This window comes from Pseudorca crassidens, chromosome 8 (genome assembly GCF_039906515.1).
Source record: "Pseudorca crassidens isolate mPseCra1 chromosome 8, mPseCra1.hap1, whole genome shotgun sequence".
Lineage (NCBI taxonomy): Eukaryota > Metazoa > Chordata > Mammalia > Artiodactyla > Delphinidae > Pseudorca > Pseudorca crassidens.
Genome location: NC_090303.1, coordinates 88,945,522 through 89,006,469, shown reverse-complemented (window position 1 = coordinate 89,006,469; position 60,948 = coordinate 88,945,522). Strand labels below are relative to the sequence as shown.

The window sequence follows — 60,948 nt, the reverse complement described above, 5'->3', positions numbered from 1 at the left end:
ACTATTCCAACATCATTGGTGGGAGCTGCAGTATTTGAATCCAAGTGGCAGGGGCATTGGAGTCCTTGCTGGAGCCATCCCACACTGTGCTTTGTGTATTATTCTCAGCTGAGTGGCCTTCCAAGCTTAACTCTCTGGCCTTCCCAAAGAGTCTGTGAGGCATCTGATCTCTTTTAATAAATTCCTTTTTTGTTTAGACTAGCTGGAGTGGTTTCTACTGTTTCTAACTAACTAAGGATCCTGACACTGATAGTTTTCTAAGGCTGGGGCTCTATGGCTTTAAATACCCTATGCTGAAGAAGGCACAATATTTTATTTTTTTGCAAATAAAATGTTTAGTTTACCTACTCCTAGGTATGCATTCATATAATACAATTAGGCGTTCATACACCAGCTCTGGACTCCCCAAAAATCGAAGATGGTTTGAGAAAAGAAGGAAAGCAAACTCCATTTTCTCCCATTTAGAAAAGCAAACACTTCAATTTTGTTTGAAAAATCTAAGCTCACTAGCTCCACTCAGTGTCCCGATGAACTTATGTGGCACCATATTTGTTTGTAAAAGGATGAAAATAGCTTCGTTGGACAACCTTATTCTTTGGCCAGCTTTATAGTTTTACGTCTTATGGTTAGGCATTTAATCCATTTTTGAGTGAATTTTTATAAATGGTGTAAGTGTCCGACTTCATTATTTTGCATGTGGATATCCAGTTTTCCCAGTGCCATTTGAGAAGAAACTGTTTTTCCCCACTGTGTAGTCTTGGCACCACTATCAAAAATCATTTGGCCATGTGTAAAGGCTTATTTCTTGACTCTCTATTCTGTTCCATTGGTCTCAACATCTGTCTCTTTGCCAGTCCCAATGGTCTTGATTACTGTTGCTTTGTAGTATGTTTTGAAATCAGAAAGTGCGAGGCCTCCAAATTTGCTCTTCTTTTTCAAGATTGTTTTAGCTATTGAGGGTCCTATGAGATTCAGCTTTAAGATTTTTTTCCCCTACTTCTGCAAAGAGTGCCATTGGGATTTTGATAGAGATTGCACTGAACCTATAGATCTCTTTTGGTAGTATGAACATTTTCACAACATTAAGTCTTCCCATCCATGAGCACTGATAACTTTCCATTTATTTGTATCTTCTTTAATTTCTTTTAGCAATATTTTGTAGTATTCAGTACACAAGTCTTTCTTCTCTTTAGTTACATTTATTCCCAAGTATTTTACTGTTTTTGATGTTATAGTAAACAGAGATTGTTTTAATTTCTTTTTCAGATTGGTCATTATTAGTGTATAGAAACACAAGTGATTTTTATGTGTTGATTTTGTATCGTGCAACTTTGTTGAAATAATTTCTTAATTTTAACCATTTTTTTGTGGAATCTTTAGGGTTTTCCACATATAAGATCATGTCATCTGTGAACAGAGATAATTTTACTTCTTCCTTTCCAATTTGGGTGGCTTTTATTTCTTTTTTGATATCAGAGTAATGCTGCCCTCATAGAATGAATTTGGAGTGTTCCCTCATTTGAAATTCTTTGGAAGAGTTTAAGAAGAATTGGTATTAATTCTTCTTTAAATGTCTGGTAGAGTTCTCCAGTGAAGGCATCTGGTCCTGGACTGTTCTTTGTTGGGAGGCTTTTGATTATTGATTTAATCTCCTTACTAGTTATATATCTCTTCAGATTTTTAAATTTCTTATGATTCTGTGTTGGTAAGTTGTATGTTTCTAGGAATATATCTTTTTCTTCCAGGTTATTCAATTTGTTGGCAAATAATTGTTCATAGTACTCTGTTATAATCCTTTTTATTTCTGAGACATTCTGAGTTGCAATGTCCCCCATTTCATTTCCAATTTTAGTTATTTGAGTCTCATTTTTTTCTTAGTTATTCCACCTAATTTGAAAGGATACATGCACCCTAATATTCATTGCAGCACTATTTACAATAGCCAGGACATGGAAGCAACCTAAATGTCCATCAACAGATGAGTGGATAAAGAAGATGTGGTACATATATATAATGGAATATTACTCAGCCATAAAAAATGAACAAAATAATGTCATTTACATCAACATGGATGGACCTAGAGATTGTCATACTGAGTGAAGTCAGAGAAAGACAAATATCATATGATAGCGCTTATAAGTGGAATCTAAAAATGGTACAAATGAACTTATTTACAAAACAGAAATAGAGTCACAGATGTAGAAAACAAACTTATGATTACTGTGGGGCAAGCGGGGGAGGGATAAATTGGGAGGCTGGGATTGACATATACATTCTACCATATATATATAAAGTAGATAACTAATAAGGACTTACTGTATAGCACAGGGAACTCTTCTCAATACTCTTCAGTGACCTATATGGGAAAAGAATCGTAAAAAGAGTGGATATATGTGTATGTATAACTGATTCACTTTGCTGTATGGCAGAAACTAACACAACATTTTAAATCAACTATACTCCAATAAAAATTTTTCAAAAAGCTCTTGATTTTAATTTTTTCTATTGTTTTCTATTCTCAATTTATCTCTGCTCTGATCTTTTTTATTCCCTTCTTTCTACTAACTTTTGGTTTAGTTTGTTCTTTTCTAGTTCCTTGAGGTGTAAAATTAGGTTGTTGATTTGAGACTTCTTCTTTTTAATGTAAGCATTTGCCACTAAAACTTTCCTCTTATTACTGCTTTCACTGTATTCCATACATTTTGGTATGTTGTGTTCTCATTTTATCTCCAGATAGCTTCTAAATTCCCTTGTGATTTCTTCTTTGACTTGCTGGTTGTTTGAATCAATTATTTATTTCCACGTTTTAGTGGATTTTTCCTGTTTTCTTCCTGCTATTGATTTCTAGTTCCATTCCATATGGTCAAAGAAGATATTTTACATGATTTCAACTTCTTAAATTTGTTAAGACTTGTTTTGTGGGTTAACGTGTGGTCTATCATGGAGAATGTTTCATGTGCACTTGAGAACGTATTCTGCTGTTTGGGATGGAGTGTTCTGTATGTGTCTGTTAAGTCTAATTGGTCTAACTGTATTGTTCAAGCCCTCTGTTTCCTTATTGATCTTCTGTCTGGCTGTTCTATCCATAGCTGAAAGGAGGGATTAAAGTCTCCTATTATTATTATGTTGCTGTCCCTTTCTCCCTTCAGTTATGTCAATGATTCATACATTTGGGAGCCTTAATCTCTCTTTAAATAATATAGGATTTATGATTCTTATAGGGATATTTCTCAATAGTGGAATGTAAATGTTGCCTTGGGGAGAAAGTGTGTTCATGTAGCTGAAGCTCTTCAGTGGCAGCGAGGGCTTGGGCCACTGGACCACTCTTCTGTATAGAAGACCTTCTATATCTTCCATACATCCCACCATGGCCCTGTCTGGCTTCTGTCTACTTCTCCAATCCTATATCATGATGCTTCATTGCTCATAACTATTCTCCAGCTATCCTGATATTATCTGTTATCTGTTTCTTAAACACCTTTTTCTGCCTCAGCACCCACACATGCATGCATGTGCACACACACATGCATGTGTACATACACACACATACACACCTCATTCAAGATTTTTGTTATGAAGATATATTTGTAAAGGTACATAAAATGTTAGCTTGATTGATATTTTAAAATATTTGGACAAATAGTATCGGGCCTCATAAACACTCAGGAAGGGCCTGGAGAGAAGTTATATGAACAGAATTAGTTATTATAGGAGAACATTGAAAGCATCTCATTGTTTCCCTTTGGGACATTTAAATTCTATCCAAATAATGGAATGGTATTTATCCATATAGTAAGACTGTTTGAAGCCCATGAAGCATGGAGAAATGCTTATGATGAAGAAAAGCATACAAAATCAAATATAAATTAAGACTATATCTATATGAAAATGCATATAAGAAAAAAATGAAATAGTTTTCAGGATTGTAGGATTAAGGAGTTTTCTGTAGTTATTTTCAAAATATTTATATTGCTACATTTAACTCTATAATTTGAATAAAAGGCAAGAACACAACTCATTAAATAACCTGTTTCCACACCATTATAGCAGCTGCCTATGGAGAAATGCTCTGAGATGAAGGACTACTCAGCCTCACTTGCCTTCCTATCCACTAGCAGCAGGGTTTCCATCTTTGCTTCCATGGATTCACAGTGGGAAGACAGCCACAAAGCACAGTACAGATTAAGACCAAATATCTCTAGACAAGAAATATTTTAAAATAAATCTACAATAAATGGACAGTTTAATGCTCAAGTGAGATAAATTTGGGGGATTCTTTTTTGAAATTTTTTTAAAGTATTTATTTATTTATTTAGTTGTGCTGGGTCTTAGTTGCGGCACGTGGGATCTTCATTGTGGCGTGCAGGCTCCAGAGCGCGCTGGCAGGCTTCTTTCTAGTTGTAGTGCATGGGCTCCAGAGCGCACAGGCTCAGTAGTTGCGGCACGCAGGCTTAGTTGCCCTGCGGCATGTGGGATATTAGTTCCTCTACCAGGGATCAAACCCACATCCCCTGCATTGGAAGGCAGATTCTTCACCACTGGACCACCAGGGAAGTCCCTGGGGGATTCTGAAGAGTAAGTTTGCATGACCTTGTCTGGTACCCAGCTTCATGAGGCAGAGAACTTGAATTCATTCAATTCTTCTGCCAGTGAAAAGACAAAGGAACAGGTGAGATCCAGCACAGGTAAATCACAGGCATCCATGGGAGGCTAACAGCTCTGAGGGATAAGCAGATGTTAGGCAGGAAATAAAAAGAAGGCAAAGTGGGGCAGGCAATGGAGGGGAGATGAATGCCAAAGCAGAGCCTTAAAAAATGATCATGTCTCTGAAAGTCTGCGTGAAGTTCTGTGTGGTAGATCTCGTGAAAAGTCACCCTGACAAATCTTGGAGAGGATTGAAGAAGAGCAAAAGCGGAGGCAGGAAGATCGTCTAGAAGACTGTTGAAATGTTTAAAGAGAGAAAAGATGAGGATGTGACTCAAGGCCTGAGCAATGGGGACAGAGAGGAGATGAATTTGAAAGGTATGAGGAGAACCAGCAGGACTCAATAAGTAATCAGAAGAAGGAAGGTCAAGGATGACGGCCAAATCCTGCCAAACATCTGAGTGCATCCGTAGGAACAACGTTGCCAGACAAGTCTCCAGAAACCAACAAGGACTTGGTATTAGTTTGTATTTTAGATTGAAAACTGTCTGCATCTTTCCCAGGTTACAATCCCATGGGGATCCACGATGTTTATATTTACATTTTATGTTTACCTAGGCTGAGCTCTGTAGTTACATAATCAGAGAAGGAAATCCCACAATCAATTCCAGGACCCTTTAGACATTACCTTTTGTAAATAGCAAGAGCTAGGTTTGCAGTCAAACTCAGAGGCATTTATGAATAAATACTGACCCCCAGTGTCTAAGTGCAGAAATAAAGATTAAAAATAAAGATAAAACACCAAGACTCTTAGGAGAGTACCTGGAATTCCAGCTACAAATAATGTTCCCTGCAATCCAATTCAGAATCCTGGGGCGCTTCAGAAACAGAAATACTGACTAGTATTTTACTATACCGATGGCTAGTGGCTGCCAGGAGAACTCTAGTGAATGTTCTATAGAATAAGTGTCAGAATGGATTTGGTCTCAATCATGGGTGTGTAACTATGTGATGGTCTTGGCCCTTTCTGCTCCAACGTCCAGGTTTAACTACTCCAAAGCGTCTTCTCACTAAAAGAGTAGATTTTTATGCAATTAATTTGACTGATACAAACTCCAGCTCTGTCTTAATCCCCACCTAGGTCAGCATTACATCAAATGAAGATTCCTCTCAAGTGGATGCAGGACAGTGTGGTTGGTGGATGTGCCCTTTTCAGTATCTGTGTGGCTAGAGTGAATTCATGAGAAATTCTTGAGTAAACTCTGCAGCAAAATAGCTCCTTCTGGACTTCCCACTACTGAAGCCCGCACGCCTAGAGACCGTGCTCTGCAACAAGAAAAGCCACCGCAATGAGAAGCCTGCATACCGCAAAGAAGTGTAGCCCCTGCTCGCCGCAGCTAGAGAAAGCCTGCGCACAGCAACGAAGACCCAACACAGCCAAAATAAATAAATAAATTTATAAAAAGAAGAAAAAAATAGCTCCTTCAGCTGCAGTTGCTGTCAAATGGCATCTGTTTTTTGCAACTGGAAATGAGGCACTGGCTGTTTGGAGACAAGCTTACGTCACATTCTGGTCTATGCTGACGTTTTTAAGAACTTGGCTTTGCAGAGAATTAAATGAAGCCGTCTTGAAAAGGTAGAGTTTCCTTCATGAAAACAGGATCATTTTCGTGAATGCTGTTTTTAAAGTAAGAATAGACTTCAGGCTTAAGTGGTCAACCACAACATAAATAAAAGGCCAATCTTTAGTGCCAACAGAACCTATTTGACTTCTGCTTTGGGCAATGAGAAGCATTCATTACAGGCTATTGACCCTCAGCAGTCTTAGTAGGAGGAAGCATGGAGCAGCAGTAGAAATCATGGCTGCTTTGAGGTCACATGGATTCAAGCTGGGCGATGACACTGAGCTGAGTGACACAAGGGACACGGGAGGTGGCCACTGCAAGGAGCTAAAATCGAAGGAAATGGAGGCCCAGAGATTAAGTAGAGTTTAGGAGCCAAACGGTGGCATTAAGAAGGGATGCCATCCTAAGGTACTAAAAGATTAAAGTAGAAGGTTTTGTATCAGGAGAAATTCTATTTGTTCAGCTACAAGGTGATGGCAATCATAATCCTATTTTTGACTTGTATTAGCAGAGAAGCTAATTGTCTGATACATAACTGTAGCACTAAACCTAGTAGAAAAAAATGAGTGTACAACTTGTTTCTTGACAATACAAAGAAGTTTTTCCTTTACTAACAAAAACTGAGATTTCAAGAATAAAAAGTATAGAAACCAGGCACCTTTATCCAGTCACTGCATATAGCGAAACATGTTTTAGTGACTGTACTTAATACAAGGTTGTTTTAGTTGCTTCCTTGCCAATTTTTTTTTCTCCTGTCACTTTATTTATTTGGGGGGGGGGTTTATTTTGGAAAATGTCAAACCTACAGAAAAGCTGGAAGAATAGTACATTATTAACTCTTTCCTCATCAATTATAACATTTACTATATTTGCTTTCTGCGTCTCTTTAAATATATAGGAGCAATTGTGTTGGCTCAAACATTTTAATGTGAGCTGCAGACATAATGACACCTCACCCTTAAATTTTTCAGGCCCCCAAAATATCCTTTATAACTTTTAATTAAAATATCGAATTAAGGTTCAAATGTTAAAACCCTAATCCCCGGTGTGATGGTATTTGGAGGTGGGGCCTTTGGGAGGTAAGCAGATTTAGATGAGGTCGTGAGGGTGGATCCTTCATGATGAGAACAGTGTCCTTCTAAGAGGAAGAGGCCAGAGCCCCCTCCCTCTCTACCATGTGAGGACACAGCGAGAAGGCGTCTTTCTGAGCACCAGAAAGAGGGTTCTTATCAGACATTAAATCTGCCAGTGCCTGGATCTTGGACTTCCCAGCCTCCAAAACTGTGAGAAATGTTTGTTATTTAAGCCACCCAGTCTGTGGTGTTTTGTCACAACAGCCTGAACAGACTGAGACAAATGTTCTATAATCCATTCTTGTTATTCTTTTCTTTCATCTAAAACGGCCCCAGATTTGGCAATTGAAGCCAATTTTTGTGTCCCACCAGTCTTTGGGCATTTTTTTCTTTTCTGACTCAAGATGTTCTAAACTCACCTTGTACTTTATCTGCCTCCAACCTGGAATCAACGATTTTCCCAAACATGCCTGGGTCTGTGGAACAGTATTTAGAAAACAAGATCAAGGGAACTACATGTGCTATTACTAGGTTATGGCTTCTAGGCCCTTTCAGAGCACAGAGCCAGAGCTGGGGTTGGGGGGTGGGGGAAAGGTGGGGTGACGTTGCGAAGAAAGAGAGAGGAAAATGCACACACATTCCTACAGGTATCTCCAGCTCAAAACTAGTAGCACGGGGGTCTTCTTTATCTTCCTCCACTTTCTATCTCCCTTCTCCCATTGTGAGTAACCTAATTTACAATGACATCAACAAATTTGCTCAATTTTTTAAATCTATGAGATTCAGAATTACATCCTAAAAACAGTCTCAGGAACATTTTCATCTTTAAACACTTGAATTTAACATCAGCAGTACCATGTCATCCCAAATTATCCCGCAGAAGTCGCACAGAACAGACTAACAGCTCTTTAAATAGCAACAAGAGATAATGCACCTATATATAGGACTCGAATTGGACAACTTAGCAATGGTTGTTTCTTGAGAGGACCAAAGAGGACAAATTTAGAACAGATTACGGTGGCTTCTGCTTTAATTGGTTGAGACTATTTGAGGTTTTCCTTTTCAAAATTTATCCTGTTTGACGTTTGGCATTTGTTTCAAAGCAATCCAGTGGACAGTGTGAGAAGATACACATAATGGTTAATGAGGTGATAGTGGCTGATGGGTGAGTGTTCTTTGTGTTATTTATACTCTCAGCTTTCGGGGATAAATTTTTTTATAATAAAAAGATTTAAAAATATATATTCCTGTCAAATCAGAGTAAGCATAAGCTTAAATGGCTAGCCCCAACTCAAATAAATGGCAAATAAGATGTGGCTCTATTATGTGAAAATAGGAAGTATTGATGACAATCTAGCTTATCTTTAAAAACTTGTCTAAGGAACTTTCATTTTTTTTGGACTTAAGTTCCATGTTTTAAAGGTTAGTCTACATAGCTAGATTATCCTCCAATAAATAAAACTTCACCAATTGTGGAAAAAGATTGACTTAAATTCTGCCTATCATTTTGCCAAATAGCTTTGTCACTAGAGGGAGATTGTATGATTAAAATATTCTTATAGAACGGATGCTTCATATTCCCCTTGGGATCAAAGTCCCCTCACAGACCGATGTGGAAACCATCAGGCTACAGCATAACACGGCATCTGTCACAGCCAGATCTTCTGAGAGGCCAGGCATGATTTAATACAACGAACAGTGTTACGTAAGTGAGCCCCAAACTTGCAAAATCCAACCATGCAGAAGACAAAAACAGGAGAAACGATCAGGGCCTGCAATGTTGAGGCAATCTGAACGTATGAAAGACTTTCCAGGTAAGAGGAAAGCTGAACTTTGAAAAGAGGCTTGCCACTTTATGTAAAAGCATAAAAATAAATTAAAAATGACGCTGGGAAGGATGAATCTTCTGTCTAGTAAAGCTGGTTCCCCTACCTCATTCTGTCATAAACACAAAGGAGCTAGAAAAATAAAAAACTATAACTACATAGTAGGAATGGGGGGAAATGTACATGACCTCTGGCTTCTCTTTCCTGAGACTGTCATCATGAACAGGAGGACTTCTGCTTCTGGCCACCAAGTTGCCCAACTGCTGTCCGATGGGGCAGTTGGGTTAACCAGCTCACACACTGACCAAAAAAAAGCATTTTCACAAAAACTATAGAGCCTGGGCAGGCTTCCCAGGCCAGAAGACAAATAACCACTGCCATTAATGTGCACATGGAGGGACTGCATTTTAATAAAAGTGGTCATGACCCAAGATGAGAAATAGTCTGCAAATCTGGAGCAAAAGAATCTGGTTGAGCTTGGAAATAGCCAGATCATGTTAAGAAATTTGCCTCATACATCTTATCAAGGAAACATACACGACATTATGTACTCTAACCGAGGATGCTTTGTTAATTCAGTGCTCAAATTAGTACTGGATGATGCAAGAACTTCCATTTTCTGAGGCAGAATTTCTGTTCTTTCAGAAAAACAAAGTCTGAGTGTACTGGGATGCACTACTCATCTGAGATATTTAAAAATTAAAACTCTAGGAGTAGCATCTTGTTATGGCTCTTATCTTACCACACTGGACCTGCATGAAACAATCATTACAGCCTGGGCAAAAGAGACATGTCTAACTGGCTTCAGGGCAAGCCCAACCTGGCAGCAGGATGGGCTGCCCTCTCCAAGGACCAAATTTCTGGATAAGCTGTCTATCATTTTTTAAATTTAAAAAAATCCCCATTTTTTTGGTCCCAGCTTGACGTGGTACAGAAGGATGCCAAGATGAGGATGCAGGTTAGGCAGATTTCAAGATACCTACATCAAAAATTCTGGATCCGGGCTTCCCTGGTGGCGCAGTGTTTGAGAGTCTGCCTGCCGATGCTGCCGATGCGGGGGACGTGGGTTCGTGCCCCAGTCCGGGAAGATCCCACATGCCGCGGAGCGGCTGGGCCCATGAGCCATGGCCACTGAGCCTGCGCGTCCAGAGCCCGTGCTCCGCAACGGGAGAGGCCACAACAGTGAGAGGCCCGCGTACCGCAAAAAAAAAAAAAAAAATTCTGGATCCCTTGTAAGCCATGCAAAGAAAACAGATTCACTAGGTGGTCTCAAGGTTGAAGTGCTGGAGTCGTTAAAAATAATTTTACAGCAATTTTTCATAAATATCTCTTCATTTATTTCAGCCAAGATCTCAAAAACCAAATTGTACCAGAAAGTGTCAGCAAAAATTATCCCTCTCTTAGGAAGTCTGTAAGATTCCAAAGTGACTGGGTGTGAGCACAGCTCTGTGTGCAGGAGCACATCATGCTGCCAGGTGTCCACTGGAGGTGGATATCTAGATGCAGGACAAGGGAAGAATCCAACTCTAGGCTCTTAAGCTGTGTTAAGACATGGTCACTTCTTGGGCTGGAAAATTCAGATGCCAATTCCAGAGATGAAGCTGTTCAAAAATGGTCTGAGTTGAAGCTTAGCCATAGGTTTGGAATTCTAGGAAGATCTGGTAGTTGTATTCTTGGCCCTGATCTCTGAATTATAAACAGTGTTATGTGGTTAGGCAACAGAACTGTGAAAAGAAGGACTACGGCAGAAAAGCCAGTAGTTGGTCAGGAACGTCAAGCATCCACGTTCCATGTCCTTATGCATCACAGATGCAGCCAGCTGTGAGCAAACTAGGTTAATTTCTTCTTTTCAGCTGATGCTCTAAGTCTTGATTTAAGGATCAGTAGAGACCAAGCAAGCAGTAGCAAGGGTTTTAGAATTAGTTTCCTTCTAATGACAGTATTACTATAAAATGGATACAAATAAACCAATCCACCAATGGAAAACCATGAAAAACTGGTGATATCTGTAACAGCTTTTATAGTTGTAAATTGTTTACATGACTTTATCACTGAAATATATGTCACTTGCTCTGAAATAAGGCAGTAGCTTAAAGAAATGATCACTTACCTATCTCCAGCATCTAAAAACATCCTATATCATTAAGATTGATAAGCAGTCAATTCTGTCTGTGGCCTACCCTGAATACTACAGACTACGTACCATAATGTTTTGCCCTCCGCAGATAAAGAAAAAATGTACATGACAAGTGCGAATATACCATTTCCCCTGTTCAAGTGAATAAAATTACACCCACTATATTCTACCTTCCCCCGACCTGACCTTCAATTTTTAGAGAATTAGGCATGTCTACGTGTTGAAATAAGTACAACTCTTTGTGTTATAGGAAGATAAGAGCAGAGAATAATTCAGCAGCCTATACTTAATATTTATGAATCACATGGAAATTCTTGGGATGGTACCATTTTCAGTCACAGAACTTATTTTTAAATTAATTTTAAAGACCCCAAAATTAAAGTTTAAAAAACAAAAATAAAACAAAAAGAGAACACGAACAGCTATAGCTGTCTATATGCTGCTAATTCTAGCAGCCAGAGAGGAATTCCACCAAATGTCATGAGGCAAAGGGCCTTGGTGTTTGTTGTTGGCTGTCTTGGAGGAATCCATCCATGACTCTTCCATTTAATGGGCCTCTGGTCTTAACCTATCAAAGCATCCCTCTCCCTAGAGGAAAAGACTAGTAATAAATACTTAAGTATAGTGTGTTATCTAATGCCCTTTATTATCATCCTAGAAAGTCTCAGTAAATATAACTGTGAACTACTTATTGGAGTAAGTAGTGCCTGTCAGTGGTCACTCTATACTGATTTATTGAATGAGGAATACCTTGAACTTGACCTCCACTTGTTGCTCCCCCATCTTGGAAACTTATGACATTGATTAAGCCCCACTGGTGACTAACTTAGTGACTAATTCAAACGGGGCCGGCAGGGGCTAACGCATAAGGCTTATGACATTAGCACTCAGGCATCCTAAAGCCTTTATCTGGGCCAACATAAGTTACCTAGTTACTTATACAAACTCTACCCCACAGCCTAGATCTGGAAAAATCAGGAAAAATCAGCGGGGGAGAAAAAAAAAAAAAGTGAGCTCAGCACCCATAACACACCGCATACCACTCCTTCTGCAGCTATCCCTAGCCAGCACGTGGGAAAGATTTTATTTGTCAGCACGTTTCACTTTTCCTTGATCCTCTACTTTCTTAATGGCTGCTTGGATAGCCTCTTGGTTGCCCAGGAACTGGTGAGGTCCAACGGCATGCAGGTTCTCATCCAGTTCCAGGAGAATGGGGACTCCAGTAGGAAGAGTAATGTTGATAATGTCTTCATCTGAGATACCTGGAGATTAAGACAGGGAGGAGCAAGGCGTTAAAGACAACCCAGGAGGAAGCTGTGTTTACTTAATTAACTACACATTCACTTAGTCCCATATTAACTGCATGTTTGGAACCACACCAGGTACTGTGAGGGATTCCAGCTATAGTTGCTGGAAGCCAAGGGCGTCCCAGAAGTTTTATTTATTTACTTACTTATTTATTTGGTTGTGCCAGGTCTTAGTTGCGGCAGGCGGGCTCCTTAGTTGTGGCATGCGAACTCTTAGTTCCAGCATGTGGGATCTAGTCCCCTGAACAGGGATCAAACCCTGGGCCCCCTGCATTGGGAGCGCAGAGTCTTATACACTGCACCACCAAGGAAGTCCCTCAGAAGTTTTTTTTTTTAAAAAAAAAAGCTAAGACAGAAATTCAAATTACATTAAATCTTGGGACAGTAAATACCTTTTGGGGCAAACTGTTCCTGGTTGTTTCCTATCTAAATCTTAAAGAAATGAAAATTATTCTCTCCATGCTCACATGTGTGTTACTGGTTTTCCGCAGAAATCAATCTTGAAAAATCTGAAAGTGAACTAGGGGGTTTTCCGGTTTTTTTCCTTTTATATGTTGTCCCCAGGCTGGCTAAAATTAACCTCAAAATCTAGTTCAATTGATTAGAAAGTGGCTGGTTTTCCAACACTGAGTGAGCATGGGATGCCCTGGGCTAGACCCAGTCAAGGAGGAACTCTCCCCTAGGTGCTCAGGAAATACAATCAAGAGGAATCAAAAGAAGGTTGATCGACATGCCTTGTAAACAGGTCTCGTTCTCCTGCTGTCCCTTAACAGCCCAACTGCTAGGAGAGAAAGGTATGTGTAATGGACAAATCACCTTCAATTCTTTTTTTATTTTTTAAAAATTTTACTTATTTATTTATTTACTTACTTACTTACTTATTTTCGGCATGCTGCGCGTCCTGCGGGATCTTAGTTCCCTGACCAGGGATGGAACCCACGCCCGAGGCAGTGAAAGCGTGGAGTCCTAACCACTGGACCACCAGGCAATTCCCTCAGTTCTTTTTTAAATAGCCTGAATCAGGGAATTCCCTGGTGGTCCAGGGGTTAGGACTCCGCGCTCTCACTGCCAAGGGCCCAGGTTCGATCCCTGGTCGGGGAGCTAAGATCCCACATGCCGTACAGTGCGCTCCCACAAAATTTTTTTTAATAAATAGATAACCTGAATCATAGGTTGTTCAATTTTGACCAGAAGAGCTGGAGTTGTAGCAAGGATGGTAGCAGCAGTGGTCGTGATAAGGTTTCTATTATTATGAGTGTTTTTAAAAAACAATAAACAGCTAACATGTACTGAGTACATTCCGCATGCCAGGTACTCTTCTAAGCACTTTATGTGTATTAACTTATTTAATCACCGTTGCAATCCTAGGAAGATATGCACCATTATTTTTCCATGTAACAATTTCTGACACACAGAGGTTAAGCAAACAACTCAAGGTCACACAGGCAGTAAATAGCAAAGCCTAGACTGAATCGCAGGTGTATGTAACTAGTGCACAATGTCTTTCAAGTTCCTCTGAGTTCAAAATGGGCAAAGAGAAGAGAGGAGACCTAAAAAGATGGAGTTAAGCCAATTAAAAGGTGACTGAAAGTATTCAAATTATCTACTTTAAAAACACAATTTTATTATATAGACTTCTAAATTCTAACCATATACTTCTGTTCTTTATTAATAGAAAGGACCCAGGGCAGAGCAAGTTCTGAGGGGAGTGCAAGGGTCCATCTTGGAAGGTGAGAATGGCAGAATAAGTTAGTAGCAGTTAGTTATCAATGCACTGTGTCATTTTAACTTTGGTCATAACTATGAGCACCAGTCACAGAATCATAGCGCTGGACCTCAGCCGCTGGGGTGGTTCTTTATTAGAATCTCATTTCTAGGTTCAGAAGAGCTGCCTTATGCACTCTTATGCACAAGCTGTATACTCAAACAGCTATGAAACAATGGAAAGGATCATAACTTGGAAGTCAGGGTCTATTCTAAGTACACATCCCATCTCCTCCTTTGCTAGTCCCCTTCCAAATACTAACAAGTATAATATATAACTTTAGGTAAGTAACCTCTCTGGGCCTCCACTGCCTCTGTCTAATTAAAAAAAGAAACACACACTCTTCTCTACCACTATTACAAACCCTGTGGGGCAGGAGGAATGGACTTACAAGAGAACATACATGAGAAAGTATAGCCCAACAAGTGCTTCTTCTTTCTGTACTACGAATTCTCTTCTAGGTAGAAGATTTAAAGGGTAGGCTACTAAAACACTCCTTTGCCCTGCCAAGCCCCCATCCCCACACTGCAACCCTACACAAGATTACCATCCCAAACTAAAGCTGGCAAGAACAGATAAATTCAGACCAGACAGCCAGCTGTTTAGCTGGGAGATGACTGCCTGGGATTCTAAAAGCCCTCGGACCCTCCCGGGTCAGATCTGTCAGCTGGCTGCATAGTAGCTGCCACCCACATCCCCTGGAGATAGCCAGAGAGGAATGCAACAGCACGTGGTTTAGAGCCAGGTGACCGCTAAGGATATAGAGAAACTGAAATCCTAATACACTGTAAAATTAAGAGTATAAAATCCTGTGGAATCTTTGGATAACAAGTCTGGCAATTCCTCAAACAGGTAAGCACAGAATTACCATGGGACCCTGCAATTTCACTCCTAGGTATATATATATATACCCAAGAGAAATGAAAACACATGTCCACACAAAAACCCATACACGAACCCTCACAGCAGCATTATTCATAATAGAAGATGGAAACAGTCTAAATGTCCATCAACTGATGAGTGGGTAAATTAAATGTGGCAGATCCATGCAATGGAATATTATTTGGCAATAAAAAGGAAAGAAGTGCTGATGCATGCTAAACATTGACAACCCTTGAAAACATTATGCTAAGTGAAAGCAGCCAGTCACAGAGTACATATTGTATGAGTCCATTTCTATGAAATGTCCAGAATAGGCAAATCTATAGTGACATAAATAGATCTGGGGTTGCTTAGGGCCAGAGGGAATGGGAGGACTGGGCAGTAATAGCTAGGTATGGAGTTTCTTTTGAGGGTAATGAAAATGTTCTGAAATTGACTGTGGTGATAGATGGGTAACTCTGTGAATATACAACTCTGTGAAAATACAGCTCTGTGAAAAGCCACTGAACTGAACACTTTAAATGGGTGAACTGTATGTCATGTGAATTATACCTCAAGAAAGCTGTTTAAAAAACTACTAAACAGATCCAGAGAAGTTAAATAAAACTCTTCGAGTCACCAGACTGTTCAGGTAGTAAAATTAGACCTTTTTTTTAAATTCCCAAATTCCAGGACTTCAACTCTGGTCGTCTGACTTGTCTATGGCTGTGTCCACCACAGCATAAGGAGAGAGGAGAATGTTTGTGTTCATGCTCTGCACTTGTGAAGGGCTGGGTGCTAACTGGACACCAGCACCAAGTGTTCTCATGTTTTCAAGACTAGTAAAGGGATCAACAGATTTGTCTGATCCCCTTGAAATACCTAACACACTGGGATCATGATGGGCCAGGTTGAGGGTTTGCAGTCTGTGACCTCAGAAAAAAGTTCTGGGTCTTTGGCAGGGGAAGAGGGGCACACATGGAACTCATCTGACCATGGCCTCAGATCCAACCAGATCTAACAAGCCCTTTCTTTAAGAGCACCACTCTCAAGCTCATGCCTAAGGCTTAGATAAAAACCCACTTTTGTGTGGGACCAAATGGAAGAGCCAACTAACAAAGGCCACGAGAACTATAATGTTTCACTTATAAAGAAAGGAGGGCTCAACAAAAATAGAAATGTTTCCAATAAATAAAGTTGACATTCCACTTTAATGACTACTCAAGCCATTCACACAGCAGACTAATTACTTCCAAATATTTAAAATACTTAGACTGGTTAATAATCAGTCAATGAGACTTAAGCGACTGGCTTTTTAAAATAGCAAATGAGGAAAAACCACAATGAAGCCATTACTCATTACTCAGTTTTGGCATAAGCCACATTCTTTGTCCTAAGAGAGTTAAGCAAGCAGAACTCCTAAGGCTAGAAAAATGCATCTGCATTGGATTAAACCAACCTGAATCGATACTATATTATGTAATATCGTATTACAAATTCATTAACTGGAACATCATTTGAAAGTTAAAACGCATGGCCAGATATCACATCCTCTGATAATGGCTTAGATTGTTTGATACAGCATCCAAGAACGTTCTGAAGGGAAACATCTAATCCTGCATCGACCCATCTCTATCACTGCCCCTTCTCCAACCCCCAACCATTGTCTTTAATTCTTGAATCTTCATGTAGGAGCGTCTGGGAGTTAACTGCTATCCATTTAAATGATTGGGATATTTTAAATAAGAAATAATGAAAATTTGGTGGTAAGTCAAAGGAGTAGCTCAAAGCCAAAATAGGAAGAAATTCAAACAACTTCATTTTCTGCATACAGGACTAACTTCAGAAAGTCAAATCTGTACCTTCGACGACTCCCCTGAGTCACTGTAGCAGGAACAGGAACCACAGACAGTAATTAAGATCACTGCACATATATACAGCACTCCCACTCGCCTTCTGTTAGAAGTGGCTGAGCAAATGCTCACTTCTCCCACCGGGATTATAAGGGACCATGTTTTATACATCCTTGTGTCACCCATGCTCTCAAAACAGTGCCTTATATGCTGCAAGACTTTAGTAAATGTTTGTTCTACTGTAAGGAATTCTATCATGTGTTGCTGCTAGGATCCAGAAATGATTTAGCTTTATGATCCAATATCACAACTATATGTATTATATGAATCTACTTCTTACAAATAAAGGCTATTAGGAATAAAATGTTAACTAGAAACGCTAATGCCTAAAGCCTATATGTGAAAGCACTCTGAGGACTTTCTCGGAGGTACAGGACCAGCTAAGTTTCAGAAGGAAATCAAAAGGGAGATGTATGCTCCTCAAAAGTAAGGACTTTGTATGTCCAATTCTAGGTGCTGTATCCCTGTACCAAGAATAGTACAGTACCTGATTTAATGGACCCTTGGCACATAGCTGAAATGAATGAATCTGAACTCTCTGAGCTTTCAAATTAAATCTAGTCCTTTACTGTTGAAGCTTTGGTTAAAGACTGTGTTTCCTTTATTACCTTACTAAGAAAAAAAGTCAAATTAAATTTGTCTTCTATATATTTTCTTTGGTGTTCTCCAAACTGTGTGCTCAAAATCTTTGAATATCAGGAAACAGGAGGAAAGATGTTCAGGGAGACATCTGTTACAGGACAAGAGGAAACCCCAATTCCATAATGCTTATTTTTGAGGATGACAGAGAGAGAGGAAAACAGCTCCGATCAAATCATTCAGCTGTGAGGTTCCACCCATGCCCCGCTTCCCTTTCCCAATTGAGTTAGTCACAATCCAAACCCCACTGATAGGTGATCTGTGATAAGAGTGCTGTATTCTTCTATTGCCAAAATAAGAGCTGACAGAAGAGATTCTGAATTTCATATATGGCTTACCTATTTTTAATTATAATTCTTTTAGATTTGAATGGTATCCATGTACAACTTAAAGATTGGCTGGGGAACAACTGGAAATGGGTTATTTGAATCATGTAACATGATGACAGTATAACGGCCTCTAATTTAGAATAAGGTAGAGAGAAGAATCCATTCTACATCTAATTTTATAGTTAAGTGGCCTACAACTTTTAAAAATGAAGGTTTCTATAAATCAATTATACTTATAATAAGAGAAAGCTTAGCCACACCACTAGATAAGCATTTGCTTCACAGAAGACAGGCCTGACTGCTACTTCTGAAAATATCCCACTACAGAATACCAAAGGTGACTGACTGGTCAGTCCCCATCCCCACAGCAAGTCCCAGCTGACCTCTCCTCGAGTCTCTAATTTCACCTTGTCACTTCTTTGCCTTGTTACATGTGCAGCTGCACACAGTTCTTCAGGGGTCAAGTCTGTCTTGCATGCCACTCTTACTCCAAACTTGAAACTGCCTAGTCCTTTCTTTTTTTTTGCAGTATGCGGGCCTCTCACTGTTGTGGCCTCTCCCATTGCGGAGCACAGGCTCCAGACGCGCAGGCTCAGGGGCCATGGCTCACGGGCCCAGCCTCTCCGCGGCATGTGGGATCCTCCTGGACCGGGGCACAAACCCGTGTCCCCTGCATTGGCAGGTGGACTCTCAACCACTGCGCCACCAGGGAAGCCCTGCCTAGTCCTTTCTTGAACCCAGACTAAACAATCCACTTCTGCTGGCAAGATGCAGACTACATCCAGTGCTTCAGTTCAGTACCTGGCTTCTCCTTCAATGTGGGCCAGCAGGAAACAAACACGAAGTGACTACGCCAACCGCAGAGGAAGAAACACACACCTGTCTGGAGTGCTAAGGAACAGGGTGTTGTTAGACACTACGCCTGGGTTAGGAGTGTTCGTGGTGGTGCTTGGCAAGAGGTGGGCCCTGCTGTAATCCGGACTTGTTAGGCAATTGTTTATGCTGCCACAAATCAGTAAAGCAGTCCCTTAAGCAGGAATTTTCTCACTATATAATATTTCTTATGTCTGTTTTAAGTCTTCTTTATTCTGAAGGGATTAAGAACTACTATCAAGTTAAAAGTAAAGCATTCCATGGGACTACACCAAACTAAAAAGCTTTGGCACAGACAAGGAAGCTATCAACAAACCAAAAGGCAGCATTCTGGATAGGAGAACATATTTGCAAATGATATATCCGATAAGGGGTTCATATCCAAAATATACAAGGAACTAATATACCTCAACATCAAAAAACCAAACAACCTGATTAGAAAACGTGCAGAGGACCTGAATAGACATTTTCCAAAGAGGAAATACAGATGGCCAACAGACACATAAAAAAGATGCTCAACAGTACTAATCATCAGGGAAATGCAAATTAAAACCACAGTGATATATCACCCCACACCTGTCAGAATGGCTATCATCAAAAAGACAACAAATAACAACTGTTGGCAAGAATGTGCAGAAAAGGGAACCCTGTGCAATGCTGGTAGGATTGTAAATTGGTGTAGCCATTATAGAAAGCAGTATGGAGGTTCTTCAAAAAATTAAAAATAGAACTACCATATTATCTAGCAATTTCACTTCTGGATATTTATCCAAAGAAAACAAAAACACTAATTCAAAAAGATACATGTAATTCCCTGGTGGTCCACTGGTTAGGACTCTGCACTTTCACTGTCAAGGGCCCGGGTTCGGTCCCTGGTCAGGGAACTAAGGTCCCACAAGCCATATGGTTGCGGCCAAGAAAAGAAAAATTTTTTTCAAAAAGATACACACACACCGATGTTCACTGTAGCATTATTTATAATAGCCAAGATATGGAAGCAACCTAAGTGTTCATTGATGAATGGATAAAGAAGATGTGGTGCATATATACAATATTACTCAGCCATTAAAAAAAAGAAAGCTTGCCATTTGTGACAACATGGATGGACCTAGAGGGCATTATGCTAAGTGAAATCAGAGAAAGGCAAATACCGTATGATCTCACTTATATGTGGAATCTAAAAAACAAAACAAACAAAATAAAATGCAAACAGTCAACAATTGCTCAAATGAAATTTAAAAAGCATGACTTAGCTACATTAAATAGCAGAGTAAAACAAAGTATTGAACAAAGTCAAAATATTGAACCATAGCTTTCCAGTGAGTTCAGAGACTTGTTCTAGTTCCTACAAGAAACAAGATACATATGCAAAATGCCTAGAACTGCATTTAGCACACAGTGTGCACTCAAAAAAGGGCCACCTGGTATAGCTATACTAGGAAGTGTCATTCACAGACCACAATGTTAAGGTAAAAGCAATAATAATGTAAGACTCAATTAGTTGCATGAAACTACCTTTTTATGGTTTACTTGCCAAAGATACTCTTGACTCAGCTTCTCACAACGTACTATTCCGAACAGAATAGATCAACAGAAGGGCTACTTTTTAGAAAAAATTTAAAACAAAACAGCCCAGGCGGTAATTGTGTGTGGAGACTCAGTGAACTGGGTTTAGGCAGAGTTCATGACTCCAAATACTTATCGTGATCATGGCTAAGCCATCTGAGGTCTGTCTGGGTTTCATTTTCCTTCAACAGCATCTGTCTTCTTTCCCACAAATGGAAGAAGTGTCAGGCAGGACTTGACTGACTATAGGGTAAAATCATAGCACCAAATATTTGAGAAACAAAATAACATCTAAGGAACTAACAACACCCTCCACTGCTGAGGTACATACAATCTAGAGTAAATTAGTAACACTAGTATACTCTTAGTCAAAGATCTTAAGGCACTTGGAGACTTCAGGGTAGACCAATTTCTTAATTAGCTATGTGACTGGGTCATCATTCTTCCTTCAAAGTTACAATAAAGTATTTTTATGATAGGACAGTATGCTGTCATTGATTCTATCAGTTACCACACTCCTCCCTAGCAGAAGGTAAGATGCTTGAAGTCTATCAAGCATTTTAAGGACAATATGGGGAAAAATTCCCACTTCCTTGAAAGATCCTGTTTATATGGGAGAATCTTACATAAACATATCTAGAAAACATGACTAGGAATCAGATCAGTCTACAACGACATGCATTTTTACTTTTGTAATCAATGCAAAGAATTTAGCAACTTTCATATTTATAGGGAATATGCAATCTGGTCACACCCATTTCAAAGATTCATTCTTAATACAGATGAAAGCTAACTTTCTTATAACGTGACCATATAATCCTCCAAGCTGGGCACTTTTGAAAGTGAAAGGAGATGCTGTTAATAATTGCAACGGATAACAGGTATTAACCAGAAAATAGGGGGGTGTGTAGTCATATAAATTCACTATAAAAATAAATTGACAATTAAAATGTTACATTTTATGACATTTTTTAACACCATAAACACATACACACAAATAAATTAGCCAGTAATCTTTCCTATAAAACAAAAATCTATATTTTCCCCTTAAAGTAAGGGAGATTCACTTAATATTTGGAGTCTTGGAAAGTCAGTATCCAAATTCAATAGGATGTTTTCTTTTAGGTTAAGAATTTGTCAAGTACCACAGGAAGCCTTCATACATGAACTCTTGAAAGTTAGACATGCGAGCAGAAGCAAGAAGAACTAAAATCCTGCAGCCTGTGGAACAAAAACCACATTCACAGAGAGATAAACAAGATGAAAAGGCAGAGGGCTATATTCCAGATGAAGGAACAATATAAAACCCCAGAGAAACAACTAAATGAAATGGAGATAGGCAATCTTCCAGAAAAAGAATTCAGAATAACGATAGTGAAGATGATCCAGGACCTTGGAAAAAGAATGGAGGCAAAGATCGAGAAGATGCAAGGAATGTTTAACAAAGATCTAGAAGAATTAAAGAACAAACAGAGATGAACAATACAATAACTGAAATGAAAAAACACTAGAAGGAATCAATAGTAGAATAACTGAGGCAGAAGAATGGATAAGTGACCTGGAAGACAGAACAGTGGAATTCACTGCTGCGGAACAGACTAAAGAAAAAAGAATGAAAAGAAATGAAGACAGCCTAAGAGACCTCTGGGACAACATTAAATGCAACAACATTCGCATTATAGGGGTCCCAGAAGGAGAAGAGAGAGAGAAAGGACCCAAGAAAATATTTGAAGAGATTATACTAGAAAAATTCCCTAACATGGGAAAGGAAATAGCAACCTAAGTCGAGGAAGCGCAGCGAGTCCCATACAGGATAAACCCAAGGAGAAACACGCCGAGACACATAGTAATCGAATTGGCAAAAATTAAAGACAAAGAAAAATTACTGAAAGCAGCAAGGGAAAAACAACAAATAACATACAACGGAACTCCCATAAGGTTAACAGCTGATTTCTCAGCAGAAACTCTACAAGCCGGAAGGGAGTGGCATGATACACTTAAAGTGATGAAAGGGACGAACCTACAACCAAGATTATTCTACCAGCAAGGATCTCATTCAGATTCGATGGAGAAATCAAAAGCTTTACAGACAAGCAAAGCTAAGAGAATTCGGCACCACCAAACCAGCTCTACAACGAATGCTAAAGGAACTTCTCTAAGTGGGAAACACAACAGAAGAAAAGGACCTACAAAAACAAACCCAAAACAATTAAGAAAATGGTCATAGGAACATACATATCGATGATTACCTTAAATATGAAGGGATTAAATCCTCCAACCAAAAGACACAGGCTTGCTGAATGGATGCAAAAACAAGACCCATATATATGCTGTCTACAAGAGACCCACTTCAGACCTAGGGACACACACAGACTGAAAGTGAGGGGATGGAAAAAAATATTCCATGCAAAAGGAAATCAAAAGAAAGCTGGAGGGCTTCCCTGGTGGCGTAGTGGTTGAGAGTCCGCCTGCCGATGCAGGGGACACGGCTTCGTGCCCCGGTCCGGGAAGATCCCACATGCCGCGGAGCGGCTGGGCCCATGAGCCATGGCCACTGAGCCTGCGCGTCCGGAGCCTGTGCTCCGCAACGGGAGAAGCCAGAACAGTGAGAGGCCCGCGTACTGCAAAAAAGCAAAACAACAACAACAACAACAACAAGAACAACAACAACAAAAAGAACGCTGGAGTAGCAATACTCATATCAGATAAAATAGATTTTAAAATAAAGAATGTTACAAGAGACAAGGAAGGACACTACATAATGATCAAGGGATCAATCCAAGAAGAGATAACAATTATAAATATATATGCACCCAACATAGGTGCACCTCAATACATAAGGCAACTGCTAACAGCTGTAAAAGAGGAAATTGACAGTAACACAATAATAGTGGGGGACTTTAACACCTCACTTACACCAAGGGACAGATCATCCAAACAGAAAATAAATAAGGAAACAGAAGCTTTAAATGACACAATAGACCAGATATATTTAACTGATATTTATAGGACATTCCATCCAAAAACAGCAGATTACACTTTCTTCTCAAGTGTGCACGGAACATTCTCCAGGATAGATCACATCTTGGGTCACAAATCAAGCCTCAGTAAATTTAAGAAAATTGAAATCATATCAAGCATCTTTTCTGACCACAATGCTATGAGATTAGAAATCAATTACAGGGAAAAAAACGTAAAATACACAAACACATGGAGGCTAAACAATACATTACTAAGTAACCAAGAGATCACTGAAATCAAAGAGGAAATCAAAAAATACCTAGAGACAAATGACAATGAAAACACGACGATCCAAAACCTATGGGATGTAGCAAAAGCAGTTCTAAGAAGGAAGTTTACAGCTATACAAGCCTACCTCAAGAAACAAGAAATATCTCAAATAAATGTACGACCGGACACTAGAAAACTCTTAGAAGAAAATATAGGAAGAACACTCTTTGACATAAATCACAGCAAGATCTTTTTTGATCCACCTCCTAGAGTAACGGAAATAAAAACAAAAATAAACAAATGGGACCTAATGAAACTTAAAAGCTTTTGTACAGCAAAGGAAACCATAAACAAGACGAAAAGACAACCCTCAGAATGGGAGAATATATTTGCAAATGAATCATCGGACTAAGGATTAATCTCCAAAATATATAAACAGCTCATGCAGCTCAATATTAAAAAAACAAACAACCCAATCCAAAAATGGGCAGAAGACCTAAACAGACATTTCTCCAAAGAAGACATACAGATGGCCAAGAAACACATGAAAAGCTGCTCAACATCACTAAGTATTAGAGAAATGCAAATCAAAACTACAATGAGGTATCATCTCACACCAGTTAGAATGGGCATCATCAGAAAATCTACAAACAACAAATGCTGGAGAGAGTGTGGAGAAAAGGGAACCCTCTTGCACTGTTGGTGGGAATGTAAATTGATACAGCCACTATGGAGAACAGTATGGCAGTTCCTTAAAGAACTAAAAATAGAATTACCATATGACCCAGCAATCCACCTACTGGGCTTATACCCAGAGAAAACCATAATTCAAAAAGACACATTCACCCCAATGTTCATTGCAGCACTGTTTACAATAGCCAAGTCATGGAAGCAACTTAAATGCCCATCGACAGACAAATGGATAAAGAGGATGTGGTACATATATACAATGGAATATTACTCAGCCATAAAAAGGAACGAAACTGGGTCATTTGTAGAGACGTGGATGGATCTAGAGAGTGTCATACAGAGTGAAGTAAGTCAGAAAGAGAAAAACAAATATCGTATATTAACGCATATAGGTGGAACCCAGAAAAATGGTACAGATGAACCGGTTTGCAGGGCAGAAATAGAGACACAGATGTAGAGAACAAACGTATGGACACCAAGGGGGGAAAGCGGTGGTGGTGGTGGTGGTGGTAGTCAGCTGAATTGGGAGATTGGGATTGACATGTATACACTAATGTGTATACAATTGATGACTAATAAGAAAAATAAATAAATAAAAAATAAACATTAAAAAAAGTTAGACATGCAAGAAAAGAGGACAGATGCTAGTATTCTTATTCCAGTGAGCATATACATCTACAATAAATTTTAAAAGGGCTGAAATCTCACTAAATTAACAGAAATGATGGGAGAAATAACATACACTATTTCTTCTGATCTTTGGGAAAGTGACTTATGCTTAATTCTTAGAGCTGTGACATAGAATAGTTGGATCTAATTTTTCAGTACACACTGCAAGAGAATTCTATTAGTGGAGATTGGCCTTTAGAGGACCCCTAAAACAAAAGATGACAACTAATGTATGATGTGATCCTAAAATCTAGTCCAGTCTATTTCAGGCACATGCAGTAATTCTTCCATGTGAGGCATGGAAGTTAGTACAGGGAATCTTAGCAACATCAAAGAATTTGATGAATCTTAACAACAGTACCACCAGGGGGTACTATAGGCCAAAAGGGAACAAAGTTGTTCTCCTCCCCAGGATGGCTGAGCTGAGACTACAAACTACTCTTATGTCTTCCTATGGACAAACCGCAATCCTCACTCCACTTCATTTGCTTCCCCAGCTATTCGCTTGTGCCTAGTGGTATATTCTGACTTTTCTGCCAGTTTTTTTCCCTGAATGTCTGCCATCCTCCCTGGCCACCAGCCCTACCATTTCTATTCCCTGTCTCCCTCCCATTCACCTCCCTTCTCCTCTCCTTCAGGCATCTGCCAGCCTCACACCTTTCTCTACACATACTTCCTACTCTTGGTACAATTTACCTCTTCCAGCATAAACACCACTGCTTTAAATCAATTATCCCCCAAGTAAAAACATTTTCTAGGGGCTTCCGTGGTGGCGCAGTGGTTGAGAGTCCACCTGCCAATGCAGGGGACACGGGTTCGTGCCCTGGTCCGGGAGGATCCCACATGCCACGGAGTGGCTGGGCCCGTGAGCCATGGCCACTGAGCCTGCACGTCCAGAGCCTGTGCTCCACAATGGGAGAGGCCACAACAGTGAGAGGCCCGCGTACTGCGTAGCCTATTTATAGTGATAGGGATAGGAGTTATAATTTAAGGTCACTTCTATTTCATTAATCTCTGAAAGTTAATTTAGTTCTGTACATCCAAATTAAAAAAAAAAAAAGACCTTCAGAAGAAAAGTTAAATGAAGCCTGAGGATAAATGCTTGCTTATTTCTCAGTAATCCCTGTAAACACATTTCTGGTCAAAGCTGTGTTTTAATTCTTTTCTTTATTCTATACTCCACATCCATGCATATCTCCTTTGTTATCTGTCACTTCCACGTATTTGCCCTAAACTATTGCTTTCTAGGCCAATGTCAAATCCTTTCATCTTTAAATCTCATTGGTTAAATTGTTTTGCAGCTTTAATGAGATAATTCACATACCATACAATTCACCCACTTAACGTATACAATGGCTTTTAGCATGTTCAGAGTTGTACAACCATCGCCACAGTCAACTTTAGAACATTTTCGCCACCCCAGTAAGAAACCCTGCACATATTAGCAGTCACTCTTCAATCCACCCTCTTCCCCTCCACACCAGTCCTAGGAAACAAATCATCTATTTTCTGTCTATATAGATTTGCCTATTCTGGAGATTTTATACAAATATAATCCTACAATACGTGATCCTTTGTGACTGGCTTCTTTCTTTCTTTCTTTCTTTTTTTTAAACACGGCAGACTTTTCTTTTCTTTTCTTTTTTTAATAAATTAATTTACTTATTTATTTATTTTTGGCTGCGTTGCGTCCTCTTTGCTGTGCACAGGGCTTCCTCTAGTCGCGGCGAGCGGGGGCTACTCTTTGTTACGGTGTGCGGGCTTCTCATTGTGGTGGTTTCTCTTGTTATGGAGCACGGGCTCTGGGCATGCGGGCTTCAACAGTTGTGGCTCACGGGCTCAGTAGTTGTGGCTCGCGGGCTCTAGAGCACAGGCTCAGCAGTTGTGGCACACGGGCTTAGGTGCTCCACAGCATGTGGGATCTTCCTGGACCAGGGATCGAACCTGTGTCCCCTGCACTGGCAGGCAGATTCTTAACCACTGTGCCACCAGTGAAGTCCTGGCTTCTTTCATGTAATCATGATTTCAAGATTCATCCATGTTATAGCACGTGTCAGTACTTCATTTTTTTTTAATGCAGAATAATATTTAATTGTATGGACATACTGCATTTAACTTATCTAATCACTTGTTGATGGGCATTTGGGTTGCTTCCACACTGTGGCTGTGGCTGTTATGAGTAATACTGCTTTGAAGGTTTGTGTACAAGTTTTTGTGTGGACATATGTTTTCACTTCTCTTAGGTATTGTTATGAGTTGAACTGCATTCCCCCCAAAAAGATATGCTGAAGTTAACCTCCAGTACCCCAGAACGTGACCTTTCTTGGAACCAGGTCTTTAGAGAGGTAATCAAGTTAAAATGAGGTCCTTGAGGTAGGCCCTAGTCCAATATTATTGGTGTCCTTATAAATAGGAAAATTTGGACAAGAAGAAGAGACACACAGGGAGAACACCAAGTGAAGATGGAGGGTTGCACTGATGCATCTACAAACCAAGAAACGTTACAGATTTCTGGACTTCCCTCGCAGTCCAGTGGTTAAGCACGGTCCAGTGGTTCTACTGCAGGGGGCACAGGTTCAATCACCAGTCAGGGAATTAAGATCCCACATGCTGCACAGCGTGGCCATAAAAAAAAAAAAAAAAAAAAGATTTCTAGCAAACACCAGAAACTACAAGAGGCAAGAAAGGATTCTCTCCTAGTGTCATTAGAGAGAGCAGGACCCTGCCAATACTTTGATTTAGGACTTCCAGCTCCCAGAACTGTGAGACAATTATCTGTTTTTCTAAGCCACCCAGTTTTGGGTACTTTGTTACAGTAGCACTAGGAAATGAATACAGGTATGTACCTAGGAGTGGACCTGCTGGATCATATGGTACCTCTATGTGTCACCGCCAAGGAACTGCCAGATTGTTTTCCCAAGCAGCTATACCATTTGATTGTTTTTCAATAAACTATTAATGGTTTCAAAACCTCCCTCAAATATAGACAGTCAGCTTTTCTATGTGTTACCTTGCCCTCGACAGGTAGTTTTCCCTGCATCCCTACAATGGTGGCAGTCTTCTTCACCACCATTTGTTAAACCTTCCTATTTCTTTCAAAAATAACAGTAACAAGTGGTTAAGTTACCAACACACTAATGGAAGGGGGTATCTAGAATACGCTATGGTCAGGGCTGCAGAATAATCTTAGTGCTCTAAACCTGAAGATGGGTAAATGGTACTAACCAGCAGGAAACTGTCTTTAAAAGGAGGATTTCCTAGCTGAGATGGGGAAGAAAAGAGGATCCTGAAGGAGATGATGGCCTTTTCTTAAGGGAAGGGAATCTGGCCACAAAGAGATCTAAGTCCCATCTCTGGAAAAAAGGAATTGGCATGGAGACAGAGAATACATCTTCTGGCAGAAACTTTGAAATTCTGAATTTCAGTTTGTTGTTGTCCTAAGAGGAGCTTCAACTCTTCTTCAAACAATAAAGTACTATAATAAATCCAGTAATGATGAAGTTATATATAGATATTTAATCAAATACATGACTATTCTGAACAAGGAAGAATAATACCATTTATATAGTTGAGTAAATAAGATATATACCCATACACAAACAGATCAAGTGCCATGTCTGGCCAATGATGTTTTAAATAGCCGATAAAGCCTGTAGATTTTAGATCTCTGCACAATGAATGGAGGTCAGGTATATGAGTAATGACTTGGCTCTTGGCCATGTTATAAAAACTAGGGGGAAAAAAACACATGCTAAAAGGTTTACATTAAAATCTTATAAAGATCAGTTCATTTTGTTAACAATAGCCTATTTTCACTTATTTCATGTACAAGGTCAACTTTTTCATTTTTCACAGCCTCATATAGAAAAGTAAAGCAGAATGAAAAGGGAATGTTGGAGAAATGCATTCTAATGCCAGTGGGCTGACTGCTGACAGTGACGATAGACAGGAAAACACCAGACAGAGCAGATCACTCAAAACGCACAACCGTCCGGGATTATTTAGTGAAGGGAGGGAGGGGAGGGAGAAACCCCCTGAAGGTGTCACTGTGCAATCACTGGTGCCCAAAACTGGTGAGCTCAAGTCCTCAGAGGAGTTCATTTAGTTCATGTTACTTAAGAGGAAGGTAACAACACAGTACTTTCTAGAACATAACATCAAGGAGTTAAAATAAAATTAAGGCTACTAATTATCTCCAATAAGCCATCTTTTTATTTTCCTTCTCCTGAACTTTCTCCCAGTCGATGACTAAGCCTGGTCTGGAACAAAGAGAAGACTGGAACAAAACAATTATTCAGGAAACCTAGGTCTGAAAACACAGCAATGATTGTTTAAAGTTGGAAGAACGGGAGCAAAACTGAAGTCTATATGATTTTACTTAATTTGAAAGACTCAAAAGGAAAAAAAACTTAACCTTGCATACCATTTCTACAAAAATTTCTTCCCTCCCTAGCCTCCTCTTACCTTGTTACAACAAAAGCCACAGAATCTTTTAGATCAGTGGTTCTCAAGCACTTGGAGAAGCCCAAGCATCATTATCAGCACCACCTGAAAATTCCTTAGAAACGCAAATTACTGGGCCACACCCCAGGCCTACAGACTGAGAAACTCCAAGGGTGCGGCCAGAAACCAGTGGTGGTCCCAGCGCTCCCTCCCACCAGGTGATTCTGATGCTTGCTGACGTTAGAGAATCACTGCTTCAGATAACACGAATGTAAAAGGCCCAGGATTTTTGACTGATAGAACAAAAGGATCCTGAAAAGACTGAAAGGACAAAAGGTAATAGGGAAGGAAAGTCTATTACGTAAACTGTGCATTATTAGCTTAGAAACCAGTTCCTTTCTAGATTAAGGCCCAGTAGCAACCTTCAGTAAGTAGTAGCATAAAGATGGTACCTTCCAGATGTTTCAGGAGTGCCCGGCTGCTATTTCCATGAGCAGATATCAGAATGGTTTTACCACTTAATACTTCAGGAGCAATCCTTTCATTCCAATAAGGAAGGAGTCTCTCCAGAACATCCTTTAAGCTCTCGGATCGTGGCAGCTGATCCAAAGGAGTGTCGCACACTTTATATCTCCGGTCGTTGTAGATTTCGTGGTAGTAAGGATGGGACTCCTCTATGGGCGGTGGGGTCACACTGTAGCTCCTTCTCCACAGCCTCACTTGTTCCTCGCCGTGATTCAAAGCCATTTGCTCCCTGTTGAGACCGATCAAGGCTCCATAGTGACGCTCATTGAGACGCCAGGAGCTTTCCACGGGAACCCACTCCTGCCCCAGCTCTTCCAGGATCAGCCAGGCTGTGTGGATGGACCGGTTCAGGACGGATGTGAACACAAGATCAAACTCAAAGTTTAGCGCTTTGAGTTGCTTCCCACAGTTCCGAGCTTCTTCCATTCCTTCACTGTTAAGTTTCTGATCCACCCAGCTACAAAAACGGTTCTCTTTATTCCAAGCACCCTCTCCATGTCTTAACATAATCAGTTTGTACTTGGACATACTGATGGCTGAGCTTCTCTAGTGCTTTCCAATGGGCCAGTGTTCAGTGACAGCAATACATCTAGAAAGAGAAGAAACAAAAAGTATAAGTTATATTCTTCATTCAACTAACTACCTGGGGGTGGAAGCACAACTTTTCAACAGCCAGTTTCTAAAACACACTGGAATGATTCCTTGAACAGTTTTGACATCAGACATCCGGCAACTCATACATACTGTGGCACATACAGGCAGAGTCTACAGATAATTACAGGGAACCTAGTTAGTTGACAAATTTTCTGATGGCTGGGTAGTAAGTTAATTGTATGACATAAAACAACAGAACACTTCATTCTATTGGCATGCTACATTTCCACCAGATAAAAAGGCAGTTTCTGCTTACAGAAGACAGGATTTAATAGAATGAGTTTTAGGTGTCTAAAAGGATGACTCGTAGTTGGGAACTCCCAGGTCTGAGAAGCTGACTCGAGACTGAAGGCACCGTTCTCATTTTGTTTCCCCCTCTGGTGGAGAAATAATTTACCAGTCTCGTCTTATTATCGAAGTTATTAAACATGTTAATTCAATAAACCACCACATTCATCTGGTATGTAAATCATTGATTGGTGGCAACTAGCTCTTCAATGCCACAGGCTACATCACATACAAGAAAATCTAAGGTTCAACATTTAAACATTAAAATGATTTAAATCAACATTAACACCCAATATGGTACTCACCTAAATAATCTTTCACCTGCCTCAAGATAGAGTTTTTGGCAGGAATAAATTGGATGCAAAACAAGCTATCAAATTAAGCAGCTGAGAGATGCTGCCTGTAGAAACAGATTACCAGAAGCAGGTCTGTAGGAGTGAGAGGAAGCACACTGATAAGGAGGCCCCCCTCTCCTTCTCCCAACCCTTCAGCTGTCCTACACATGCCAGCCACATCTCAGCAGGCGAAGACTCTAGTAAAGAGGGACAGGCAACCCTAAAGTGTTTCTGAACTTCCTAAGTGAAGCTGCCGGCCCAAAGATCTGCTGGGCCCACTCTGTCCCCTGGAGAATCTTCGGGCTGGGTGCATCAGCCTGCCTCGCTCTCCTTGCAGTGGACAGATCTACACTGACAAACCCTGCTCAGTTTACTTGCCCAGCGCTTTCCACCTCCAGCCCAGCACTTTCCACACTGGAGAGTACAGATTATATGAACATCAGGGCCTGGGCTTCTGCCATTCTTGGCAACTTCCATTAACTGGAGATTTTCTGTCCCACTTAAACTGTGATTCGCCCACAGTTATATAACAGTCAATGACAAAGTTAATTGGAATCTAGATCTAATTTCTTCCTTCCTTTAGTAATTCCTAGAGATTCTCAAGGGGGAAAAATGTCTTTAAAACAAAGCTTCCAATTTCAGTGGAGGGCCAACAGAGGACCCAAGGGAGGAAGCAGATTGAGGTGATTTCCAAGTGGCTGAAAGGCTACAATGGTTAGGTTTATGACTTCCCTTTCTCATCAGGTATCAATAAAATCTGATGCTTTATTTAGTGCATGTGAAGTGGGGAAGCATCAGGTCACTGGAAGAAGCTGGGCTAAGGACTCAGGTGAAGGTACCTTGCAGAGCTAAGACTTTCCAGAGGGAAAGCAATGTCTCTATTCTCAGCCCAGATGGGCATCGGGTGGCAGAACAGAGAATGGGATGAAAGAACTGGGCAGTGTTTGTCTAGGGGATTACCAGTGCCCGGAAGAGGAATAATCATGAAACTAATGAAGCTCAAGTTTCAGGGCCCCTCACTTGAACAAACTCCTTCTAAGGCACTGGGAGAGACCAAATAATGAATTCACATCGTTGAGAATGTGTGTGTGTGTGTGTGTGTGTGTGTGTGTTTAATCAGCAAGACACTTCTGTATTGCTTTTTTTTTAAAGGGCCCACCCCAATCCACTAAGTACTAGAAGTTTCAGGCCCATCAAAAACTGGATCCATGCGCGCGCGCGCGTGTGTGTGTGTGTGTGTGTGTGTGTGTGTGTGTGTGTGTGTGTGTGTGTTTAATCAGCAAGACACTTCTGTATTGCTTTTTTTTTTAAAGGGCCCACCCCAATCCACTAAGTACTAGAAGTTTCAGGCCCATCAAAAACTGGATCCATGCCCACGCAACATTTACTGTTTTGTTTTCGGTGGTGGTGAGAAGGGGGATGGAGAAAAGAGAAGTTATCAATTGTTCTCTACCTCAGCCCTTACTGTGTCTTGTCAAACAAGAAGCTCCTTAGGCTGATGAAGCTACTTTCCCTTCAAATGAAGAAGGTGTGATAGACAAATATTATAGGCAGAGGCACTTCTCCATCATCTTTTGATTAAAAACTATATGGAGGCAACAAAAAAAATGTAGCAATAATATCATGAACACTGAGGCAACTATCACCAAGCTCTGCAGTATTTTAATCTGCTCTATTTGCTTACTTAAAGAAATAAAACAATTTCTGTTTCTTCCCCTCAAAATATATATATTGGAGCAGAGAAATAGTGCTACAGCCACAAGGACTCTACAAATAAATACACACCTGCGCTTTACTCCGGTGGACAGACGGCGAATACAGGATAAGGTACCAAACTGGAGCATCTACCTCAGGTCAACAGAAAGTCCCTTCCCTCTCTCCTCCTTGCTATCAACTGATCTTTGCCATTTAATTAACTACTGAATATTCACAAAGGAGTTGCTGAGGTTTATAGTTTGCATTCTTTACAATTTAATCATTGTGGGAGCTGGTATGTCAAGTGTCAACAAACATAACACTGTAGTCAGTTTCATTTAAATTTCAGGCTGATCTGTGAGGAGCAGTGCTGCGGGGCTGCAAGGTGGTAGGAAAAGTGCTGAACTGCAGGGAACACGCGCTTCTCTGATGGAAGCAACTCGTGTGCATGGACAAAGCATTTGTATAATCTGGTCTCGCTGAGCTAAGGGTACCATTCTAGAACTTTTCTGGAAAACAAGGAGAAGCCAGGGCTGCTGAAAACAAAGACTGGAGAGAATGCAAGACTCAGACCAGACAGAACCTGTGGATTCTGTTTTGTTTTTAGGGTAAATGTCTTTTTTTTTAATGTGATCATTTCAGCTCTTAGAAGCTCAAATGAAAAATGAAGGGAGTAGCTGCTACTTAGCTCCAGCCCATTTCTCTGTGAGACTGAGGCACTGGGGTCCTCAATCTTCCAATTCTCAAAAGAACTGGAAATGTGAATTTTATGTGATATCTAATACAAATACTAGCAACTAATTTGAATACATTTAAAAAATGTGAGCTAAACAAGACATTTCTGAGGGTAGACTGAGTCTGCTAGTGTGTGACTGTGACTTAAAGAGAAACCTCCTCCAGGCCACAGGTGAATGAGGACCACCCCCCCCAGCCCCACCTTCCTGCCCCCTGGAGCTGGTCAGACCCCAAGCCTCCAGGCTCTAACCCGAGCCTTCCTCTGTGGTTGTCCAGCACACTCTTTCAAAGGACAGACCCTCTAATCCCCACGTGTGCCAGGCTTCCTTGTCCCTGACCCTCTCTTCACCAAAACTTCGCCAGTGCCCTGCAGAGTCCCAGCTCTGTAAGCAAACTCCTACTCAACTTTGGACTCTTCTGGAATGTTTCCTCTAGCTCTCAACTTTAACCAAGCTGAAAATGAACTGAACACCAAACTATTCCCAGGTGTCTGCTTCTCTCTTCAGCAGGGGTGTTCGTGCCTCGTATCCTGGGGCAGGGGCTGCTGACGAGCAGGGTCCCGCTCCCTCCCTCTCAATAGTACTTCCTGTCCAAATGCCTCCATCCCCACCATCTTTTGGGCAGGTGGGGGGAGCTTTGATTCTGAGCCTTGCAATATTCAGCTGTAGCTCTCTTGCCCTCATGTATTAGCTACAAACTTCCTGAAAACTGAGTACCCTATTTAAAACCCTCAGATTACTTCCTGTTGATCTTAGGACAAAGCTCAAAATCCTTAATGTGACCTGCAAGACTTTGGTTTTCTTTTATTTCCTTGAACATGCCATGTTCTTTCTGGCCTCGGGACCTCTGCACACACTACACAGAACCCTCACCCAACACCCCCTCCCCTCCACCCCCACTTCAGTCCCTCCCTGCTTTGGGGGCCTGCTAGTTATCCTTTCGATCAGCTGTGTCAATTCAAAATGTAACGCAAGCCACATATAATTGGCTTTTTAAAATTTGTAATTTAAAATTTTCTAAAAGCCGTACTAAGCAGCAAAAATAGGTGAAATTTTAATAATACATTTTATTTAACCCTTTGGGTTCAAAAGATTATCATTCTAACATATGATCTATATAAAATTCTCAATGAGGTATTTTACTTTCTTTTGTCTTAGTAAGTCTTTGAAACCTGATGTGTATTTTATACTTAAAGGACATCTCCATTTGGACTAACCACATTTCAAGGGCTCCATAGCCACACGTGACCAGTGGCTACTGTATTGACTGGTGCAGCTTTAGCGCTTAGCTTAAATGTTATTTCCTCTAGGCTAGTCGTCCTCAAACTTTAATGTGCATCAGAATCACCAAGAGGACTGGTTCAAACAGGCTGCTGGGCCCCACTTCCAGAGCCTGAATGAGTAGGTCTGGGGCAGGCCTGAGAATCTGTATTTCTAACAAGCTTCCAGGTGATGCTGAGGCGGCTGGTCTGAGGACAATGTTTTTAAAGCCTCTGCAGACTTCTCTGCCCTTCTTTCCCACCCACTGGGAAGTGGTGAGGTGCCTCCACAGCCCCCTGCTTTAGGACACTAGGTACCGTTGTGATGGGTCACTTGTGACAGATCACTTGTTCCACATCTGTGTGCCCTATTAGACTGTAAGCCGCATCAGGGTTGGTCTGACTCACTGTCCCGTCTCTAGAACCCAGCATGACACCTGACACATACTAGGTACTTAGTAGGTGTGTTGACTGAATCAAAGGTAGGCAAAAAGGATTAGCTTGTGCCAATAAGGCTAAGGCCTGACATTTTTAGTGGTAACTACCAAACCAAAAATAGTCAGGCCCGAGACTTTAGGAAGCTTTAACTCAAGAATTCCAATGTATTTGATGGCAAAGGCAGCGCCAAGAATAATCATCCATTATATTTTTCTTTTGTTACAGTTTAGTATAACAACTAGACAACTAAACATGAAAGGCCATAATAATCTCCACAGAGAAAAGAGAGACACTGATTGACTTGTCCAAAAACACAGAGCCACTAAATGGAATTGGAACTGCGATCCAGGTCTGTGCCTCTGACACCCGCACTCTTTCTGCCTCACCACGGAAGATTTGTGAGTCTGGGTGTGAGCATCTAGGCTCACTAGGCTTCCCTTCACAGGAGAATCTCCAGTCACAGCTTGTCTCCCCAACCCAGGCAGACATTTCATGAAATGCACACAAACAAGGTGAGTATAAAGGAGGGCTCGGCGTATGACTGCCTGAAGAACCTCAAATCACAAGGTCAAGTCAGGCAATAGTCACCCCCAACTTATAATAAGGTGCCAGGCTAAGAATTAAAAACTATCCTTTCTAAAAATCAAGCTTTGTTTTTTTGTGTTGCTTTTGGTAAAGCTCACCACGCTGGAGTTGGTTCTTAAGGGTCCTCATTTATCCGTTGGCACGGGTTACTGGCACTTGAATTAAGCACTAATTTTAGTCAATGATTTACCTCATACCCCCAAAGGGCCACACGGGTCACTGAATTACCATACCCCAGGGTTCCTTCCTTTTTAAAGTATGGTGTGGCTCAAAGAGAAAAATTTAGTAAACAAACGTATCTTTTACATGACGCTGCATCTCATCTTCCTGCCGCTTCCTCTTGGCTGTTTTTCCCTTCCTCTGGCCATTACTTTTTTAGTCCTCTGACACCTAACTTATACCTTGCCCACTCTACTGAAATGCTCTCTCAAAAGACTGCTGATTGGTTACTTCTTACTAAGTGAAGACCATCTTCACTCAGGACTTACAGGGCTTTGACCCCTCTGAAGCTGACTATTTCTATCAAGGGAAGAAAAAATCTTCCAAGATTTTGGTGCTGCATTTCTCCTAGCTCTTCAATTGTTATGTCCCAGTGTTGAATCTATATTTTCTTTTTTTTTAATTTATTTATTTTTTATACAGCAGGTCTTTCTTTTTTCCAATAAATTTATTTATTTATTTTTGGCTGCATTGGGTCTTCGTTGCTGCACATGGGCTTTTCTCTAGTTGGGGCGAGCTGGGGCTACTCTTTGTTGTGGTGCACAGGCTTCTCATTGCGATGGCTTCTCCTGTTGTGGAACACGGGCTCTAGGTGCACGGGCCTCAGTAGTTGTGGCTCACGGGCTCCAGGGCGCAGGCTCAGTAGTGGTGGTGCACAGGCCTAGGTTGCTCCGCGGCATGTGGGATCTTCCCAGACCAGGGCTCAAACCCATGTCTCCTGCATTGGCAGGTGGATTCCCAACCACTGCACCATCAGGGAAGCCCCAGCAGGCTCTTATTAGTTGTCTATTTTATACATATTAGTGTATATATGTCAATCCCAATCTCCCAGTTCATCCCACCACCAACAACAACTACACCCCCGCCCTACCACTTTCCCCAGTTGGTGTCCATATGTTTGTTCTCTACATCTGTGTCTCTATTTCTGCCTTGCAAACCAGTTCATGTACCTTTTTCTAGATTCCACATATATGCGTTAATATACGATGTTTTTTTTTCTCTTTCTTACTGAATCTGCATTTTCTACCCCTCAGCAACAGTACTATGACGATGAAGACAGCATATGACACCATAGCCGCTACCTTTCTCAGAGTGCTCACCGTGTGCTTGGGACTATTTAAATCCTCAACCACCATTCTGCAGAGAAGTTACTATGATTACTCCTGTTTTACAGATGCAGAAACCTAAGAGGTGAGGTTAACTTGCCCAAGATGACAAAGACTGTAACTGGCAGAGCTGGATTTCAATCTCAGGCAGGCTGGACCCCAAAGCCTATACATATGCCTTGACCCGCTCTGCTCCACCGCCATATTGGCACCCAAGGCTCTGTCCTCAGCCCTTGGAAACCCAACTTTTCTCACTACTTAAATTACGTTAAAATGGATGATTTATACATTGACATTCCCAAATACTCATCAGTCTACCAAGTTTGGTCAATTAACTCATTCTTCAAACGTGTTACAAACTCCATTTGAACATGGCATAATGCTAGGCCTGTGAGGAATACAGAATCCATCATGAATGATGTCTCCAAGTGACTAATGGGGGAAAGGATATGTGTGTGTATCACTAAAGCAGAAATTAACCCACATCATGAGAAAGCAGTTCATGTATATGGGAGATAGAAAAGGAGAGTTGTTTTTTTTTTTTTGCTGTACGCGGGCCTCTCACTGTTGTGGCCTCTCCCGTTGCGGAGCACAGGCTCCGGACGCGCAGGCTCAGCTGCTCCGTGGCATGTGGGATCTTCCCGGACCAGGGCACGAACCTGTGTCCCCTGCATCAGCAGGCAGACTTTCAACCACTGCGCCACCAGGGAAGCCCCAAGGAGAGATTTTTTACTTGAATAATGCTTCATGGACATGGCACTATTTAAGCTGAATTTGAAAAGATGTTTAAGATTCAGATTTATAGAAAAAAGAAAAAGAATTCCAGGATGTTTAAGATTCAGATTTATAGAAAAAAGAAAAGGAATTCCAGCCTAAGGGAACAGTGAGTAGAGGGCAAGGGAATAGGTGTTTATGGAGAAATGGTGAGCCATTCAAACTGGTTTGCCTAGAACAGTCTTGCTTTAGGCCTGTTTTCCCAACATACTTATTATAGGGCCCCTTTCACACTTGAAGGTCCCATCTGGAAAATTATATGAGCATCTTAAACTAAGTATAGGGTATAACAAGGAAGTAGGAGGAGACTAGTCTAGAAAGATAAGACTGAATAGTGGCCCCAAAAAGGGCCTTGTGCCAAAGAACGCAGGTTCTTCTGTAAGTATTGGGACATCGTTAAAGGGTTAATAATGTGTATTTTAGGAGGATCAGGCAGCACCTACAAGTAAGAGAGATGGGAAAACCAGGGATGTGAATACTTGTGAGGCTTTTGCAACCATTCTGGTAACATTTAATGAAGACCTGGACAAGCATAATGGCTCTTGAAAAGGGGTAAAGGCGATGATGTGAAAGACACTCCAGCTTAGCTCAGGTGGGGGCAACTTTCTCTGTAAAAGGCCAAAGAGTAAATTTTTTAGGCTTTGTGGGCTATGTGGTCTCTGTTACAATTACTCAATTCTGCTGAAAGCAGCCATAAACAATGCATGTATGAATAAATAAGGCTGTGTTCCAATAAACATATTGGAACTTTTTTGTCTTTTACATATGGACAAAGAAATTAGAATCTCATATAATTTTCATGCACATGAAATATTGTTATACTTTGATTTATTTCAACCATTAAAAACCATTCATAGTTTGTGGACTGTACAAAAACAGGTAGTGGGTCAGAAGGCCTTAGTTTGCCAAACCCTGGCCTAGCTGGGATTATTCAGATCTACTAATCACATCAGCATTTTGAACCTTTAAGTATCCTGTCATGGGATAATCCCAACATTATTAAATCATCTGCTTTCATTCTTAGCCAGAACTGCAAGTGCCTTGAATAATGGAATCCCATTCATAACTGTTTTTATCCCTCACAGAAGATAGTACTGAGCACATTTAAATCAGTCTGAGTAGTTTATTTTGCTTCATCGAATTTAATAATGGGTTCAAGATAGAAGAGGGAAAAAATTATTCATCTTGTTAACCAACTTCAAAAATATAATCTGTCATTTTGACATGCATTACTTTTATTAGACATCTTTATAAATGCTTCACACTTCAGGTGAATGTATACCTGCTCAGGAATGGGTGCTATGGAATTGCCTTGGCAAAAAAGAAACAAATAGGCGATTTGAAGAAAACACAATTTGCAGGTGACTCATATTTTCAAAGACCTTTTGAAATATATATACGTATATGCATTTTTTCCCGCCTAAATTGGCGACAGGGTAAAAAATATCCTTTCCATAAATGTCACCGTAAAGTCGAGTTATGTTTCAAGATTAGCATCCTTTTGGCAAGGTAGGGATGGAGAGGGTGGGTAGGTAGGTAGGAGACTGGTACATATCAGGCCATTGCGTTTACTGAGGTTACTTCTACAATACTTCCAGAATCTCTAGGTAGTATCAACAAATGTAGCTAAAAATCTTGCTGCTGCCTCCTACACCTGCTCCTCATTAAACCATATAATTTCACGTACCTCTCCCTCACCCACCATAACTGAGTCTCGTCCTCTCTCCCAAACCAATGCTCCTAGGACAGTGCTTCCTCCTTTCCTCAAGTGTTTGAAAAATAATAATGTCTAATACTCTAGTATGGCAACTCATGAACAGGTGGGGAAAATTATAGGATAAAGTCCAGTCTAAACACTTAGTTTGTTTACTGTTTCCAAAATTGAGTAAGAAATGTGATCAATGATATAATGTTGAAGTAATATAAAATAAGGCATGCAGAGCCAGAGTTGCTTTGAGCCAAAGCTTACCCTTAAATATTCAAATCCTACCCTAGACCACTTGGATGTTTTCCCTGGTCCAAATCGTCACTACATACCTTTGAACAACTCTTAACCTCCGCTGCATTAGGGATCTAACTCTATAAAGATAGGCTGGCTAGATGTGAGGATAGGAAAAAGAGAGGTTAACCGTGTCTCTGATAGATTAAAAAGGAACAGTGGAAATGAAATCTGGAGCTCATTTCCTTAGGGTCTTAAAATATGCCTTACCCAAGCCCAGCTCATTACGAAAAGTTCAAACATGACTATATCCCAAAGTACCTATTGTTCCATAATCTATTACTTTTCCTAAAGCTTTATGGGAACTGTTCCATTTGTGTTTGCATTATAAGAACAACTCTTTACCAGGAGCAAACGCTATTACTTACAGGTGTTTTCCAGACACTATTACCCTGTCATTCTCCAACTTTATACGTATTAACCACTTGTTACAAAGGTAACAAACCATAGCAGGTAGACCCCTCTTCACAGGAAAGGGACACACATGTGTAATGACATATGTGTGTGCCTGGGGCATGTGGCCTGTTCCAGCCTGCGTGGCATCACCCATGTGCACAACACCCACTCATGACACCTCCTTCCTATCTAATTACTATTCTCAAGGGGCTATGAAGAAGACTAAATGAGATTATGGTGGAGTGGTCTACCAAAGAGTGTGAGGTATTCTGGGTTGAATGGAGCAGACTTTGACTAACACATGAACACTGACACAGACCTCAGGCCCTTGAGAGTGATCCTGACTTGCTGATGGTATGAGCAGAAGTAAAAGCTGGGAATAAAGCAAAATGAGGGTGGCAGTAAGGAGAAAAGGTTAAATTAGACAGTGAAGTAGGAATGCAATCAAATGTTGTGTTTCCGGAAAGAGGCGTTGCCAGTAAGATACAGTCCTAGAAGCATACCAAATACTAAGCAATATTCTACAATCCAAATGCTTTAGTGAAGTGGCTAACATTTATTTTACATTTTATAAACTATATTTTATCCATATTTGTGGCCAAGTTTCAGTTAAAGAGTTTTGTTATTAAGTGATACTTTTAGTCCTATTTCCCCATATAAATATCCCTTCACACCAGATTTCATTCCAAGGATGTTCAAGTGACCTAACAGTTCAGACACTGGCGTGTCCTCTGTGCTCTAGGCACCAGACACACAAAGATGAGGGCATGGCTGAATTTAGATGTCATTACTTAAAATGAAACATGCCACTTAATTTCAACCAACCATAGGAGGCAAAAGAGGAAGAGAGACTGAAAGATCTACCCGGACACCAACAGTGGTTGCCTCTGAGTGATGGAATAAAGGATGACATTTTCTGCCACATTATACTTCTGTACAATGTTCATTCTGGACAGCAGCCAAATTTTCTACAATGATCCACTTGGTTTGGTTTAAATATGGACACAAAAGAACAGGTACTACTGTTGTAGCTGGGAACTTTTATTTGCTAACAGACTGGTTAGGAATTTACTGCAATGAGATTTTGCTGATGTACTTGTGTTAGAAAACGCCTAAGGATCTTTAGTTTAAAACAGACTTTGAACACAGGCATGGACCTTGGAAATAATCCAATGCGACATCCACTTTTTAAAGATGCGAAAATTAAGAGACAGAGAACTGAATGATTTAAGATCACACAAATAGCTTCAAGACTAAAACCCAGGTGTCTTGACTGCCAACTCAGAGCTCCTTCCACGACACCATTTGTTTGAATTATGCTTCTCTCAACCCCACCACAATTGAGTAGCATCTGTGGTGTGTGAGGTGCTACAGGAACACAAAGATGGATCAAACCTAGTCCCCTGGCCTCAGGGAAGACAGTTTTAAAATAAAAGACAAAATGACATGTGTTCTGCTTTCATTATAGAAAACCCTAATAGCTACTGGTGAAAGACAGCATTTGATTTTTTTCCCCAAAAGTGTGCATTCAGTCAGTTAACATTCTGGTACCACTCACAAGCTATAAAGCCTCCATAATTTGGAAGGGAGGTGGTAGGGGAATGAGAGTTACAATAAGTTAACTAACAACCAATTATCCTTAAAACGTTAACTGTGAACTTCACTTCCATTACACATTTCTGTTGTCCTTCTCCAGTAATACGGCCCCCATCCCTTCGAAAGGAGAAGAAATACACTTATTTTTTCATTTGTAGTGGTTCGAAGAACCTGTGATTTAGCTCCAGACTAGAACCCTCCATAAACCATTGCAGATATTCACCTTTCTCCTTTCATGACGTTCAAGTTTTTTCTGTCTACTGAGACTTTTAGGGCCAGGTCTGCCATGGCCCTCAATATAGTGGCACAGCCCTGAAAACACACCGAGCTCCCTCCCGGTGGGAGCCCTACTATTTACGGGGCTCTGTCACCCCGTGCCTCAGACGTCCAGGGGAGTTGAGTTCATCACTCCCTTCAATTCCTGTTTATTCTTGCCGTCAAGGTACCTCTACCAAGCGGAATCCTCCTTTCGGCTGTCAGACCAGAGAGTCTTATTCTGACAAAGGGACAGCTGAGCGGGACCTGGGGGATAAGTGAGGGTCGGAGCTTGAGGGGTGGACGCGCGAGTGCCAGACTCCCATCAAAGACTGAACCCGGGGAGGAAAGGAACTGGCCCTCCCGCACGCCAAAATAAACCACCACATCATTGAGAAATGGAAACGTTCGCAACAGCAATATTAAAGCCACTCACCTGCAAAAAGGCCACCAGCAGCAGCCGCTCCTCGGAACCGCCAAGCCGCCAATACCTCCCAAGACTCATCACTGCTGCCGGCATCGACTCTCTTTTCTAGCCCCGGAGCCACAAGGGGCAGGTCCTATGGCTCTGACTATTGGAGGGTCAAGCTGTCACTCATTCACAGCCCCACCCTACTCCCAGGAACAGGTCGAGGTCTTTTCCGTTTTTCAAATCCCCGGCGTAGAAAGTAAGGCTCTGAATGGCTTGCTGAGGAGACGAGCACACTTTCGGGCCAGTGAGGAGCTAGCTTTGACGCTAGTGGGCGGGCTTCTGCCTAGGGAAGTAGAAAAACAAAGCCGGGAGCGTCGCCACGGCAATTGGAAAACTTCAGGAGCTCTTAAGCGGTCTAGGTGTTAGAAAGTGTTTGGCGTCGTGAAGGAAATACCTGCCAACGTAGAGAAGGGTCGACGGAATCTTGGAAGTGATGAGGTGATGCCTTCCTTTACTCTTGGGAAACTGCAGCCGGCGGATGAAGGTGGGCACTCCTCGCGGAGGAAACCGCCTGCTTTCCTCATGGTTTTAAGTCCTAAACGGTGATTAAAGCAAAAGCCTTTAAAGTGCCCGATTTATGGGCAGTAACTCGTCCTCACTCTCTCCTAGTGTTGATAATTTTATAGGGATTTCCCCTTAGGCAATCCCCCGAGATTATTTTGGTTGGGGGAAGAACAGTGAACATGGAAGGCACTAAAACCTTATAGAACAGACGAAGAGAGGATGGAGTGATATGAGAATGATAAATTGGGGGGCCACAGTTACTGAACAAGGGAAATCTATGAAAATACTCGAAGCTGGGCACAGTGCCTCGTAAGCTTCTTCAAGTAGGATTGAACTACCACACAAGCCTTTGAAGCATAAAGTGTCAGAACCTTTGGGTGGGTGTGAAAATAATAAGGATTGGTTTGTTTGCCTGACCACATGGGAAATTCTGCTTCTTGATTTCTAAAAGGTGTCCTACCTAGTGTTTAGTATCCTCTTTTGAGTTTTTCCTATTTCATCCTCATAACAAGTCCAGTAGATACGTGATGGCCAAGCAGGTCCTCAGAATAATTAAACATAAATTTGAAAAGCTAATTTCCACATTTTTAACCCTGTGACACATTATGTATTGAATTCGTTAAGATGTAAGCATTGGTAGTTAGTTCTGTATTTCCTTTATTCTTCTTAGAGCATAACAATTCCTCCTAGGATGTCAAAGAACAGACCCTTACTTCTGCGAGAGCACAAATCCAAGGCCTGACAGATCCCAGCAGGTGATAGGTACCATCTAGGGACAGTCAAATTAAACTTGTGTGGGATTAACTAGAGGTCAGGTCAGAGCAACTGGAGGAGGCAGCTTCCGGTCTTGACTCCCAAGAATGCAGCTTCCAAATCCTATACTCTTACCCACTTCCTCTTCCTTTTCTCTGTACCAGGTGAGGACAAAGTGAAGGGAAACCTTTTCTGCTAGTGTAACATCAAAGCTTCCTACTTAGAGTGCCCACCATCCATACTCTGGAGGATAAAGACAGGATAAAGACAAGTGTCAGTCTTACAGCATTTAGCGATACTTTTCTGGACTTAAGGGCTCACTGGATTTTGTTTTACTGTTATGTATACCTGTGGAATGCTGGTTTGTCACATAGAACATTAACAACATCAAACATCACCTGCCTTTTAGAATCTCCTTGTACAGGTGAGGAATCTGAAATTTAAGAAGTTTATTCAGAATTACTTAGCTGGTTGGGGGCAGAGCCTGGGCAAGGATCCAAGGTTGCTAATTCATAATTCTGGGGAAAATGCTTCCTCTCCTGCTGCCTCTTGCTCCCCCCTAACACACACACACAAAAGCAATATTTTTTTAAATCAAGATTACTAATTTGAAAACTTATTTCCATTGAGACCAGTCATGAAAATTTACTTCTGATGTAGCAAACAGTATAGATAGTATGAAAATAACTCAGGGTCTCAGTTCACTACTTCAGACAACTTTTGGTATAGTCCCACTTTCATCCAAATAAAAAATGAAAATGCAGTAAAGTATTATAGCCATGTTGTCTTTCTTTCTGTTATGTGAGTGTATCAAAAAGTCAATGTTAACACATATAGTACTTTAAGGATTAGTAGCAGATTGTCTTATTCAGGACCTGAATAAAATACAATTTTATGAAAGCCTACATACTGGGCCTAAATTTCACAGCTATTTACACAGGGCCTTTGCAGGTAGGGTTGAGCTGGTCCACCTTGCATCAAAACATCATCCAGAGACCTAGGCTATTCTGCCTTGGCTCTCTCCTTCCCTCCAGCAAACTCCAGAAAGTAGTTGATCCTATATCCCCTTTACAGATTGTCTCCTTGACAATCTTATCGTCATGATCTGGTTGTTTGCTGCTAGTATCTAGCCTCCCACCACACGCTACCGTCTTTCAGGGTCAGATTAAAATATGCTCCCCGTAATCTAGTGTAACAGGCCCAAAGTGTTTGGCTCCCACCTATTGACCTATTCAGTACACGACCCCTCTACTGAAACCAAAAACTGGAAATGCCCTTTGGGATCAGCCATGTAGAACCTTAGAAGAGACTTTGAAGCCATCTGTCCCTTCATTTTACAAGTTAAAACAGAATGCTCATCTCACAGAGTAGTGCAAAGAATAACTGAGGCCATGTTGAAATAGTTTTTTAATCTCTGAAACACCTTACGTCTGCTACTTCCTTGCACTGGGAACTTTGGCACGTTGTCTGACCTCAGCCTGTGTCTTTATCTGTGAAATAGGGATAATATCTAAGTGGCCATTGTGAAAATTATATGAGATAATGCAGGATGTACCTGGCACAAGGAAAGTGTTCAGTAAATGGTAGTTATTCTTAACTACAGTAATGATAAATGTAAAGTGTTTTAACTACTTACACGTACTCTTGTTTTAAGAACTCAAGAAAGTCTAGGCCTTGTGCTTTCCTCCCCTTTCCCTGCTCTCTACTCACATGGAGACCTGGCCTCCTGCAGAGATTACAGGACAGGAATTTCCTTAGTTATCTTGCTGCCACCCAGAGAGGTGACTGTCAAGATGTGAATGCCAAAGAGAGTACAGATGCACTGCGGGGCTGGGAGCCTCTGGTATTGGGAAGTCTGAACTATATGAAATTTCCCTACTGTACAACGTGGAGCATCAAGGGGTGAATGAAGTTGTCATAATTTCTCCTTGTGGAGTTGTTTTTCAAATGCTATATCAGATTTATGTATTATACTTTATATTAAAAATATTATGTTTATTGCATAAGGCTTAGAAAAGAAAAAATTTTAAACACCCACATTCCTACCACTTAGAATTTATTGTTAATTTTTATTTCCTTCTATTTTTTCCCTATAAATCAACTATTTTAAAAAGACAGGAATCCGGGCTTCCCTGGTGGCGCAGTGGTTGAGAGTCCGCCTGCCGGTGCAGGGGACACACGGGTTTGTGCCCTGGTCCGGGAGGATCCCACATGCTGTGGAGTGGCTGCGCCTGTGAGCCATGGCCGCTGAGCCTGCACGTCTGGAGCCTGTGCTCCGCAGTGGGAGAGGCCACAACAATGAGAGGCCCTCGTACCGCAAAGGGAAGAAAGAGAAAGGAAAAAAAAAAAACAAAAAAGACAGGAATCTGTAGTATATATACTGGTTCATGGCAATATTTACTTAATTCATTATGAACATCTCCTCATGTCATTTAATATTCTTCTTCGATTAAAATTCCATCAGGTGACTGTGCCTTTGGGTATTATGTCTCACAATTCAACCAGTTTCCTACTCTTGGGCGTTGAGGTTGTTTCAGTTTCTTTGAAAGATTCAGGGACGTAAATGGGCTGCTGCTTTCCTTAAATGACAGGGTGCTCTGGGAATGTCTGTTGAACCAAAGGTACTGGCTGCTGGCCTTCTCTGCAGAGAGGCTGATAAAGTCGCCAGGCATTCTTTTCTCTGTGGCCTGGAATTGCAGAGCTAAGAAAGCCAGGGAAGCCTGAAAGCTCCTGTAGGGTAGCCCCTTCACCCCTGCTCCCCCCAGAGTTTCCTGCTTTTCAACCTGAAGAAAAGGTATTGAGGTGAAAGAAATTGAGGGAGGGGTTGGAAATCAGGGCTCAATTAATAAAACCTCACAAAACTGCTGGCGTATGTGTCTCCAATTTACAGATGAGGAAAGTAAGGCACAGAGACAATCTGTGCAAACCTGCACAGCTACTTAGAGAGTCCGAGTTTGACTTGGTTCTGAAATTTGAACTCTCCCCACCATGCTTCCTACTTCTAAAAACGGATGGCTATAACTTCATTCTTCTTTTTTTTTTTTTCTGTGAGAAATTTGTTGTCAGTCTCCTAAGATTTATTGGTTATCTGCTTCCTTAAAAAAAAAATTCCCTCCTGACTGTCCAAGGATTTCTTCTGCCTCTGGATTTCCCAAGTTGGCTCCCTCTTTGCCAAAAGAATATATCCTCATTCTTTGATAAAGAATCAGACAACTTAGCTTTTGTTCACCCCTGCCTAACATTTGCTAGTTTTCTTACCAAAGTGTCCTCACTGTATGCCTTGGAAGGTCAAACTCATAAAAGGAAGTTCTCATAAAGCCTGCATAAAGTTAACAATGTTACACATAGTTCCTTAGCTTTGGGGATTTATAAAGTATGACTATATAGAGAGCAATAAGTCTGTTTTTCTGGTTTGGTTATAACCTGGTTCTAAAGGAATTTCTAAAAGAGGCTTTACAAAATTGTTTAGAGCCATGCAGCATCATTAAAGTGGGTGTATAACCTACCAATATGACACTTTTAAGGCAGTAACACATATTTGGAAGTGTAATTTCTGGAATGTTTTGTTAAAGGCTCTATATATAATCTAATCAGAATCAGTTTCAATCAAGAAGATACCTTTTCTCGCTCTCTTTTTTTTTTTTTTTTAGTATGTATTTGGCTGTGCTGGGTCTTAGTTGCAGCACACGGGATCTTTGTTGCGGCGCATGGGCTTCTCTCTAGTTGTGGCACGGGGGCTCCAGAGCGTGAAGTCTCAGTAGTTAGTTGTCCCAGGCATGTGGGATCTTAGTTCCCCAACCAGGGATTGAACCCGTGTCCCCTACACTGGAAGGCAGATTCTTAACCACTGGACCACCAGGGAAGTCCCAAGAAGATACCTTTTTTCCATCCTCCCTGCCCCACCCCCCATACTATACCAGTACCCTAGCCCAGACTACCATCACCTCTTGCATGGATTTTCTCAGTAGCTTCCTAACAAATCTTCCTGAATCCACTTTTGCTCTCTTTTAGCCAGGCAGGGTGATCTTTGTGATCATGGTACAGCTAACCCCCTCCTTCCCCCAGCTTGAAACACTGCAATAGCTTCCCACTGTCCCTGGTATTGGCCTTCTTTCCTCTTCCCTATGGCCATTAGACCTTGGCACAAACATTTTCCCTACCTAGAATGCTCTTCCTTTCCAGGTAGTTAAAGCGCAGAATAAGAACCCAATTTTCCTAATTCCCAGGCTGAATCTCTAATGTAAGTGTGTTCCTGGGGATTAGTTGTTGTCCAGCAGGGGGAAAACATGATTTGGAGGTTCAAAGGAAATTCAGTAGCGCAGGGGTTAAGAGTGTGGGCTTTGGGGCCAGTCCGCCTGGGTTCCAGTCCAGTACTAACCATATGATCTTGGGCAAATTTTTTTTTTTAACACCCTTGCCTTATTTCTTCTGTTGTATAATGGGCCATGGTAAGGTTATCTACCTCATAAAGCTATATTGTTTAAATAAGTTAACACATGGAAAGAGCTCAGTAAATTTTAACTTTAACAATAGTCTCAACAATAGATTAAGGGCCCAATATAATTTCTTATGTAGAGAGTAAAATCAACTTTGTTAATTTTCTCTTGTTTTCTTCAGGGGAAAAACAGATATAGCAAGCAACTGGGAGGCCCTCCTAGGGCAGCGGAAGGCTGGTCCTAGCAGATAAGGCTTCAGGGTCTGCACTATGTAGGGAAAGACACATGATTACGTAGTCAAAACAGGTGCCAGGCCACAAATGCTAGTGAGCTAACATGAAGCCTAAGGGATTTAAAAAATACACAAGGAAAAATAAATTAAAGAAATCTAAAATAGTATAAAAAAATCACAATAGCGGACAAAAGATAATCTGTTTACAGATGAAATCATTTTCAGCTTCTAAACTAAGCCCTGTCATATAAAATATCTTTTCCATGTATAATAAACATTTTGGAGGCTACCTGAGGTCCCAGAATTTTTTTACCAGAATGTTCTATGGTAGCTTTGAGATCTGTCATTTCTAGCTACTTCTAGGTACTATTTTGTACCTAGAAGAGAGAAGCTACTTTACCTGTAGACTGTTACTCCAGCTTGAATGAGACAAAGTTCTTTATATTCCCCATTTAAATCCGTACAGAATCCTTATTAAATAAATTTAGAAAATAGTTTGACTGCCTTCACTTATTAGTGAGTTTTCAAGTAAAGAATAATGAGAGTACAGAATTTGTTACCAGTTTGATAACCATCAGTGACTTCCGGCCACTGGAGTGTTGGTCTCTTTATGCCAGTTGAGTCTCCTAACTAGTCTCTGCCATCATCTCTCTGTGAGGTCAGATAAGAGGAACAGGTAAGTCTCCTGTCAGTAGCCACAGGATATAAAAATTAGCAAGAAAGGCTACTCTCATACGTGGTGTTCTGTAGACTGTTATTAGACTTACGAGTAATGGCAGAGGCTCTAACACTTGATGGTTCTTGGAGAGATGATGGGCTGAAACTCTGGTTGTTGTGATCCATGATTATTCAGTGACAGCTGGAGCAGAGAACTGCAATGCCAAATGACCTACATTTCTTCACCTTCGAAACTTTAAGCAATTATATAAAGGCCAAGCAGCTATAGCTTGCTAAAACTTCCCTACTGTTGAAAATTATTTTTAGGACCATTAGGAAAAAACCTATGTTCTCAGATTCAAAGTCAGTTATATTAGGCAAAATATTAATAACGGACCAACTTTTAACAAAATATTATGGTAAATATTTCATTTTTTATCCAAAACTGGTAACTGTTGCTTTATATATATATATATTCCTCTTTGCCTAAACACATATATTTCTTTATGCTTTGTTGCTTCTCTACCTTCTCTAAAATGGGTGACAAAGAAGGACAAAAAAAGGAAAAGGAAGAAGGAGAAAATAAGTAAAACCTTCAGAAATGCACAGGTCTGGTCCCAACCAGCAAATCAATCCAAAAAGTAACTAATTATTCATTGAATGAAGGAAGAGAATTAACAATATTATTAATGCCTACCATAAGCTGTGCCAGGAGCAAGAGATATTAAGATACATGAAACATGATCTTTATCCTCCAGGAGCATGGCCCAGTAAGAGCAAAACCAACTCATGAACTATGAATCACGGTCCAACAAATACATGTGCAAGTGCAATCATTGAGGACTCACAGGGTGTTTTGGTTGGATGGGGGAGGGGGAGTTCTTAAGTGTGTGTGGGGAGGGGCTGGGGGTGAGAAGAGTTGGCAGGGATGTGAGAATTATAGATACATAATGGAAGAGGTAAAGTCTGAGCAATGTTAAGAAATGAGTAGACTTCCAGCAAGAATCCAAAACTGGATGTGGTGATAGTTGCACAATTGTATTAAACTCGCTGAAACTCATTTGGATTATATGCTAAAAATGGGTAACTTTTATGGTATATAAATTATATCTCAAACTTTTTTTTTTTTTTTCTTAAGAACACTGGCTTTAGAAACAGACACATGTGGACAGATTCCTGCAATTGGCTTGTTTCAGAGAGAAAGTGCATGAATGATCTTATTTGTAAAGCCACTGCCTTTGCCCGATAGACCTCAGGGTCTAGTGCTGCCTGTCTGGGTGGATAGTCAGTCTGTCTAGGTCTGGGGATGGTATTAAGAAGCTTATTGTTGCCTCATACTTGAGCCACATTATCCAACAACTTTATCATGCATACAGCTGATATTCTACTTCCTACCTTTATGACACCTATTTCTTTCCATACTTAGTTACCAATTTTACAACTTTGGACTGGTGAAAAATTTATGTCGAACTAAATTTAGACTGATAGAAAAGTTGCTGGAATAGTACAGAGTTTCATGTATCCTTCACCCAGCTTCCCCTAATGTTAACATCTGACATAAGCATACTACAATCGTCAGAATCAGGAAATTAACATTGGTACAGTACTACTAGCTAAACTGAAGACCTTATACAAATTTTGCCACTAATTTCCCACTAATGTCCCTTTTCTATTCCAGCATCTTATCTAGGATCTCACATTGCATTTAGTTGTTAGTTATCCTTGGTGCCCTGAGGTCTGCAATAGCTCCTCAGTCTTTCCTTGTCCTTCATGACCTTGATATTCTTGAAGAGTGTAGATGATTTTGCCAAATGTCTCTCAATTTGAGTTTGCCTAATGTTTTTTCATGATTGAACTCAGTTCTGCAGTTTAGGTGAGAATACCATGAAATATTGTGTTCTCTTCACTGCATCATATCACAGGGTTCATGATGTTGATATATTTTATTATTGGTGGTATTAACCCTGATCACTTGGTTAACGTGGTTTCTGCCAAGTTTCTCCACCATAAAATTACATCTTTCCCTTTGTAATTAATAAGTATGTTGGGGGAGATCTTTTGAAGTCATGAAACTTTATTTCTTCTCAAACTTTTACCCACTAGTTTTATCATCTATTGATGCAATTTGGCTACAACAGTTATTATTGTGGTATTTCATGGTGATTTTATATTTTTCTCTTTCCTTTTACATTTATTAATTCAAGTTCTACCGTAAGGAAGAGTTGTCCCATCTCTACCATTTATTTATTTCATTTATTATTTTTATCAGTGTGGACTCATTTATTTATGGATTATAATCTAATACTATAATTATATGTTTTGCTGCTCAAATTGTTCCAGCTCTGGCACTTAGGAGTTACTTTGCCCCTGTGTTTTGTTTTGTTTTTGGAGCATGTTCTTACTTTCTGGCAAAAGATGTTCTAGTCTCATCTTATATATTACCTGCCTTGGCCCTGGAATCAACTATTTCCCCAAGGAACTCTGGTTCCTTTTATTAGAGAGTGGTGTTTAGAATCCAAGATCTGAGCACAAGGTGTGAAATGGGCTAAGATTTCTCACAATTCCAGGTTGATGAAAATGGGGACTAATTGGAATTCATATGCTTATGGGAATTGGTACAATCAGTTTGGAAAACAATTTGGCATTAGCCACTAAAACGTAGGTAGGTACATTCCATGAGTCAGTAATTTCACTGGAAGAACTCTTGCACATGTGCAACTGGAGTTGTATGCAGTTTTGTTTAGAATAACACATAACTGAAAACAACCCAAACGCCCATCAGTAGGAGAACAGATGAATAAAGTGCAGTATATTCATACAATGGAATATTCTAAAGCAGTGAAAATGAGCTACAGTTATACACATCAACAGGATTGAATCTCAGATGCATATTAGCCAAAAAGAATACAGACAGTATGATTCCATTTACAGAAAGTTCATCAATATGCAGAATAAAGCAATATCGATATTTGTAGGGAAACATAAGTGATAACATGATAAAACTGGAAAGAAAAGGTAACGATAACTACAAAATCCAGGATAGTGATTACAGTAGGGGGTGGAATGCATGGGGCTTCAGAAGTGTTGGTAGTATATTTTTTAAGCTGAATGGTGGGTTAATGGGCATTCATTTTATTTAGATCAGACATATATATATGTGAAATATTGCATGATGAAGAAAAAGGGGGAGGAGCTGGGGGAAGGGAAAGAAGAGAAAAGAAGAAAGGAAGAAAAGAAGGGAGGGAAGGAAATAAAAAGGGAAGGATGGAGGGAGGGAAAGAAAGAAACAAAAGAGCATTCCTGTACATGATGTCTTAAGATCTGGGTGGCAGTTCAAATTCTGACACCAAATATCTCTTTGGCTTTGAATGAGTCACTAAACTTTCCAGAGCCTCAATTTTCACACCAGTTAAACAGGTAAAATGTACTTTGTCCTGTGTACTTCACAGTGTTATTTTCAGGAAAAAATGAAAATATGTATAGAATAGTACTTCAAAGAAGTACTATTCTAAAATATAAAAGGAAAAGAAAGTTAATACCTCAAATTACCTTGCTTCCTAATGCCAGAAACCTAGTGTATCTCGATATTTATATATAATTTTATATTCAATCACTAACTTATATCCTGCCCACTCCTTGCTGAACTAACATATCAGGAGGAAAGCAGACACTTTGCTTATGCCTTTCAAGAAGGTTGGTTTGCTCTTCTGACAAAATTCACGAAGAGTGGCTTAACCAGAGCATTCCTGAGGTCTCAGGCTGCAGAACTTAAGGGCATTTCTCACTTGGGAAGGGCAATGTTGATGTGCTCTCCGGTGGTCAGAGGAGAAAGCATGTGTGATGAAGGGGTTGGCGATTGGCCTCAGTTTCAACAAATACAATAATAATCAATGTAAGATAAGGGCTACTGTGCCTTACTACGGGCCAGACTTTGTTCTAACTTATTCATTTTCATTATCTCATTTAATTCTCATAACAACCCTGAGAGATATGTCACGTTATCTCCATTTTACAGATGGGAATATAGACTCGAGAGTTGAAGTAAACGACTCAAGGTCACCGAGTGAGTGACGAGGGCAGATTTCCTCCTCGGGGCCACCTGTAGCCAAAGCCCACTCTCGACATCTAACCCAAATGTCTGTTGATCTACTGAGTTCTCCTTAGAGATCTTAACATCTCATGGGTATAATCTCTGGGCTAATGTGACTTCTCATCACCAGCCAACTTCACAAAGAAATCTGTGATTTTATTAGATATTACTATTTTTTTTTTTAATTCCAGCTGTACTGGTAGCACACCAATGGGAGCCTCATGGGGAATACTAAACAGCTTGAATTATTTGTGCTAGGAAGGATCTTCCTGTTGTAGTTGAAGGACCCCTAAGGGAAAAAGAAAAAACAACAGGAAAGATCACCAAATGTCTAATTTACCGACTCAACCCGTATACTTTAGTTTTCTCACTGTCCCTGTTGTTTGCTTGGAATAACCCTTTTCACCTGTTTTGACTGGACCCCCTGGCTGCTTCTTCAGCCTCTGATTTCTGCCATAATGACTGGCTCCTGACCTTCTGCTCTTTTTAATCTTCTATTCTATTAATAAAATTCATTGGTTGATCACTTTATAGATATTCTAGTATTTATCTTTTAATTTCTGAAGTAAAACATATTTGGGCACACTGTGGTTTACAAATATGCCATTAGAATCAGTCGTTATATATTTTATTTATAATTTTTAGTTTATAATTTTTAAGAGGCTGTTCTACAGTTTTGAATGATTCTTGGGAAGATTTTGGTCCTGAGGTTATTCTAACCTTGTAAGATGAATTGGGAAAATGCCTTCTTTTCTGATGCTTTGGAATAATGTGAATATCATAGATATTACCTGCACTCTGAATGTTTTTTCTTTTTTTAAAAAAAATTAATTTATTTGGCTGTGTCGGGTCTTAGTTGCGGAATATGGGATCTTTTAGTTAAGGCATGTGGGATCTAGTTCCCCGACCAGGGATAGAACCCGGGCCCCCTGCATTGGGAGTGCAGAGTCTTAGCCAGTGGACCACTAGGGAAGTCCCCTGAGTGTTTGATAGCATTCTTTTGATTAATCATTCTAGCTTGGAACTTTTTAGAGGGTAGACATTTTTACATACTTTTGACCCTTTCAATCCCACCTCTCACCCCTGGTGCAACCCAGTCTACTAAGGTTTCCTTTTTCTTCTTAAGTCAGTTTTTGTAATTTGTGTTTCCTATGTAATCAGACATTTCTTTCAAGTTTACGGCACCAAAATTTTATGTAGTGTTCTCTTAGAACATTCAGATATCCTTTTGACTGTACTTACAACCCTTTTGTTATTCAAGATGGTATCATTTCACTTTGGCTGCAGTTACCTCCTGACTAGTCCCCCCATATCCACTCTGACCACACCCTCTCTATGTGTATCTGCCCCATCTTTTATCATTCCCTGCTATGTCCATCAGTGGCCCAATGGGACTATTTAAGTAGTAAAACAGGGGTAGTTTCTTTCTAGATGATCTGTTACTAATCCTGGCTGTGAGCTGTGGGAAAGTCTTATGTCTATTCTTGGACTTCCAGAGTTGTCATTATGTTACTTACATCTCTAGCTCTCCTCACCTATATATACATACACCTGTCCTTCATGGGTCCTTGCTCTACTCAGCCCAGCTGCATCTATCCTATACATCCTCCCTACCCTGCCTCCATAGCTCATTTCTGTTACTGGGGAAGGAAATTAAGATGCCCTGTACATGTTCTCTTGGATTCCTAGTATTGTGTAAAACAAGTGAGTACCTAATGGTCAAATGAGAGTTCATAGTGCTACAAGCAAACCCTCGACCATGTGGCAGGCTTTTACTAAAGAATCACTAAGGAAACTCCAGTTCAGTTCTACTCAGCCTCACCATGAAGGGAGGTAGAAAATAGACAAAGACAGTGTACACTGAGTCTTCACCTCTTCAGAACTTCCCCCAAATCTGCTAAGCATATCCAGCTTTTAGAATTTTAGGTCCCAGCCTGACCGCCTCACACATGTACAGCTCTTTCTTTCCCTCTTCACCTCTTTGCTATTTATGTCTCTGTCTGAGACACCTTGATTCTTATGCACAAATCAGCTCTTTCCTGATCTCTAACTGAAGTTCTATTTCTTGCTTACTCCTGGGCAGTATCCTTAACCACTGAGATTAGGAGTTGAACGATTACCAAAAAAATTTTTTAAAAATTTGCCCTTACGGTGCAAACTGTTTTTTAAAAATATACAATAGAGTGTTTATATTCATAGAAAATATGTGCTTCTTTCAGCAAACAAGGTTATGTATGAAGTCATCAGTTCTGTAAAAGGAAAAGAAGAAAAACAACTAGTTCAAAGAGAGGATTTTCCCCCTTCTTTTTGGTATGCAGTGCCACACACTTGAACAATTCACATTGACTCAATTCAATGATATAGTGTGGTGTAATACACACGCGTGGCCTGGAGTCAGGAGATTTGGGGTCTACTCCCACGATCTGCTATACTAGCTGTGTGACCTCAGGATAAATTGCTTAAAAGTGTTATCCAAGTTATTTGTCTGTAAATTTAAGATGTTAAACTACATAACCTTTAAAGATCTTTTTAATATAGCAGTCTTGGATCCCACAGAGTACATAAGTACGTATCCTATGTTGGGGCCCTGAGTAGTATGGGAGAAATATAGTCTTTATTCTCAAGAAGAATATCATCTCATGAAAATGTGACTTATTTTAAGTAGTCAGGTATAAGATGACATTTTTCTTTTTTGCTCTTTAGGGTGAATTTGGTTCAAGCCATTTTAGCCCCATTTATAACTAACTTTTCTTCATCTGTTCTGCTGTCTCTCTTTCTAGAAAAAGACACATGATACAGTCATGGTCCAAGAAACCAAATCCTGTTATTCAGCACATCTACATGGCTTATTATTTGTTTCTCACTTCTTTTTTCTTCCAAAGTTACAACCTTCAACTGATATAGATTAAAATTTTTCTAATGCTTTTCACAGCTAAGATTATGATGGACTAGACAGAATGACTCTCCCACTACGAGATGACTAGAACCTGGATAAATTTCAAACATAGTTTTAATACATCACTGACATACAAGAAATAAGTGGTATCCCCATGTGCCAAAAATGGAAAATGAAAACAACTAAATTTGGAATGACGAGCAGTTTAAACAAATGGAAAGGCTAGGATTGCCTTGAGGGAAAAATGTCAATACCAGCACTGGGATTAGAAAATTAAGCCTTGGGATTTCTGCAAAGTGGAGAAATAGAGACACAGATGTAGAGAACAAATGTATGGACACCAACGGGGGAAAGTGGCGGGGGGCAGGGGGGATGGTGGTGGGTTGAATTGGGAGATTGGGATTGACACACGTACACTAATATGTATAAAATGGATAACTAATAACCTGCTGTATAAAAAAATAAATAAAATAAAATTCAAAAAAAGGCATATTTCAAAAAAATAAATTAGAACCTTTATAAATAAAATATAATTATTGAAATTAATAACTCAGTGGATGAAGTAAACAGCAGAATATATGCAGGTGAAGAGAGAATTAAGTCTGAAGGAAATGCTCAGACTATAATGCATAGAGACAAGGCAGTAAATTTGAAAGAGAGGTCAGCTACATGGAAGATATAATGAGAAAATATAACACATCTAATTGGAGTTCCAGAAGGAGAAAACAGAAAAAAAAAAGGCAATATTTGTAGACACAAAGGCTGAGAATTTCCCAAAACTGATGAAAGGACATGAATCCACAGATAGAGTCCAAGACAGAATAGATACATAAAAAGAAAGTCATACCCAGATATATTTTAGTAAAACCAAAGAATATCAAAGACAGAGAAGATCTTAAAAACAGGCAGAGGAGAAAGGTAGATAATTTACAAAGGACAACAAGTAGATATCAGGTTTCTCAATAGCAGCTATGGAATCCACAACACAGGAGAATGATAGCTTCAAAGTTCTGAAGAGAAAATAACCATCAACCTAGATTTGTAGGCTTAGCAAAACCTTTTTTCAAGGACAAGGGAAACAAAGACATAGACTGACATAGATTGAATTTACCTCCAAGAAACCTTCCCTAAAGGAACTTTTAAAAGAATGCACTTTAGAAAGAAGAAAAATGATTCTAAAATCAAGTTCAGGATACCCACATGCAAAAGAATGAAGTTGGACCCTTATCTTACACCACATACAAAAATTAACTCAAAATGGATCAAAGACCTAAATGTGAGAGTTAAAACCATAACACCTTTGGAAGAAAACATAGGGGTAAATCTTCATAATCTTGGAGTTGGCAATGGTTTCTTAGATATGACACCAAGCGCACAAGCAACAAAAGAGAAAATATACTGGACTTCATCAAAATTAAAAATTTTTGTGCATCAAAGGACATTATCAAGAAAGTGAAAAGGCAACCACAGAGTGGGAGCTATTATTTGCAAATTATATAAATGATGTGTCTAGTATCCAGAATTTATAAAGAACTTGTACAACTCAACAACAAAAAGACAATCAAAAAGTGAGCAAATGAGTTGAATAGATATTTTTCTAAAGAGGATGTACAAATGGCCTACAAGCACATGAAAAGATATTCAGCATCATTGGTCATTAGGGAAATGCAAATCAAAACTGCAATGAGATACCACTTCATGCCCAGTAGAATGGCTATGATTATTTTTTAAATAAAAATAAATATCACAGGGACTCCCCTGGTGGCACAGTGGTTAAGAATCCACCTGCCAATGCAGGAGGCACAGGTGTGATCCCTGGTCCAGGAAGATCCTACATGCTGCGGAGCAACTAAGCCCATGCGCCACAGCTACTGAGCCCTCGAGCCCGTGTGCTGCAACTAGTGAGCCCGTGTGCTGCAACTAGTGAGCCCATGTGCTGCAACTACTGAGCCCATGCACTGCAACTACTGAAGCCCGCACACTCTAGGACCCACATGCCACAACTACTGAGCCCGCGTGCTGCAACTGCTGAAGTCTGCACGCCTAGAGTCTGTGCTCTGCAACAAGAGAAGGCACCGCGATTAGAAGCCCGTGCACCACAATGAAGAGTAGCCCCTGCTAGCTGCAACTAGAAGAAGCCCGCGTGCAGCAACAAAGACCCAAAGCAGCCAAAAATAAATAAATAAACATCACAGATATAGAAAACAAACTTATGGTTATCAGGGGGAAAGCGGGGAGGGTTAAATTGGGAGATTGGGATTGACATACACACACTACTATATATAAAATAGATAACTAATAAGGACCTACTGTATATCACAGGAAACTCTACTTAATACTCTGTAATGACCTATATGGGAAAAGAATCTTAAAAAGGGTGGATATATGTATATATATAACTGATTCACTTTGTTGTACACCTGAAACTAACACAACGTTGTAAATCAACTAGACTCCAATAAAAATTTAAAAAAAAAACAAGTATTGGTGAGGATGTGGATACATTGGAACCCTTGTACATTACTGGTGGAAATTTTAAATGGTGCAGCCACTGTGGAAAAATGTTTGGTAGTTCTTCAAAAAGTTAAACGAAGAATTACCATATGACCCAGCAATTCCACTCCTAGGTATATAACCCCCAAAACTGAAGACAGCTATTCAAACAGATAATTGGACACAAATGTTCATAGCAACATTATTCATAATAGTCAAAAGGTAAAAACAACCCAAATGTCCATCAATGGTTGATGGATAAATAGATCTGGTGTATCCATACAATAAAATATTATTCACAAAAAATGAATTAAGTACTGATGCTTGCTGCAATATGGATGAATCAAACACATGCTAAGTGAAAGAAGGCAGACACAAAAGGTCACATACTGTATGATTCCATTTGAAATGTCCAGAGTAGGCAAATCCATAGACAGCAGGTTACTGGTTGCCAGAGGCTGGGGAGAGGAAGGAATGGAGAGTAACTGCTTAACTGGCGTGGATTTTCCTTTTGGGGTAGTGAAAATGTTCTGGAACCAGATAGTGATGATGGTTGCACATCATTGTGAATGTACTAAATGCCACTGAATTGTACACTGTGAAATGGTTAAAACTGTGAATTTTATGTGAGTTTTACTGTAATAAAAAAAGTTCACAGATGTAATTAGCAAACGTGGGTAAATCCAGGCATTGTATATTGTGATAAATGATTATTTGTGTTACTATAAAAATAGTACCCAACACAACATGTGAGTTGAGAAAGGGGTAATCAGAGTTAAAGCATTTTAAAGTCCTTATGAGACCCTCTGAGAGCCATTGACTTTCAAGTGCTTTTGACTGTAATCCACAGTTAGAAAATTGCCACCCAGTGCACACACATACGTATATGACTGAAACAAAAATTTCATAAAATAATGCTTGCTGTGTTATACGCTGATATTTTCTAATCTAATTAATTTCATTTTTTAAAATGCTGATTGTGTCTCATTTAAGTTGATTTCATGACCCACTAAACGGATTATAACCCACCACTTGAAAAAACTAGTGTAAAGAGCATGTGGTGACACCCAAGTAAAGATATGGGTAAGAAGAGAAAATAAAGAGAAGAAAGGGTCTTGAGCAGTTCAATATGGACTCTAATAACTGTATCCACAAGCATCTGCAAGTGGTGAATTGGCAGTATTTTTCAAAATCTTTTGAAGATATCACCCTGTTAAAGTATTGGAATCTCCATGGGGCAAAATATTTCTACTAGTGCACTGGGAACCTTTTGAACAGTTGTGTATTTGTGTAGTATTCAGTGAATTGCCAAGATAAAGTTATTTTGAGTTATTCAGTATGGATGTAGCTAATGGAGAGCATTTCATATCCATGCACATTGCCAAATAGTCTACTTCAATTTGAGGAAATCAGGTCTGAGTGGTGGCCTTTTTTTTTTTTTTTTTTTAAGAAGATGTTGGGGGTAGGAGTTTATTAATTAATTAATTTTTGCTGTGTTGGGTCTTCGCTTCTGTGCAAGGGCTTTCTCTAGTTGTGGCAAGCGGAGGCCACTCTTCATCGTGGTGCATGGACCTCTCACTGTCGCGGCCTCTCTTGTTGCGGAGCACAGGCTCCAGACGCGTAGGCTCAGTAGTTGTGGCTCACGGGCCCAGTTGCTCCGCGGCATGTGGGATCCTCCCAGACCAGGGCTCGAACCCGTGTCCCCTGCATTGGCAGGCAGATTCTCAACCACTGCGCCACCAGGGAAGCCCCTGAGTGGTGGTCTTACACCTTGTTACCTTGGACAAGTCACTTCATTTCTCCTGGTTTCAGCTCCCTTATCTGTAAACTTTTTCCTAAAACAGAAATCTGTAACTCACTCTAAGTCTACGGAAACCCCTGACTTCACACACTTACACATATACACACAAATGCATTGCATTGAGATGAAGGAAATTTAATGTAAACTCTTAGGAACCAACCATGG

The 60,948-nt window shown here is 40.3% G+C and overlaps 1 protein-coding gene across 1 annotated transcript; it reads right to left on the bottom strand.

Moving 5' to 3' along the window:
- Nucleotides 1-10,481: 10,481 nt before the first annotated feature.
- On the bottom strand, nucleotides 10,482-43,013 carry BPGM (bisphosphoglycerate mutase). The gene is made up of 3 exons (XM_067747065.1): nucleotides 42,886-43,013; nucleotides 30,044-30,705; nucleotides 10,482-12,567 (listed from the first exon to the last, which is right to left on the bottom strand). Exons 2-3 carry the CDS (start codon nucleotides 30,642-30,644, stop codon nucleotides 12,389-12,391), a joined length of 780 nt encoding a protein of 259 aa, XP_067603166.1. The 5' UTR covers nucleotides 30,645-30,705; nucleotides 42,886-43,013; the 3' UTR covers nucleotides 10,482-12,388.
- Nucleotides 43,014-60,948: the final 17,935 nt, after the last annotated feature.

Bases quoted from the DNA above. Each gene is read 5' to 3' on its own strand.
- BPGM (XM_067747065.1), bottom strand. From the start codon at position 30,644: ATGTCCAAGTACAAACTGATTATGTTAAGACATGGAGAGGGTGCTTGG. The intron at 12,568-30,043 runs GTACCATCTTTA...CTTAATCTCCAG, and splicing joins ACTCCTGAAACATCTGGAAG to GTATCTCAGATGAAGACATT.